Here is a 68,196-nt window from a genome sequence, read left to right on the forward strand (position 1 = left end):
ACCTTGGTTTCCTAATCGAACTCAACAGTAAAATATTGTGACCAATCCCGCCATTTTAAGTGATTTATTAACTTTTATTATCCTGATTGTGACTGAACTACTTGAACTAATGGGCTTTTCATTTTTATTATAAGACTCCATTAATTAATTTATTAAAATTAAGAAATATAACAAATTTAATTAATACTAATATTTTTTTTCTTAAATTGAGGTATTTTTCCAAATTATTTAATATTAACGAGACATTTTTATTTTATTTTTTAATCTCTTATCGTCAGTTAAGGTAAGATTCCCAAAGTTAGTACTAAAGAGTTCAAGACAAGAGAAGTTAATAGTAATGTTATAAAGACGGTTGGCAATGAAAAGAATAGTCCAGATCATTGCTTAGCTGTGCAAGCTCTCGAGATTTATTCATCCCAAACATAAATAGTAATATCATGTGTATGTTAGTGTTTGTGTATTGCAACCAGTCCTGAAATGTGTGATTTGTGAAGCAAGATAGAAAAATGTTGCCATATATATTTGTCTCATTCTATATAGAGAGAGTGAACTAGGTATTAGCCCCATTACTGTAACGTATAGAAGAAAAGAAACAAATAATTAAGAAATGTCATACTTTACTTAACTCCAACATAGTGTACGTATAGCTCCTTGGTCCACCACAACACTGTTTACTATTTAGTCATCATGGAATCACAAGACAAATATTATTTTTTTTTTCTTCTTCTGTGAATCATTATGCTTGCAGGAAGACATGGGCGCACTCGGCAGATAGCAAGCCACATATTAGTTACTCTTATCCAGTTATCCCACTTCCATTTCCACTTCTAATTTATTGTCGATTAATTCTGGATCTGATTCATATTGTTCCATCTTCCTGCTTCTTATCTTTTCTTCTATTTAATCAGCATTGATCCTTCCGAGATGAATGTTTCACCGTCTTAAATTATTATGCATGTTATCTTGGACATCTTTATCTTGCCTTTTTGCTGGCACCTCTTTTATTCACGTTGGAGTATAAGTGTGAGTATATAGATTCATTGGCTAAATTTTCCTGCTATTTATTTTCTTGGTTTCACAATAATTAGTATTAGAGTCGATGATTCAACATGAAAATTAGCTCAAATGAGTATAATGGAGTTAGCCATGAATCCATGGATATAGGAATTTTTTGTATTGAAAGTGTTCTTAATGAGTGAATCCATTGATGGAATTAAGCCAAGTGACCGGTTCACGGTTAAACATTAAGGATCATCAAAGTAGGTGAAGTTTGACATTGATTGAAAATGAGAAAGTTGAACACATAGGTGAATGAAACATTCATAAACTTGAGTCTTTAAGATTTTTGATTATGGTGTTAAATCTCTTCATATCTAGCCCCTTATATGCAGATCATACGCTTATGGCTAATTAATACAAGTCATTTTTACAATGAGAATACTTATCATTTAAAAACCGATAGCTCATTTTTGTAACGGATGTTACTTATTTAAAATCACAGAATCAATTTTGTTTTGCGAAATATTTGAGCTGAATTGTATTTCACTCCGGTGCCTATTAATTCGTATGGAGATTAGTTTCCCACTTACTTTAAGAACAAGTTCCGCACTTGTGAGAAAAATCTGTAACAAAAGTAGCTCTCAGTCTCTCAATTCATAGGCTTGAGGCAGCCAATGAAGGTGGCACCCAGACCCCACTTCTTCATGCAGCTAGACTCGGGTTAGCACCATTCTTGGTTGCTTTACACTACCAAATTAAATCCCTTTGAATCTTCAAAACCTAGCTATGCAGTATTTTATTTTCTTCTATTTAACCACTGATAGTATGGTGATAAAAACTAATTTTTTTATTTCTTCTATAAGTCATTTTTATTTCTTTTTTTATTTGTTATGATATCAATTAGGAAGTTAAAAATAAAAATTGTGAAAAAAACAATGTTAATTTATTTTGCTATAATTTTATTTTAATATTAATGAAACATAGTTTTGTTTTTTAAAATATTTTTATTATTTTAATTTAACTTTTTAATCTCTTATGATTAATTAAAGAGTTTAAGACAACCGAAGTTAATAGTAGAGTATTATACACTGTGATTTGTTGCTTTAATCGGAAAATGGATGAATTTTCCTGATATTTATAGTTTTGGTACCAGAAATAAGCCAAAGTTTTCCAATTAGAAGATGGTGTAAATCTTTTTATAGTATAATTATTTTTCTCATATCTAAAAATTACCTAATCTTCTAAAAAAAATCTAATGAAATCAGAGTGACCAAATAAATGAATAATCGTAATAGAACTTGTATTAGAAGAACAACAGTACAATTTAAGTATGAGAGGAGTCTTTTGACGACAACACAACAACAGGTAACTACTTAAAGAGAAAGACAAATTACAAATGCTCGAGCAATACACAAGATTCTACTATATGGTTTTATTGACTTTTTGGTGAAGCAGTTTATTGGCAATAATAACGCATTCCATTGATTTCAGACAAACGCATTCAAATAGTTGTCGACAGTAGTGTATTTCACCTCAGAATAAAGTTTAGAAGCTTCCACACCGAAAGAAGGGTCAATCTCATAGTTACAATCTCCCTTTACCAGAAATGAGTGGCGTAATGCTAACATGAAATTGTCAGGGAAAGGAGACTCTGCACAGATAAAAAAAATTACTACAACGGAGACCAAAGACTCTTATAAGTTGCATTTGTGACCGCAAAAAAGTCATAAATGAGAGTATACAAAGTACACACTAACCCTGGATGCTCTTAAGAAGTTGATCATCGGGAATGTAGATTTTGTCAAGGGTGCTGTTAATCTTGTACTCCCACAAGGACACGAGCTCGTTGAAGGTCAAAATATTGGCAGGGGGTCTCACGTACACAGTTTTGTTCAAGGTTCTTGGGTCTTCCACTGCTTTTATGGTATAAGTGGCAACATCTTCCTCGATAACATAAACTCCTGAAACAAGAATTTCAATTGAACTGCATGTCTATTATCTTTTACTTGTTGGAAAAAGCGGTAATATATTTTTTTAAAAAAATGTAAATTATATTAAACCCAAAATGATAAAACAATAAACGCATTTAGAGAAAATCAAAAGCCTCCCTGATACAAGAAGGTCTATATCAAGATGCTAAAACAAATGTAACATGTACGCTTATCTATACATGAGAAACTTAATCTTACTAATAACCTCTATTAAAGAAAATTGATAATCTTCAAAAAACGGTAATATATTAATTTGATGTATTGTATGTTACCTTTGACGTTTCCATCTCCTAGAATGACAACCTTATCCCGGGGAGGAGTTGTGACATTTTGTTGTAGCAGGTTGGGTAAGAAGTGTCCAGCAAATAAATTTGAAGTGATGTAAGTGTATGGAATTCTTTCAGCTTCAATAGCCCTCCGGATTTTCACTTTTTTCTCGAAAAAGCTACTTACTGGTTCAACTGCATTGTGATGGTCCACGTCAAGCCCAAATTCAGACGGGAGGAACCTCTGATCATCAAAGAAATTAATTTCAAAATCATATTTGGAGGTTTAAATTAAAAAACTACCTTAAAAGTCATATACATAAAAACTAATCTCTTTTAAATAATATAAATGAACAATATACAAAATGATTTTTGTTGTGAAAACATGCAATTAGCAAATTCCAGTATCGGATCTTACGAATAAGGATAAATTGATTTGATCTAATAGAGAGAAAAAAAAATATGCAAAAAATAAGTAACTAAAAAATGATTAAATATGAAAAAAAAAACCCAGAGTTTTTATGTGCTTGTTGTCGCTGAAACACCGTTCCATTGCAGTTGTTTACTGACTTACTGCTATTTGCAACCATGCTGAGATTTCTGTCTATATCGGTATCATTTTCTTGCCGATGATGATGATGGTGTTTAGGAGCAATTTTTAATACCTTGTGCACTAATATCTGATATGGAAACGTTTTACAAAATGAAGCAGGGATTAAGTTAATAGTACTTTTGTAAAAGAAGGGTTATGCATGTACGTACGTACCTTGATGTTTCCAGCTTCTTTTATTGCTGCTATGATCTTCACTTGATCATCTATCTGTTGTCCACCTAATGCGGAGATTACAACATCAACTTGCTTGATTGCCTTAACAAGGCTGTCATGATCAGTAAGATCACCCTACAAAATCACAGAGAGATGTAAAAAAAGTTGGATTGAAATTTGAAATAGTACTGTATGTATTTTTCTTTTCTTTTGTGAAAAGAAAAAATAAATTGTAAATGAAAGGCACATACATAAAGCAGAGTAACTCCAAAGCTCTTGAAGCTCTCAACAAGTTTAGACTTTTCAGGATGAGAAAGGGTGTTGTCTCTAACCAAGACAAATGTGGGGTGTCCTGTTTCTGCGCTTGCCTTAACTATGAATTTTCCAATGTATCCTGTTCCTCCAATGACTAGGATTTTGCTCTTTGCTGCCATTGCACAAAATAACAAAACTTTAAAGTTCAAATTAAAATAAGTCAGAGTTTGTGGCCTTGATGAGAAAAGGGACGAACTTCCCTGGTATTTATAGGAAAGTTTTGGTCCAGCGATAAGTCTAGGCTTGCCATTCAAACTCAATATTACTATTGCCTTGATTGGGGAATTTTTTTAGTTTCACCATTTTCTCTAAAAAAATTTAATTCATAATTGTCATAATCATAAGGTGTATTTTTGGAAAAAAGTTTGAGTAATGGTAATTCTATCCTTTTTTAAAAAAGAAAACAAAATCACAACCAAATAATAATATTTGTTTCTTACGAATGAAATATCAAATATTGAAACTTAAAAAGTTATTGAAAATGAAAGTTTGCAGACTACTTACCCGAATCTCTACGGTCTACCTAATAACTCTAACTATTGAAGCCAAAATTTGAGATACTGACATCATCATCCAAAATTCATCCTTATTTAACTAGTGAAATAATATGGTAAGATTACTAAACATATATAATGTGTTGTACCTTGACACGGTAATGAGAAATATGTATAGAGGTCATCCTTTAAAATTTCTTGATGTTATTATTATTATTATTATTATTATTATTATTATATATATATATATATATATATATATATATATATATATATATATATATATATATATAAAAGCCAATTTTTGCCCTTTGTCCTTTAAAATTTACAATTTTTTATAATATTCATTTTTTTCTTTTGTCCAAAGTTTTAACACGGGTTAAAAAAAATGAATAATCGAAGTTTGTTGTCTTTTTTAATGACTTTAAAAATTCAAATTTTTATGTGGTTCAATTCAATTTTGAATTGTAAAAATAAATTAAATCAAATTACACAACTCTTTTACTATATTAACTATACAATTTGGTTCCACACACACATGATTATCTTTGATCAAGAATACCTATAATTTAGAGGGAAAAAAAATAAAGCACCTCTTTTTATACTTTGCATAACATGATTTGTGTGAGTTTTTTTTTTTTTTTTTTTTTGTATAGTCATTGTACCCATAATTTACATTTACAATATTAAATGTGGGTTTCTAAGTTGGGGGTTGTGACTCCTTTTGTTAAAAAAAAAAAGGGCAACGCATCTATTGTTATCATTCGTGAATGCGCATGATTCAATAACATTGGTACGTAAAACCAAGGTAATTTAGTTGATGTTATACTATTATATGTTAATTAATTTTTTGCCTTTAAGAATTTGTATTTATTTATTATTGTAACAAAGGATATCTCAATTTTATAACTTAGTCAACATCACTTGTACCTAAGTGACATCAACGATTACAAAATATATCTCAACTTAACAACTTAAGTTAACATTACTTGTGATTGAACCACTAACTTAGGAACAATTGTTATAGAAAATATTTTAACTTTGTAACTTAAATCGGTATCACATGTACCCAAGTAACACTGATTTAGGGACAATTAATATAGAGAATATCTCAAATTCATAACTTAAGTCAACAACATTTATACTTAAACGACACTGATCTAAGGACAACTGTTATGATATACGTCTACATTATGACGGGTCCGTTACAAGAAATGCCAAAAAAACAGCTCCATAGAGAAGAATATGCATAAGGTAAGGTACAAAAGACCTAATCCAAGGGAGAAGAAATTATAAAAGAACCATTCTCTCATGAATCAATTAGTTTTTACTCTCACACACTTCAAAAATAACAAACTCACATTCAAAGATTATTCTAGCGGGAATTCACTCCCCACTTTCTCATCGCACCACGTCACTAATATCTTACCATGGCACCGGAGCTTGGATTTCAATTGCTCTTGAGTTCATATCAGATCAATTATAAATTTCTTTTTTCTTTTGTCCAAAGTAATTTAACATGTGCATGTTATCTCTTAAAAAAAACAACATAAAAACCAGATAAATGGATTTTGTTTTGTCTAACATTTGATTCAAATTCAACCGTAAACAACTTGATAAGGACCTTACAAATATCACATTCACACCACAAACAAATAGTAATAGAACTGTAACATTAAAAGAACTTTCAAGCAGCACCCAGCTAAGCGAAGTAGCGAACGACAATACAAAGACAAAGTACAAATTCTTGAGCAATAAACAAGATGCTCTGATTTTATTGATCAACTTGGGTGGAGCAGTTTATTGACAATAACACGTTCCCTGGATTTCAGACAAACGCATTCAAATAGTTGTCGACTGTAGTGTATTTCACCTCAGGATAAAGGTTAGAAGCTTCCACCCCGAGAGAAGGATCAATCTCATAGTTTGTACAATCACCCTTTACATGCATTGAGTGGGCTAATGCTAACATCAAATTGGCAGGGAAAGGAGACTCTGCATTGATAAATAAAAAATATAAAAATCAAAGTAAATATGAGGTACAGTTTAATTAAATATAAAAAATATTTAGTTGCCTTCACTTAACAAATTAAATACGTACTCTATATCACTATATGGTCTATATTTGATTCTTATTGCCTTTTTATATAAAATAAAAGTTGAATTCCAATATGAAGTAAAGATAAGCGTGCATTTTACACTTTTGTTGGCTTTAATAAACTCAAGACAAATAAGATCAACCCTCTATAAACTAGTGGCATTTATATGTAAACAGAAACCAAAAGTTCTTATAAGTTGTATTTGTGATGGTAGAAAAGTCATAAATGAGCATTCACACTGACCCTGGATGTACTTAAGAAGTTGATCTTCTGGAATGTAAACTTTCTCAAGGGTATTCTTAATCTTGTTCTCCCACAAGGACACGAGTTCGTTGAAGGTCAAAATATTTGCAGGGGGTCTCACGTACAGAATTTTGTTCAAGGTTCTTGGGTCATCCACTGCTTTGATGGTATAAGTCCCAATGTCTTCCTCCTTCACATAAATAGCTGAAACAAACATTTCAAACGCACAATTGAGACAATTAAACTGCATGGCTAATTGGCTATTATCTTTTACTTGTAGAAAAAAAATTATGAAAGATTAATTTGAACCATTGCAATTTTACCTTTGACGTTTCCATCTCCTAGAATGACAACCTTATCCCGAGGAGGAGCAGTGACATTTTGTTGTCCCAGTGTAGGTAAGAAGTAACCGGCAAAGGCATTTGAACAGATGTAAGTATATGGGATTCCTTCAGCTTCAATTGCCCTTCTGATTTTCACTTTTTTCTCAAGAAAGCTAGTCACTGGCTCAACTGCATTGTGACGCTCCACATCAAGCCCAAATTCAGACGGGAGGAACCTCTGATGATCAAAGAAACACAACTTTATATCTCTGATTCAAGTGTTCATCCATTTTAACTCGGTAGAAAAGAAATTTGATTTTCGTCGGCTATGTCACGTGAGAAATAAATATGAAAAAATCGAGAGTAAGATAAAAATCCTTAAATAAAACTGAAGATTTTGTCAAATTATTCTCCAAGTCACACCTAGAGTTATACTTAATATTTATATTTACCTACTAATACTATACACCAATATATGCGTACATTTGACAAATGAAGTACCGTGCATAGTGATTAAGTTAATTATTTTGTTATAGAAGACTAGTGCATGTATGTACCTTGATGTTTCCAGCTTCTTTTATTGCTGCTATGAGCTTCACTTGATCATCTATTTGTTGTCCACCTAGTGTGGATATTACAACATCAACTTGCTTGATTGCCTTAACAAGGCTTTCATGATCACTTAGATCACCCTACAACATTATACAGAGAGGTGTCAGAAAAGTTGGATTATTGAACATTTAAATAGTACAAAAGTTTTATTTTATTTTGAAAAAAAAAAAAAAGAAGTGTGCTTCAAATGCACATAGCCACATACATAAAGAATAGTAACTCCGGAGCTCTTGAAGCTCTCAATAAGCTTAGACTTTTCAGGGTGAGAAACGGTGCTTTCTCTGACCAAGGCAAAAGTGGGGTTCCCTGCTTCTGCGCTTGCCTTAACTATGAATTTTCCAATGTATCCTGTTCCTCCAAGGACTAGGATTTTGCTCTTCGCTGCCATTCCACAAAATAACAAAACTACAAAGTTCAAATCAAAACAAGCAGCGAGTTTGAGGCTGTGATGAGTAAAGGGCTGAATTCCCTTGGTATTTGTAGGACAGTTTATGTCCAAATATAAGCCTAGGTTTCTCAATCCAAGTCAATAGTCAGCAATAGAAAAAACCTACGAATCTCATCACTTGAAGGGATTTTGTTGACTTCTATTATCGTGATTGTGACGTGGACTCCTTAAGTTAGTTGGCGTTTGATAAAATAAATTACAATAAGAAAATATTTGATCAACACTCAATATATTATCTAACAAGTGAAAATAAAAATGGAAACTAATATAGATATTTATCATCTGATAGAAAACAATAAAAAAAAATTAATAGATCTTAATATGATATTTAAAATTGTGGGTGATTCATTCTTGTATCACTACTCATTAAAATATTAATATGTTTTGGTTAAAATATATTTGTCATTCATATAAAATTAATAAAGTTCGGATTTAATATTTGTAAAATTTTTAGTTTATTTTGTGTTTTTATAAAATTATAATGGGTTATTTTTTAATTTTAAAAAAAAAGAATTTGATGACTTCAAATCTATCCACACGTACCTGTCATTTTTTATTTTAAAATATAATTTTTAACCGTTAAAAATTGTAAAAAAAAAAATTAAAAAAATACATCCACACTGAAATCCTTCAACTCATCATCGTCAGCCGCAAGGCGCAAGGGCTTACTCGCCGGTTTCAGAGGCTCGTAGATGAACTCCACCTCGACCTTCCCCTCCTCTGAAACGGTGGCGTACATGACGGAGATGGTGCAAGTGTTCAGATCTGGGTTTTCTCAAAAAGGTTTTGATTTGTGATTTTGGGTTGTGGTTTAATGGGGTTCAATTGTTCGAAGCAATCAATTAACGGAACCTGCACCACTAAAATCTTCGTCGTAATCTTGTCGATTGGTCCGTTGAAAGTTACGTTACGAAGAAGGTCAGTGAAGGAGGTTAAAAAATTTGTGACAGTTTTTTACGATACGAATAACGTCATTTATTTCCCTTCACAAAAATTATATCACTACATCATAATTAAATTACAATAGCAAGTAAAGGTTCTTTCCTAAAGAAAATAGAATTATTTTAAAAATATGACGCCAAAATTTATTTGACAAAAAAGAGAGGTTAAAACTGAAACTACAATACTTTTAAAGTGTAAACATGAATTATGAATTTTGAAGAGCTAAATTTGAATTTCGTGATACCTCTTGTTTCATTCTCTCTTTTTCTTTCTTTCCTACCCTTCCTCTTGTAAGGTTATTATGAGTCTTCTCTTAGACTAAAGGGAAACAAAAAGAGAGGCTATTAACATTCTAAAAAATAAAAACATTTCAGTATCAATATTTAATTTAATTATATTTATTTTTAAAATCAACGTAAACTCATATTCAACTGATTTTTTTTAGAACTTAACATCAGCCATTTTTTTAATAACGGCGACAATAAAATCTAAACCAAGACTTTCTTAAACTAATACCCCAACGCCTCACTATTAGCCCGTTCCTAATATGTTCAATTGAGTTATCTCGTGTGATGGTTATTTGTTGTAAGAAGCATAACCTAAAATTCTGCACAAGAAAGTCAAGTTTATAAAGCGATGTCCATTGAAATTCGGATAGTAGTATTATTAAATTTATGTATGTTTAATTTGGACACAACTTTTCTTCTTAAAGCATCCACTCTTCATACATCAAAACAAGGTGGTTGCCCATTTGGAAAAATAAGAAAGAAAAGCAGCACAATTTCTTAAAAAAATTAGTGGTATATCCAGAATATTCCTCAATCCAACCTACCAAAGCTCCCTGAAATGAAATGAATACAAAACCATACGCTGTTGCTGACTAAGAGAGCTTGCCTTAGAAGAGAGGTATTGCAACCAGTGCATGGAATAACGAAAGATGTTTTGTTTACCTTCAACGCAAAATCTTGTTTGTAAAATAAATTAGGTTTGTATTGTATGTGGTTATACGTATTTAATTCGAGTTTGAGCTAGCTAGACTGTAGTAGTAATAAGGGTCATATAACTCTTTCTATTGAGTCTAAAATTATCCTGTTCAACTTATTTTTGAAAAATAATTGTTGCCTTTTCTCAATTTCCTGAGAGTTTTTGAAAAAAAAAAGATTATTTTTTAAGAATTTTTTTTTCTCAAACATGGGCTCAAGGGTGCTTTTATATTATGTTCATATTTTTTATTATAATAAATAAAATATTATTTTATTTTATATAATTTTAAAAAAATAAAATAGTATTGTCATGCTTTAAAATTATTATAAAAAATTAATTAAAAATTAAGTAAAAAAACTATGCTCATTGAAAGATTATATTAATATGAGAAATACTAACAGAAAATTATTTAAAACATTCTTTACTATCGAATAAAATATATGTAGAAATCATTCGATATAATGTGAGATTTACGTTTTTCAAAAGAAATTAATTATTAACAAGATTGCATAAAAGTGCGTTGTTATTATTTTTCATATTAATAAAATATGAATAAAAAATATTAATATCAACAAACGATCTTGTTTTCTAGTTTATAACTTGCTGATACCGTTACCTAAATCTAGGTAATATCGTCATTGCGTATTTGTAAATTGTAAATATTAATTGGTGCAAAGCGCAAAGAATAAACCCATAAAGAAGATGCTGGATCGGCCCAGCAGTATTTGCCACACAGTCACTGCTATTTGTCAACTCTTAGTAGTTAGTAACCAGGAAACGCGCGCCTATAAAAATAGTAAGGTACCAAATCTTAAATATCAAGGTAAATACTGAATACTGGAATTTCCCTTTAGCTTTGCCAATATAACACTTTATCTCATCTCTTTCAAACATTACACTCCCTACCTTACTATTTGGACGATCACAAGTCACAACTAATGCAAAGTATTAATGGTGCAGCAAGTAGAAGATTTATCTCGATATTGATCAAATGAGAAGTTAGAATTTATTTGAAAATGATACAAACAAAATCTACAAGTAATGGCATACCTTTGGGGGTTTTCATGCGATAGTAAAGATAAGTAAGGCCAAGGACAAAAAGAGCAATTATGCCACCTAGCAGTTCAGACTTCAGGTTCTCAGCGAAAGGTTTAAACTTCAAATCTAATTTGGGGAAGTAAGGTGTCATTTTGAATGGTAGTTCCATTCTGGGGAGGTGAAGTAGTACTCCTATCATTTTGAATGGCAGTCCCATCATGTTGCCTAAAAACTGATAATTCCACATGGAAAGAGGCACACACACACAATGTGTATATATATATATATATATATATATATATATATATATATATATATATATATATATATATATATATATATATATATATATATATATATATATGCGTGGGTGTGTTATTTTTTTTAACTGTTTAATTCTTTTCTTCTTTTCATTATTCTCTTGATATGAAGCAAAGAATAATCCCAAACGTCCCAAGCCTTAGACAGAATTCTATACATTTTTTATATAATGGAATAAAATTAGGTAGAAGATATCTTCACATTCATTTAGGATGTTTAAATCACTTCAGATAAAAAAGAAATAGAACAAAAGCAAATATCTCACTAAGTAAGATTGATTACTTGAATCATACGATGTTACATATTTTTGAGTTTACATGCTTGGTTATTTCTTACTAAGTGTCTTTCATGCCGATCCAATAAATGGATTCACCTCTTAGTTCTTTCTCATCGCATCTAAAATTATGTCAAACGGTAATCAATCATTTTAACATAGATTAAATAGTGAGAAAGACATCAAAAGGAGATTTTAAACGAGCATAAACTTAAGTAATTAATTCAAATAATAGTCAAGGACTAAGTCTCATTCTTAGAAAAGAAAGGTTATACGCACATATAGTCATGATAAAAACAAATATTAGTATTAGTGATCAGGGATAGAAAATCTTTATGTTGAATTTTTAAGTGTTAAGATATAATAGAATTTGAACATGAACATATGCATTTATATATCACTATTTACTTTTATTTCACTTTTTTTTTAAAAAAAATTTTTTAGACTTGTTTACCGAACCCAAAACAATTATACTTGTGAATAAACTCATTTGGGTTGGGTTTGAAAAAATTATACAAACTCAATTTAACTTGTAAAGTTTTGATTCATCATAAATTTAATCAAACTTTGTCCTTCAACCCTCGACGCTCTTGGAAGAATACATGTAAATTGAGAATGTGAATTGTGACTTTCTTCATTCCTTTTTAATTGTCAGAATTTGAAGAAAAAAACACTTTTTTTTATCAATTATATTCTCATTTTGTCTCTTAATTTTTAATTAATTTATACATGCATTTATTGTAGAATGAAAAAAAAAGAATATAATAGAAAATCACACAACTATTTTAAATGAATAAAAAAAATTATTGTATTTATTAATTTTTACAAAACAACCTTAAACACAAATAAAAAGAAACAAAATAGTAAAAAAAAAAAAGAAAAGGTGAGGACTTGAAATGAATTATGATGTTAATGTTATTGCTAACCAATAAATCAGATTGGCGAAGAAAACAAAGGGTTGGCAGTGGATCCGATTATCTGAATTGTGAATGTTAGTCTTGCATTTGCATCATCAGTATCAGTATCAGTATCTATGATGGAAGCCCAACTGAAAGTGTTGTCGTTAAGCCCCTCTACTTTGGGTCGCCACTTTCTCTGCAAAACTACCTCACACCCTTCCCTTCCCTTCCCACGCGCCACCCTCACGCGCCCTCCCATTCCTTCGAATTGGAATCCCCGCAGGTTCCTCTTCTCCTCTCTCACTTCTTCCCCATCCCTCAACCCCTTTCTCTCTCACTCCCAAACTGCTGGTGGCGCCTTCCCTTGGAACCCGGCTTCCGAAACCCGAAACGCCGCGTTTTGCGGAGGCAAAGACCGCGTGGCCACGGTGGTGCTGTTGGGGTGGCTGGGAGCGAGAACCAAGCACCTCAAGAGGTACGTCGAGTGGTACAATTCGCGTGGCATTAACGCACTTACCTTCGTCGTCGACGTCAAGGAGCTTCTTCGATTCGACCTCGGCCACGTGCTCGAGACCCGAATCTCTCTCCTCGCCGACCACCTCGTTTCTTGGGTGTCTCGCGAGGAACACGATGGGAGGGAACGCTGTCTGGTTTTTCACACTTTCAGCAACACGGGTTGGTTTGTGTATGTGGACTCGTTAATATGATTCTTCTCTTTCGTAAAGCTTCCTCATTTTTTTTATTGAAATTTACTATTTCATGTTTGATTTTTTTTTATTTTTTTATTTTTGTAGTTATGGTTACATTCTTGCCCGAATGCTGGGTAGTGAGGAACTCATGGAGAAGATTAAGGGATGCATTGTTGATTCGGGAGGAGGAGAACCTTTCAATCCTAAGGTATTGAATTACTAATATTCTGATTTAATAATATTGTTTACTTGGAGTATCCATTGCTTAATCCTTGCAATATGAAATGTTTGTTTAAGAACGTGGCATTTTATAAACTCAGCTGTTGCTGCAGTTTTTTGGTTGGAGTATATAATATATTTGTGAATGTGTTTTGCGTTGCTTTGTTTAATCTTGAATTTGTTAGACATTGTCATTGGTTTAGGTCATGCACCTTTCTTACTCTGCGGTCTCCCCTGCACCAAGGAGAATTGTGTTGCTGTGTGTGTATAAAATAATGTGGGGGTCAGCACTCACCCCCTCTTTCAATTACATGTTAGAATCTCTTATTCAAGGCTTACATTTCTTAGGTTATGCTGCCTTGGAGTGATAGAATAGTAAGAGGAGTGGATTGAAATCAAATGATACTAGGATAGTAACTTTTATTACTATTTGAATTGTTAAAACAGGATGGAATGAAAATGGAATATGATGGAATGCATTCATTCCATTCCATTCTATCCAATACCCCTCTTTTTCTTCCCCTTTAATTTGAGAGATGGAATCATTCTTTTTCCCCAATCTGTCACAAATATAATGGTCATTTTGTTTTATTCCAGTTGACTCCATTCTATCCTCTTCCACTCTATATATCCAAACTATCTTGATTTGTTGTTATCTTCATGGCTGCTAATTCCTTGGATTATGAATTATCAAATTGTTCTCTCACTCATATTTATACATTTATATTGTAGGTATGGGCTGCTGGTTTTTCTGCAGCTATATTAAAGAAGCGCAACTCTTTAGGACCCGTAGTTGAGGTAGAAGGCAAGCTTAAATCAGAGACTGAAGTTAGCTTGTCAAAGGTTCAACAAAACGAACCTTCCACAATCGAAACAGTGGTCTTGTCACTATTAGAGAAGTTCTTCTCATTTGTTTTGCAGTTGCCAGATGTGAATCAGTAAGTTTCTCCCCTGCAATCTTACATTACTTCATAATTATTGTGGAATGGATCGCAGCCTCATCCAAGTTTGTTAATAGGCCCTCTTATGTATAATATACTTAAAAATGTTAGGTGGTAACTGTTAAGAGCATTTTTTCGTGTCTTGAATGCAGGAGGTTAACAAGGATTGTCAATGTGCTCATGAAACACCAGCCTTGCCCTCAGCTTTACCTGTATAGTACTGCTGACAAAGTAGTTCCATGTCAATCCATAGAAACGTTAATTGAGGAGCAGAGGAAGATGGGAAAGAGGGTAAGGTCCTTTAACTTCGGCTTATCTCCCCACGTGGATCATTATAGGACATTTCCCGACCTATACTTATCACAGCTTTCTGAATTTTTGAACGAATGTTTTGCCACGAGCAAACAGAGAACTCACAAGTGTTAAGTTGCCCATTAAAGTCTAAAGTTTTTTGCATAGCATCAAATCCCTAATGGGAATGCTTCGTTTAGTTTTCCAAACGGATGAGCGATTCATTATCACAAGGACAAGGAGAGAAATGAACAGTGGCAACACATTACATAATACATACAAGCCATTGGCATAATACATTGACTTGCCAACAGTGTCAGCCAATTACACATTGTAATGATTCTTTTGACGATTATTACAGAGATCGAGTGACTAACGGAAATTGAACATAGCCAACTGATGAGACCATAGGTAATCTTGTTAAGATTGATCAAGCAGTGTACTTGAACTTGGTTTTTTTGCAGGTGATCCATTTCCATAAAATGATTATATCCACTAATCCACCTAGAGTTAAAACGATTTCTTTTTTCTTTGTACATGGTTTTTGAATTTTTTGGGTTCTCAGGGAGTCTTTTCAATTCTGGATTCCTAAGCTTATGACTTTTAAGCTTTTGAAATAGGTAATAAAATTTTTTTTGGTCAAAATAGACATAAATATACGCTGCAGGTGATGCAGTTCGGTTTCTAACCGCACGTTTAGTATAAATAAACATAAAAATGCCGAAAGTTAAATAAAAAATATTTAATCTTTATTCATAAAAATTCTAAATTGAAGAGAAAAAAATGTGTTTTTTTTCCAAAAAGAAATGTTTTCTAAATGTTACTTATACTAAAAAATATATTAAAAATGAAAGTTTATTTAATTAAATTTTAATATATTTTGGTTTTATTAAAAAATAAACACTTCACAAAAAAACAAAACAAAAAAAAATTCCACAGCATTCCTTGCTTTCCGAAGGTAATAGGTTGCAGGGTATGTTTGTTTATGTTTTTTTCAACAAAATATTTTTTATGTGGTTGTTTAAATTGTTTTTTTTTTTTAAATTAACTTTCTACTTTTTTAAAAAAGCAACTCTTAACTGTTTCTTTTTTTCTTTTTATAAGAAAATCACTTTTTTAAGTTCAAGCAAATCGACTCAATAACTTGAGAAGGATTCATCAATATTATTAAATCTCATTTCTGTATATTTCTGTATAATAATAGGAATTCATTTATATTGTTACATTTCCTTTCCTAAAGATATTTATAAATGAAAAAAATTATTATCCTAATTTTTAAGATGATAAATAGTTTAAAATAAATTAAAATATGAAAGTTTTTAATTATTTAAAAAATATAATTATTAGTTCAAGTTCTGGTCAAATAGTTAATTATGTCATTTTCTATCTTTTGACATTTTCAACTAGTTAAATAGCTACTTTTACCAAACATTTTCATTTTTCAACACTAGTTTATTATCTTTTAACTTTAAGCTTTCTACTTTTAGCAATTTTTTCAACTTTAATTACTTTATCATTAATTTCGCTAAGTACATCCTAAATCGTACAGTCAAAGAAATATAAAATTAAAATTAAAGTATGTTTTATAATATAATATATATTAAGTTAAGAAGTTTTCTTATTAATATATAATTGTTAAAAATATAAATTAATAAAATACATAAATCATTTGACATTAAATTAATTTAAAATAACAAAGCTAATTTCAAATCAAGTCGATTTAGGTTTTTAAAATAATTTCTTTGATAAACACTTATAAAAGAAGAAAATATAATGATAAAAATAATTGAAATTTCCTCATAAATTAAAATCAAATTATGCAATTAAATTTTATCAGAACTCTTATTTAACTTCTTCAAAAGTTTATATATATATATATATATATATATATATATATATATATATATATATATATATATATAAATTAACTTTAATTTATAAAAAAAATGTTCAATTCATTTTTTTCCTTATATAACCTTACTATGACGAGATGGGTCTATATTTGTGAGAGTGAGAGTTTCACGAAATTGCTTTTGTTTTTGGTTGTTTTACTCGTGTCCCATTTTTGTCATTCCTTTTCTAGGTTAATAAATTATAAAAGTTCATATTTTCAATGTAATGTACCTGGACTAATCTGCGGCTGCATTTGAAAGACAAAACAACATTTTCATATTTTTGGTGAAGCGATTGGATCCATGTTTGGTAGAAGGAAGTATAAAAATAAAGCAACTTGTACATGGATCTGGACATCTATTTGTCTTCATACGTTATTTCTTTTCGTACATTAATTAAGAAAATGAAAAATTGTTAAAAATATTAATTATACTAAACTATAAAATTTAATTTTATAAACAAAAATTAATGTGACAGTGACACTGACTAATGTTATTCTTTAATTTTAGATGATTTAAGCATCTTGGTATACATTTTGTTTGTGATATTAGAGTGATTTTTTATTATTAAGTTTTGACATTATAAATATTACTAATTACTTTAATGGTTATTTTTTAAGTTTTTTTTTTCTGATTGGGCAGAACAAAACGCCCCAGACCCAAAAAAATTAACTATTACTTATATGTAAATCAATTACAGTAGCACCCTCCACGAAAGAGTGAGATGCAAAGTCAGGAATAGAGTAAAAATTGCAACTGTCCCTATTTTTTTAAAAAAAGTTATTTAATTCCTAACATTATGAAAAACCATTTATTTTAATCTTTAATGTATTTATGTAAATGATAAAATAAAAGAAATTAAAATAAATTATTCTATTAAAAATTAAAAATTAAATAAAAAAGTTAAAACATAAAAATTTTAATAAAAATAATTAGTGAGTAATATATCAAAGACTAGCATAAAAATTTCCTAGATAATGTTTTGGTAGATAGATGGGTTCGATTTGATGCCCATTATTTTTGTGGAGAGCATAGTGACTCAATATTCAGATTGGAGTCAGAAATGTTAGGTGTGTTTTAATGTAAATCTAACGAATAAGAATAAAAATAAAATTTTATTAATTCTTTAATAAAATTATTTTTGTCTAAATTTTTTTGTTGTGCGTGTCCCCACGGCACACTGGAGTAAACGGTTAAGCACCACTAACGAACCATTGGTTCAATATATATAACAACGAATCCGATCCTCTTTTCATCTCACACCTACTGCCACCAGTGAAAGTCATTCCTGCACATCGAATGGCGGTTCACGGTGACGATGACACCATGGTGATGGTGGTTCCCAAACTCTCTCCGCCCAACACCTACGAAGCCGTCGTCAATGGTGGCACCTTCGACCGATTGCACGACGGCCACCGCCTCTTCCTCACCGTCTCTCTCTCTCTCTCTCTCTCTCTCTCTCTCCTCCTTTCTATTCTTTCAATTTTTTTTTCATTTTCTTTTATTTAGATAATGCCAAAGCTTGAAACTTGTGTGCAGGCTTCAGCGGAGTTGGCAAGGCGCCGGATTGTAATTGGAGTTTGCGATGGACCTATGCTGGCAAAAAAACAGGTTACCTTTTTCCATTTTCCACATTTAATTGTTATTTTTGGTTGTTATGAAATGCATATACATAATTCCCTTCGTATATTAACTGCTAATTACTATTAGACACAACACAAGTACACAACCTATATGGATTTGACTCTTCTTTTTAATATATTTTTATGTACGCACCTACCATAATTATTGTACTCCCGCTACAGTTTTAGGTTTTCAGCTGAAAAGCCTAAACTGCTGAATGTAATTTGTATTACAGTTCAACCAATTTGTTATTTGGCTGCTTTGATAACATTCCACTTTTGTGAATTAGTGGAGTTGTTGATTTTTCGAGCCTTTTCTTGGAAAGGAAAACAATTGCATACAACTATTCAGTGCATCCAACCACAAGTTATCATGTATGATAAGTTTGTTGATTTTTATAATAACTATCTTAAAAAAATCATACTTTGGATGATTAAATTATGATTTTTTTTACTGTGTGAAAGTGCATGAAAATTAAACTCTATTGGAAAAGTCAACTTTTAGATATTAATTTTCTCTGTTCCATCCTGTTGTGAATGCTTTGGTCAAGTAAGTTTCTGTCATGTGGATTGTTATAACTGAAGAATCTGGCACTCCAAGGCATGGTCATTAAGTTTGTTGAGAGTTAAAAGAAAAAAAAGAATAATGAAATAGATGGAGTCTGAACTTTGCTTTTATCTCCAAGAGTTATATTCTCTTGAGGATCTCTGAGTCAACTTCAATTTATTCAATGTAAATTAATTTCATTTTTGATTGCTCGTAGATGAAATAGACAAAGGACCTCAAATTATTTATTAGTATTTTAAAGTCAAAACTAAGGATGATATTCTGCAGTCAGTTTGTAAAATTTCAAACAGGTAAACTGAATTTACCATTAAACCGAGAAAACTATTTAGTGCTACAGATTAAATGCTTGAAATGTTCCGCTCTTAAAATTTAGTGATAAAATTTTCTTTATCAAAATTATCTTCAGTAAATAATACAAGCTACTTAAATTTAAAGCCTCGTGTTATGCTATTTGATCTTGTTTATTAAAAAATTTAGTCACACAGTGAAGATCACCTTATTTCTGTATGACAATCCTGTTGCTTTTGGATTTTTATCCTTGTGCTTTCATGTTCTACTTTTGCAGTTTGCTGAACTGATACAGCCCATTGAGGAAAGGATAAATAATGTCAAAACTTTCATAAAGGTATGAATCCAAGCAATGACAGTTTCCTTTATAATTCATGAAAAGAATTTCCTGTGTTTTGTGCTTTTTTAAAAATAAAAAAAACAAAGTTGACATGTACAAATGTTGGTCAGAATACTTTTATTCATTTTGTTTGTTAATGTAGAACATGAGGGACGGATTGTAGACAACTTATACATCTGTTTAACAGCAACATGTCTTTTTTCAAGTAGCATAGGAGAGGCTGCATGGTTTGTGTTGTTGGTTTTATGTGTTGGAGATATAATGTAAAACCTTGTCCTAGTTCATGACATTGTCTGCAAATATGAGAAAATAAAATGATAAACAATAGTGTTCCATCAAATGCGTATAGTATTTCTTCTAGCCGGGTTTATATGAAAAATCCATTTTTTTCTTATTTAAATTTTGATTAATATTTGTTTGAACTAACATGCAGTCTATCAAGCCGGAGTTGGAAGTGCAAGCTGTGCCAATCACAGATCCATTTGGCCCTTCCATTACAGATGAGAACTTGGAGGCTGTGATTGTAAGGTTAGTAACTTGGTATTAAGATTTAAGACTGGCTTGTGTGTGTTCCATCTTAATTTTTGGTAATGGCGGTGAGCAATCCAATTATATATTCATAGACAGCTTATAAAAAGTAACTTCTGAGTTCTGATCAAGTATTTCATTCCCATTGGCTGGTTTCTAATCTCAATGTTCGTGATAATTAAAGTTTTGGTATCAAACTTAGCTGGTTATCCTCTTTTATTCCTTGGTCCATTGTTGTCATGATTTCTTGTCTATTCTTTTGCAGTACAAACAATTGAACACAAACTTGATATATGTTCACTTTTAAAAGTGTTATGGGTTATTTGATTACTAACTGGATTTGGTTATTTTACAGCAAAGAGACATTACCGGGAGGATTGGCTATAAACAGAAGAAGAGCTGAAAGAGATCTTTCACAGTTGAAGGTCTCAATTTATTGTTTGTGTAGTTTGGTTATAATTTCTGACATAAAAGTTAAGAAAATATTATCAAAATATTTTGTCAGATATTAGAAATTATTTTCTTGGATCTTATGCAGATTGAAGTTGTAGATTTGGTCTCTGGAGAATCAGGTGAAATTAAGCTGAGTTCATCAATGCTACGGAAGATTGAGGCTGAAAGGGCTAAACAACAAAACACGATACCGCAGACTTAGTTACAGACAATTTGTTTAACTTTTTTCTTTCAAAATATTTCTTCAAAGATGAGTTTAAGGTGTCCATTAAAGCAACTGACATGTGAGTGCATGTTACCATGTTATGACATTGTTTAAGTTTAAAAGGTGGAAGTCACATTCTTTAGGAAAAATATTGTAAAGATGTATCGTTTTTTTTTCAACGCACCAAACAAAAAACATTATTAGTTTGTTTAGAGGAATGTGTTGTATTTATATTTATATTTTCTCTAATAGAAATAAGTATTTTATTCTAAACAGTGTCATTCAAATGATACGTTCACATAAAAATATAAATATTTATATAATAAATTTAAATAAAAATAGATACTATCAAACCAAATTCATAGAACACTGGAAGTTTAGAAAGAAGATAGCCAGTCACTCCCATGTCCCATTAATTGACATCTTAAGTTTTACATTAAAATAGTTAATATGTTTGCAAAATAAAATATGTAGCAAATATATGTGGTAAAGTTGAAATAAAATTGCAACAAAGTATAAAATAGCATTGTATTTTTATCAAATATTAAGAAGTCAACATAACTTATCTTTTAAATAAGGATTTGTTGCTTTAACAAAATTAAACACACACACGCAGAGACATTGATTGTGTAAAAATATTTACTGACAGAACATACTAGACTCTAATTCTATTAACATTATTTCTTTCAAAATTAATTATATTTAAATATAAAACAAGTGTAGTTTAAGATATAGAAATAATGAAGTCTTTATTTTGATTGGAAAACAATACAGAAAGGTATATACATAATTGGGACCAGAAAAGAGAGAATGATCAAGTAAATGTTTTTTGTAATGCATTATGGATTCCAAGTAAGTTTTCTAAACTTTTATAAAAATTACAGAACATGATAAGTGTAAGAAATATGTCATCTCTGATCTCTAAGGTCGTTCCTTGTATGTTAAATCATAGGGAATTACATATGAGGGTATGTTTAATCTATTCTCTCATTTTATTTTAACCATACTTATATTCAACATACAATATTGTTTTGACTAAAATGATGGTTTTCTTTAACTAATTAATTTGAACTTCTCTGATTTGCAAAAGTAGAAAAGTTCAAACATGATAAATTGAACCAAAACATTTTTTTTTATGAATTTGATTTATTGAGTTTGATATATATATATATATATATATATATATATATATATATATATATATATATATATATATATATATATATATATATATATATATATACCAAGTTAACCATTTTAATTGTTTTAGATTTTTTTTCCTCTCAAAGAAATTGTATTACTTAGATTTGACAAGCTTCCATACTCGATACTGAAATCTGGTAAGAACAGAAACGAAACTAACTCATGAAAATTCCTAGTCGTGCTTTGCCTTTAGTCAACTTGAATGAAATTTCTATCACTATTTTTTAGAACATTGTTCCTAAGATTTTTTTTTCCATCTTTTGTTCTTCGTTCGTGTTTCAACTTTCTACTTAAATATCTCACAAAAAAGAAATCTACTCAAATATTGATAGTTTAATAAGTTAATCACATGGACGAGGTCCGTTGATTGATGCTCATCCAAGATCATTTAATTGATAATTCAAGAGGAAAAAATAATACTACTAACTAATGATAATACGTGAAAATAATTAAATATTTTTAACTAAAAAAGTAATTTAATGCAATTAAAATTTAAAAAATAATGTTACTTTCCTTTCACTTGTATTCCTAAAACCTCTTTTTATTTTTCATGTCTTTCTTAAATATTCTAGTAATAGTATAAAATTCGTGTTGCTAGAAGATATCTCATATCCAACGGATATTTTTTCGAACACAAAAATTTCAAATTCTTGTTACGAGAAGATATGTTAAATAAACCGACTCAAAATCTCCCATTATCATCATCTTCTCACTAATTTGATTGACGAGGAATCATTAGCACTCAAGAAAAAAAAGGTAACCACATTAGTTTCTTCAAGGTTCAATCACACTCTTCTCTTCAATCTTCGCCCGTTCATGTTTCTTATTCTTCCATAGTTTTTTTCTCTGAAACTGCATGGGTAGTTTTTCCTTCTCTGAAACTGCATGGGTAGTTTTTCTGATTTTACTTTTCTTTTTTGAGTAATGCAAAAGCCTCTCTCCAACCACGTTTCTCTACGTGTTGCACAATAAAGAATCAATTTTTAATGTTCCACTCTTTCCTTTTTTGCTTTCCTTTTCTTTTATGCTTTGGTTCTCTTCTCTCGCCTCCCTTGTTATTTCGCCGTCGCTGACTGTTTGTTTTCTTTCATCAGATCATTTGGACATTTTTTCATGACAAAAACTTGCGTCCATTGAGAAATTGACTCATTTCTTGAATTTGTCCAAAAGGGTATGCTTCATTTCTATCTTGAAAAATCCACAAGCGTTCCGTTTTCTTAATCCTTACTTTGTATCTTGTTTTGTTGGTATTTTTGCAGTTGGGAATTTCCAAAATTTTGCAAAGATGAATGATTTGATGACAAAGTCGTTCCTAAGTTATGTGGAACTAAAGAAACAGGCTCGCAAGGACCTTGAAGACGACGATCTTGACCTTGAAGCAGGGAAACTCAACCCCACGGAAGACCGCAACCTCTCTCAGTTCTTCCAAGAAGTTGAAGCAATCAAGGTTGAAATGGAAGAGATCTCCAATCTCTTATTTGATCTTCAGCAACTAAATGAAGAGGCAAAGTGCACCCACGGTGCCAAAGTTCTCCGTGGCCTAAGGGACCGGATGGAGTCCGACATGGTTGCCGTGCTTCGCAAGGCACGGACCATCAAGGCAATGCTTGAGGTTCTTGACCAATCCAACATAGCCAATCGTAGTTTGTCAGAATCCTACAAAGAGGGGAGCCCCATTGACAGGACCAGAATGTCTGTCACAAATGGTTTGAGGGTCAAGCTTAGGGACATGATGAATGACTTTCTGTCCTTGAGGGACAAGATTCTATCTGATCACAAGGAAGATTTGAAGAGAAGGTACTATACCGCGACTGGTGAGGTTCCTACTGAGGAGGTCATGGAGAAGATGGTTTCTGGGAGTCTCAAAGTTGAGTTTCTGGCTGGGAAAACGGATGCTGATTTGGGCACTCAGGTTAGGCATGAGGCAGTGATGGATATCCAGAGGAGTTTGAATAAGCTTCACCAAGTTTTTCTTGATATGGCTATTCTGGTTGAGACACAAGGAGAAAAGTTGGATAACATTGAGGATAATGTGGTTAATGCTGGTAACTTTATCCATGGTGGGACTAATAGTCTTTACTATGCCGACCAGATGAAGAAGAAGAACAGAAAATGGTTGTGTTGGGTTTTTGCTGTGGGGCTGATTATACTACTCGTATGCATCATTGCAATGTTGTCTTCTTGACTTGAGCAATTTGGAAAGGGTGGTTTAGAGTTACGAGACTGTAAAGCTACTTTCATTTCCTCTTTAACAGTTTCAATTGTTCTTGTATTGTTGGGAGCAGTTCTGTTAATTGATTCAAATTTGTTCATGAGAACTAAAATTTGCTGAATAGAATTGATTTTGTTGATTCGTTTACTGAATACAATTGATTGGTAACATTCGAGTATTTTTTTTCTTTAGTCTGCTGAGTTAGTTTGTTTCATCTGTGCTTCCAGTGAGTTCTTACTGCGGCGCCTTGTATTTACTTTTTTCATTTTGTAACTTTAAAAATCTGTCTCGTAATAATTGGTCAATACTGAAATGGCACCAAAACATGGAAACAGCCAAAGGAAGTCCATTCTATTTTCTATATAAAACAGGATATTCTATTCACTCTACAACTAATCTTATCCAAACTAGTGTGAACAAACTAAAGCCACTAATTTTGAGCAACGTCTTCTACTCTTTTCTCCAAATTATTTCAACTTCTCTTTTGAGGATAGTTCGATCTCTTTGCACTCTAACGATGGCTGTGCTGCTCCTTCCGCCAAACACGGAGCAGACCCAGGCCTTACTGGAGAGATGTTCAAATATGAAAGAACTGATGCAGATTCATGGCCAATTGTTGAAAAAAGGCACCATCAGGAACCAATTAACAGTAAGCACGCTCTTGGTTTCATACGCCAGAATAGAGTTGGTTAACTTAGCCTATACTCGTGTGGTTTTTGACAGCATAAGCTCACCTAATACTGTCATATGGAACACCATGCTCAGAGCATACTCAAATAGTAATGACCCAGAAGCAGCGCTTCTTTTGTACCATCAAATGCTTCACAACTCAGTACCTCACAATTCTTACACTTTCCCTTTCCTTCTCAAAGCATGTTCTGCTCTCTCAGCCTTTGAAGAAACCCAGCAAATCCACGCTCACATTATCAAAAGGGGTTTTGGTTTGGAGGTTTATGCCACAAACTCTCTTCTTCGTGTTTATGCAATTTCAGGCAACATCCAATCTGCACATGTCCTATTCAATCAGCTTCCCACGCGAGATATTGTTTCTTGGAACATAATGATTGATGGGTACATAAAATTTGGAAATCTAGACATGGCCTACAAGATTTTTCAAGCAATGCCGGAGAAGAATGTCATCTCTTGGACAACCATGATTGTTGGGTTTGTTAGGATAGGCATGCACAAAGAAGCCTTGTCTCTTCTACAGCAAATGCTAGTTGCAGGCATCAAACCTGATAGTATAACCTTGAGTTGCTCTCTTTCAGCATGTGCAGGCCTTGGTGCATTGGAGCAAGGCAAGTGGATTCACACCTATATTGAAAAAAACGAAATAAAAATAGATCCAGTTTTGGGTTGTGTTCTTACAGACATGTATGTTAAATGTGGTGAAATGGAGAAAGCCCTACTAGTGTTCAGTAAGTTGGAGAAGAAATGTGTCTGTGCTTGGACGGCAATAATCGGTGGCTTAGCAATCCATGGAAAGGGTAGAGAAGCTCTAGATTGGTTTACCCAAATGCAGAAAGCAGGAATTAACCCAAACTCGATCACTTTTACAGCAATTCTGACTGCATGTAGTCATGCCGGACTAACTGAAGAAGGAAAGTCCCTGTTTGAGAGCATGAGTTCTGTTTATAATATTAAACCTTCTATGGAGCATTATGGATGCATGGTGGATCTTATGGGTCGTGCAGGGTTGTTGAAAGAAGCAAGGGAGTTCATAGAGTCCATGCCCGTCAAGCCAAATGCAGCAATATGGGGAGCACTGCTCAATGCTTGTCAACTGCACAAACATTTTGAGCTTGGTAAAGAGATTGGAAAAATTTTGATAGAATTAGACCCTGATCATAGTGGCCGGTATATTCATTTGGCAAGCATTTATGCTGCTGCTGGAGAATGGAACCAAGTGGTCAGAGTGAGAAGCCAGATCAAACATAGGGGACTGCTAAATCATCCAGGATGCAGTAGCATCACCCTGAATGGGGTTGTCCACGAGTTCTTTGCTGGGGATGGATCCCACCCACATATCCAAGAGATATATGGCATGCCTAATCTTCTTGCAAATTGATGATATGTTTAAGGAGAAAATTGAGAGGAGAATGAAAACGAATCCACTGAAAGTGGGAAGATGGAATAATGGTTTTTCACTGCCTGTTGGGAGAAACCAAACTGAGAAAAATGTTGTCTTTTAGCATTGAGAATATAAAAGAAAATTATTATTCCTTATTGTTGTTACGATAATGTTACGAATGTAATGAGGTTTAACTCTTGTACACTATCCTTCCCTCGACAGTAGTGGCATAGAAAATTATTAATACAGAAGATACATATTTGTTGGGGTATCAAATATGACAAAAATAATTGCTGATGTAGAAACACATTTACAGTTCAAGCTATGCTAAGGTGCTGCACAGCTGTCCAAGTTTGTTCTGGCTCTAGCTGGACACTTCCAATCTGAAAATTTAGAAGAATCAATAGAGAAGGCTTTAAAATTATTTCAGCAATGAAAATTATTTCTAGCTGGACACTTCCACTCATGTTTACTTAAATTCAATAGCCTCCATGCTAATATTGTAGTCACGAAAAATGCACAGCCAAGCAGAGTATATCTTTGATCACTTTCTAGAATGTTTTGTAAAGTCATTACCTTAGCATTTTCAACGCAAACAAAATCTTTGTAACATGCTTCCATTTGAAGGTAAGGATTCCACAACACAGCATCTGACCAACTACATAGGTAAGAGGCAAAAGAAGAAGTATAAGCAAGTGACTTGGGCAAACCAAATAATTAATAAAAGTTTAAAATTACTTACTTTGTGTTCTTGATAGATATTAGATCACCCAAACCATTGTCAAGTTGCAACTCACTGGAAGCATCAAGATAAACACAATCTACAAATCCAGGGAAAGTGACAACATCCCTGCATTATGAAGGTTACTGTACATTAAGCTAAATTAAGAAACTCAATGTCAGGATATGACTCTACATTATTCAATGAAATTTTGATTTTACATGAATTAGATTGAGGCGAAATATACTTGTGCATTAGATAAAGATGAATAATGAGGAAGAAATGAAAACCGAAAGAAATGGGAACATATATTGGCCACTAAATGAATGTAATATTTCAGAATTCTTGTTAAAATTCAGGCAAAATGAATAAAGATGGATTTTAAGTAATAGTTGACATATATAAAGAACAACGGGTATGCACAAGAAAATGCATGTCAACATATGTCTGGCAAGGTAGAGATCATTTGAAATACTCAATAGTTAGCTTGTTATCCAACCCCTGGATTAAGGGAAAGCAAAGTTCAGTATTACCATTTTCTTTTACCAGTAGTTATTGTTTTATTTCCAATTAAGAGTCCCCAGACAAAAAGTATCATACATACCTTTCTTCCTTACCCTCCACTGGATTTTTAGGATCTGGATCTTTGTTCAGAGTTTTGCAACCTTTCAACCCCTTTACCGATGCGTTACTTGCAGAAGCCTGCAAGACAACCCTAAAATGATTACTTCTACAAGTTTAAGTAGCAAGTGTATGCAATGCATTGAGTTAAAAAACTGTGCATTAGAATAATTCTAAATTAATTCAAATAATTATTGAAAGATAAATAAATGTTTTGTTAAAGGATTGGATGCTTAGTTTCAGTTCAGATCTCCAGTAAACCCAATACAAAATGTTAAAACATTATTTTGGTTATGGCATGATGATCATTCAAAATAATGACCCCTATCACTTACTCGAAAATAAGTGTGCAAGGCAGTACTAAATGAGAATGCTTTATTGTCTGTATTTTTAACTGTTAGCTCAGTCGCAAGACTTTTAGCATTTAGTGTGACCTGCAAAAAAGGAAGCGTGCAATTGCATGATCATTAGGTTGTAGAACACAACAAGCATGAGTACAAGTAGTATTGTAGATTTGGCTCTTTTATAGTTAAAATAAAGTGCAATTGTAGTCATTGATTCAAAAACAAACAGTTGAGATTGTAATAAAATACACATATATGGATACCAAACTATGAAATTACAATCTCAACCGTTGATTTTCCAATTAATGCTTATAATTACACTCTTATCCTGTAAAGTGCATCACCTCATTTTGGAGAAAGTTAAATTTTTGGAGAAAGTTAAATTTGTACTATTGCAAAGATGAATTGTGGTTGAAGAAAAGAAGCCCTTGACCTTGAATAAAGCATGGAAGCTGAAATCCCACATAGCACGACTATAAGGAGCATCCTTCAGCTCCAGAGTTACAACAGGATTTCCTTCTGTGTTTTCAGAATCGACAACAGTCCAATCCATATTCCGTGCAAACCCGTGCTGTTGAATACGCAACCAAGCAAGTGTTTTAAAAACGAAAGCATTAGCATACAATGGAAAAGAAGGTCAGCATAATGAAGTAATCACACCACTGATGATTTCACTGAAGAGAAGCAAGTTTTTTATTAACTAAAAATCAGAATAGCATAGCTGGCACAGGCCGCACAGCATTGCCTATTACCCAAGACCAAGTGAAAGAAGATCACTAGTACTGCCCTCAGATTTTTGTATTTTAATTCCGCAGATATAACATAAAAAGGTAAAATATGTGTAGAAAAAAAGAACAAGATGAAGTGCAGAAAATAGAGTTGACTAAAGGAGCACGCACGCATACCTGCTGAATTGGACCAGGACCAAACTGTGGAAAACAATGCGGAACACCTCCACTGCCCAATAATATAAAATTAATTAGTGTCTGGGGGATCCAAAAATAGTATAAAAAAAAAATGAAACTATATGCTTTGCATAGACCATAGTTGATGGAAAAAGAATACCTGGAGAGACTTAAAAGAGTAATTAAAGAGAAGAAGCTAACCTTATGGGTTTGTTCCCATTGAAAACAGCGTCAGGGCGAACAAAGAGGAGGTCCTTACCACTGGGAACTTTCCAAGAAGTAATGCAACCTCCAAACAGGTATATCTCAGCCTCACTGCACACCCACAGATTCAACCAACGTACACACATGGTAGTGTTGTGAAGGGAAGGGAAAATAGTTTTATAGAGAATTACGCACCTACCGGCCGGGGAAGTGAGAACAAGCTTCGGCAAATTCCCCTCTCCCTCTGTAACTCGCACTCCCAAAGATGTAGTACTTGCTTTGTTGCTCAAACTTGCATATGCCACTCCACGACACCTTCAACCACATGCAAAATTTATATTGATAATCTGTTTAAGGAGAAATTTATATTTTGAGTGATTAACCTCAACCTGTTTAGATTCGGAAAAGTCGCAGTGCTGACACCGAATGCCATGGAAACCATCGCCATCTGCTATTCTACTCTGCCACCACCAATATTATTATCAGCTTACTTCACTACCTCTTATTTATACTCCTAGCTTTGCCACGCGGAAATTCGGATATTCCTTGCGCTCAACTGGATCAAAATTGGTTCGGCCCAAAACCCATCAGGCCCGAACATATAGAGCCCACCATAGGAAGGAATTGACAAATCCAGTAGGAATCTCTCACGGTCACGGACAAGCGAAGAGTAAAGAAAGAAGAAATGTTGGTGAGGAAGCTGAAACTGAAAGCGGTTAGTGGGGTCCACTTGAGATGGATGAGCACCGTGATGTGTTTCGGAGATGGCAGCCAGGGTGCCGTTGGATCCCCAGTAGGTGTGGGACTAGACGCATACGAACCCACACCTGTTACCGCTCTTCCTTCCGACATCGTTAGCGTCCACGCCGGACACTACCATTCCCTCGCCCTCACTTCCCACGGCCACCTCTGGGCCTGGGGCAGAAACAACGAGGCCCAACTTGGCCGCGGCCCATCCTCTAGGTAACTAACTCATCCCCCTTCACTCACTTGTTTTTTTTTTTTAAAAAAATAAAGAAGCGCTTTTCATGCTTTTTTATTTGAGCAGAGAATCATGGCATGAGCCAGAAAGAGTGAAGGGATTGTTAGAGAATGTGAACGTGTGTGGTGCTTTTGCGTCGGGCGTTGTTTCCGCTGCCCTTGGGGATGATGGTTCCGTGTGGGTCTGGGGGAAGTCCAAACGCGGTCAACTTGGTCTTGGTCAACATATCACCGAGGCTGTTGTGCCTACTAAACTTGAAGCACTTTCTCGGGAAAACGTAGCCAAGGTGGTACTTGATAAATTCCCCTTGTTATATCATACTCAGATTTGGTAACTAACTTAACTTGTTTGTTTAGGTCGCGTTTGGATGGGGGCATGCTCTAGCTCGTACTTCGGATGGCAAGTTGTTTGGATGGGGCTATTCAGCGGACGGTAGAATAGGGAAAATGGGGAATAATCACTTCCAGACATCTCCGTTGGAATCTGAGTCTCCAAATAACTCACAACTCTCGACTTCAGACCTGGAAGCTGCTGAAAAGAGAGTCTTGCAAGGAATTGAACAGGAGAATAACATGCCGATAGTATGGGAACCCCGCTTGGTCGAAGAGTTACGCGGTGTTCATGTTTTAGACATTGCATGTGGCCTTGATCATTCTCTGGTTCTTTGCCGTGAGTAACACAACACTCAATAATAGCAAGTTATAAGATGTATGCATTATTTTTCAACTTAAGTGTTTTACTGTATCAGGTGATGGTGTGCTCTTGAGCTGTGGGAGCAACGTGTATGGTCAGTTGGGGCGAGCTAAAATAGATTTGGGAGTTTTCCCCGTTGAAATGAGCTTCAGTCCCGTTTTTATAGCAGCAGGGCTTGGGCATTCATTGGCAATATGCCAGTTCGGTGAATCAGATGTTAGTGTGGGGACTACAAACATTGCTTCATGGGGATGGAACCTGAGTTCTCAGCTTGGGAGGCCCGGGGATGGAAAACTACCCTCTTTGATTGATGCATTGGATGGGGAAAACCCTGTCTCGGTTTCGGCAGGGCGTGCACATTCCCTTGCTCTCACGTCCAAAGGGGAATTGTGGGTCTGGGGCTCTGGTAAAAGTGGAAGACTTGGGTTAGGAAGTTCTGTTAACCAAGTGGAGCCATCTTGCATTGATTCCTTGGAGGCTTTTCAAATTTTACAGGCCGTGTCTGGGTTTGATCATAATCTGGTTCTGGTTGCGGGCTGATTTCGCTTCAACAAATACCTTGCTTTGGGGGGGAAAGGAAAGGAAAAACAGAAAAGAGTCTCTTAAGTTTGAACTTCAAGTTGGACTGCTGGAGTGAAGTCTATCTCTGACTATAAATAAATCTAAGCACTCTCTTGTTCCAAATGTTATGCCTTTTTTTCTCTTTCTTGGAGGTTTTGTATGTATTCTAAGCTTAAACTTCATCGTGGAGTTTCATCCAAACACTTGAAACTCGCATAGTTTTCTTGATAAGTAGTTTGGTCTATATTATGAAGTGCTTTAAATAATGTATAAAGGGGAGGGAAGTAAGATCGTTACGAGATTAACAGGGTTCTTTGTTTTTTAGTTGTCTAGACCGTGATGTGTTTTTCAGGCATTCAGTGCAAATTGCTGAAGGGGATTTTTTAAGAGATACATGAGAAATGAAAAATCTATGCCCACGGAAGTAACAAAATAGAACGAAGCAATTATTCTTATTTTCGAAATTTAAATACAAGAATTCCTGAATGAAATCACTCTTTAGTTTACTATTGTTTCTGCACATTTGTTAACACAACTAAAAACCTTCTGCAACTTTTACAGGAAGGTTGAGCAATTAGCAGAAAGACAGTAAAAACATTGAAAGGTGTTTAAATCAAATTCTCTTAGACCATATTTTCGTGGATGGCTAGCAAGTTGGAAGGTCCTTTGGTGGAGGCAGAACAGATTGATCTTGTCCAGGTCCATTTTCCACAACAAAAGCCGTTTTCAACCCCCAACCAGTATGCACCTCCAAATGACAATGCATAAACCAAACACCTACAATAACAACATGACATTATAGCATACATAATATACCTGTTAAATGTCAGAAAAAAATTGGGCAATGCTTAGATCATCTTAGAGTTAAACATTATTGAAATTTAGGACAACTTTCACGAGACATACCTGGGTTATCTGCCCGAAAACGAATTGCTGTCCAACCACCGGTAGGAACCCCAACCGTGTTCCTCTCAATAGGATCTACCAAGTTGTACTTAGCAGGGTCTTTAGCAGGATCAAAGTTACCAACCCCGGTTCCAACAACGAAAAAGTTATAGCCATGAAGATGGAATGGATGTGACTCTACACTGAGCAGATTGGTGTCCTGCAAAACTAGCTCCACTGTGGAATTGAAAGCAATCTTGCTAACTCTCGTGCCAGTTGAAGTGGCAAGATTGGCGGTTAGCGGTGCACCAGTAAAGTTGAAAGGGGTTGGAGGGCGGTCAGGAAAATCAGTCCTGAAAACCCCCTTGATATTGAAGTAGTGAGCTTGGAGAAGCGCAGTTTGGGGCATCACAAAAGATACATTGTTTAATGAAGCAACGAGCTGGGTTCCATTGAGGCATGTGGGGCAAGAATTCTGGCCTAAACCAATAGTGTAGAAGAGGTTTCTATCTACTTTGAGAGGAACATTAGCAGGGTACTGAGCAGAGTTTAGGCTCCTTAATTTCTTGTTGTAACTCAAAGCAAAACGTGTGTCATTGCTAGCCGGCAACTGTGGAAGAACAGGGAGGACAGTGTTTGGGATGCCTTTGTATTGGAGTATAGCTGTGGCAGTTTTGTTGTCAACTGGGATTGGAGCATCCATAAAAGCCTTGGTGGCCATGAAGTATCTACCAGCAACTTGGTTGGCTTGGACAAGAACGTTTGTGGTTTGACCAGGTGCAATTAGTATAGCCGGAGTGGTGAATGGTTTTGTATAAACAGCATCAACCTCCACTACTGTCAAACTATGACCGGCAATGGCAAAGAAAAGCTCGTCATTCAGGGCAGCATTGATGATTCTCAAGAGGTAAGTCTTCCCTTGTTCTACCTCCATTGCAAATGTGTCTAAAAATTGAAACAAAGTTGCAGTTAATACAAAGATTTCACTCTTTCCAAGCCACAACCAAATAGCCCAAACTTGTGCTAAATATTTCCTTACGTTTCTCAGAACATGGAAATAGTGGTCCTGGCTTCCCATTGATCGAATGTGCATCTGACATATTTGGTGGCAACCCCATTTTGTTCCCTTGATTTTCAATCTCTTCCACGTCATTGTTCCACCATTCACCTATTGCATGCACAAAAAATTAGCTGTAGCAAATTTCTTACCCTTTTATCCTTCCAATATTAAGAATATGTCATATATACTTGACATTCAAACTGACCTAGGAGAATTTCAAATTCTCTGGCTGGCTGTGGGAAAGGAAATGGTGTTCCAGGTTTAGGCATAATTACTATTGCACCATATACAGTGGCCCTCAGCCATAGAATGTGTGCATGCCACCATAGTGTTCCTCTCTGCCCAGTAACATTGAAATCATAAGTATAGCTGCTTCCCGTCTGTATTGGACACTGTGTGATATAAGCTGGTCCATCCACCCAACCATTACGAAATTGTTTAAGGCCATGCCTATAAGAAGCAACATGGTTGTGAGAGAAATTAACGTATACATATACATGTTAGTATCAAAAGCTTCATTCACCTATGTTTCTGATATTGCAAAATTGACCTACCAATGAATTGACATGTTGTATAGTACATGATTGGTGACATTGATCAGCACTCTATCTCCTTCCCTAACATATATAGTTGGCCCCGGGAACCTCCCATTCACTGTTACAATAGGCTTTGCATGGCATAGTCTACTCACATTCGTCACTTGAATCTGTAGAAAACACAAAATGCTATCAAGGGAACTTTGCATGAGCATGTTGATTATGATATCAAAATAAGTCTAACTTACATCAAACTGGTATTTCTTTATGGCAGCTTCAGATGAAGAAGACATTAAGCCAACAAAGACAAAGAGAAACGTTGAGACAAACATGGAACCCCCCAAGCTTGCCATTTTGTCTTTGATGTCGAAGTTCTATTTGATATCTTGCCTTGTATGGATGCAGGTAGTGGTGCATATGTTCGAGAATTTATATGAATGGGGAGAAGGTAAGATGGGCTATCAGTTTGTTGCATGAAGAATTGAAAACACCATAGGCTGATTAGGTAGTACTTTTCAGTTTTAATGAGCTGTGCATAAAAGCTTGTAAGTGAAATGTGACAAAAATTCTAAAGGCCTTGGGCTGGGTTTGTAGGGAGTGAACAATATTTAGAGATTTTATAAATTTTTTATACTACACGTTTTCAAAATTGGAACTGAAAATGATAAGTACATGAAATCTAACCTGTTAATATACCTTAATATACTCTGGCTACAGGCTTTATCGTTAAGGAGAAGTAATAGCAAGGCCTAAGGGTGAATGCCAATGCCAGGAATTAAATCCTTGTGCCACCCAAATGGAAAGTTCCTTCGCCACTTATTTTATTGCTGTGATGCCATTATGGTAAAATCTCACTATTGAGGGTTGCCCACTACAATTTCGGTAAATGTTTTCCCAAATTTTTTTTTAAAGAGAAGAATGTTATGTAATCTCAATTTAAAAAGTTTCATTTTGTTTGGTTAAGGCCCTTTTTTATATTTTTGGGGTAAAAAAATTAAACAATTTTAAGATGTAGCAACTTTTAAGAAAAGAAATGCGTCCATCCTAAAAAACAAAAAAATGTAACGTCCGTGGACTGTATCAGTGTATCTTCTGCTACATTAATAATTAACTCGAATTCTTGAACACATGACAAGCTTTTTTTTGTTCCTGCAGGTGCATTGTGAACCTTGTTAAGAATATTGAACCCGCGAAGCTGTTTGAGAAGCTTTGAAAAGCAGTGGATGAGTTTTGAAGGTCACGATATACTACCACTACGTTTTGAATAATTAAAGTAGTTGATTTGATTTGAACTAATTTAGAAATAAAACTCAGATAATTCGCGCAGTAAAAGAAAATTCCAACCAATTCATATTTGAACTTCTCAAAAAATTTAAATTATGAAATTTGCAACTACATATTGCAGAGGAAAGTGGCATACCAAATAAATCAAGATTTTGACCATGGGAGTAGCAACCCAAGATTTTTTATATTAGATCAATTTGCTTTATCGAAAAATATAACTAATCATTTTTAATAGAATCTCTTCTTTTAATTATTAAGTATTTTTCATTTATAAGATTTAAATCTAAGATTCTACTTAGGGATCAAGATCAAAATTACTTAAACAAGAACTTGTTGGTTCTTAGACTTTTATTTATATCTTTTTCTTTCTTTATCTTTTCCGTTAATCATCTCATCCATTTTATTGGTTACTTCTTTTTTTTCTTCTTTCTGGCTTTATCTCTTTCTTTCTGAAATATATCCATTTAAGGTAGTATGAGAAAAAATCTTTTAAGATTGAACTTAGGACTATTTGGACCAACGATTTATTTATTCTTAGACCTTTATTTATATGTTTTTCTTTCTTTCTCTTTTCTATTAATCATCCGTTTTATTCGTCACTTATATATTTTCTTTTTTCTCGTCTTATCTCTTTCTTTCTGACGTATATACATATCAGGAAGGACGAGAAAAAATCTTTTGGGGGGCAAGCAATATGTGGCTTTATGCTTCAGCTACCGAACCTCAAAACAATTAATTTGTTTTAAGCGAAACTTCATATAGTAGGATTATAAGGAGAGAAACTATTATGTGATACCGATTCAAGATTCATTATATATGATAATCTAGAACATATAATAATTTCTCTTATAAGAGAGAAAGAGAGAGGGAATATTAAAAGGAGAAAAAAAGAAAATCAGCAAAATCCATTGTACGTAGAAGATTATATACATGCATTTAATTAATCACAATTTATAGTAGTATTATGTATCTTAACTATAGAATTCACAATTTTTTCCGACCACTCTTAATAGTCTAATGCATACTTATTTATGTATTATAAATTAATATCACGATTTTATGTGGCTCAAGACTGAGAGTGAACAACTGCTTACAACATTAAAGTGAATTAATTTTTGCACACTTGTTTAATGTTATATAATTAACCTGTATTATTAAACTTCTGAAGCTAGTATGATCATATATGGTTTACATAAGAGGCTATCAACCTACAGCTTGTTTAATTTTGTTTGGTTAATGTATGGAAAAAGTCGTTGAACGGTCGACGGTGCTCCGCCAACGTAGTTCGTTCGCTAGCTGTTTATGTTTTCCACCAACTTATTCTTTTGATTGATAACTTTTTTTAAAAAAAAAACAATCTTGTATAATTTGTAGTTAACAAGTGCATGGAGTTTAAGCGTTCTATGCACTAAAGCTTTCCCTAGCACATGCATCCCTTGTTTTCTCATCGAATTCACTGAGTCGAAGAAAAAGTTGAATAATTTCCAAGTTACAAAAGGGTCTTAATTAGGAACCGTTAAAAAAAACGTTTGCATTGATTAAAAAAAAAACGGAGCAATATTATATATTTTGGTTTTAATCCTCCTGTTGAACAAAAAATCTTAACTAGAATTCGACCGGAAAGAAATAAAATATAATTATTTCCATTAAAAATAAAATTCAAATACTACCTAAATAATTATATATATATATATATATATATATATATATATATATATATATATATATATATATATATATACACACACACACTAGAACTATATTTTTGCTATACTATATTAAAATGACTAGTAAAAACATGTCTAGACTTTTTTACTACAAGTAAATCAGGGGTAATGTAGAAAATGTTATAAGAGCATCCAAGAAATCTAAGGCCTGATTTTCTCTTGTTGGCTATATTACAAATACAATAGTCCAAACTCCAACGAGATCAGGAATATGACAGGAAGCCTTTGCTAAGAAACGAATATTACGAAAGCTAGAAAATGACAACCAAAAAAAAGATGACGTAAAATTATATAGGAATCGAAAAACTATTTTGGTGAAGATGGTTAATGTCATCCTCTTAGAAGTATAATTATAAGAGCATCACATCAGCCATGATATGACTAAACTTTACTTGGTGCATGTGGCAGCTGCGAAGTCTCTCAAATATTTGTGAACAACTGAATATTTGACTATGCATGCACGAATTTACCTATAGAATCATGGGAGAGTTTAAACTTTGAACTGTAACTGTCCAGCTAGATTTTTTATCTTCATTTTCGATCTAGAGCATTTTATATATTTATCTGTATTTAAGATTTTAATTTTAAAGTCTGAAGCTTCAATTAAACTTCATGAACAATTAATGAACATGGATGGTTGAGTTTCAAAGAAACTAGCTAACAAACCAATATTTATCTTGCTTTCGAAGTTCTACTAATTGAAGGCATCAGTTCCGTCCTTTGGTAAAAGAAATGACAATTATATAAGCTGCACCAACTTTAACAAATTCTTGGTAAAAAAGAATACTAGTAGAGGGTATACTGTATGATCAATGAAAGTTTTGTGTATCAGGTCAATAAATTTTGTACATGGTCCAAACTTTGCTTACATTTGTTAACTCTTAATTGAAACTCTCTGCATCTTTAGCAGGAAGTATTAACAGACAATAAATGTTGAATAAAACACCGTTAATTCCATATAACACAATCCAAGGTTGTTAACAAATTCATTCATGTCTAGCATGCTGGAAGGTCCTTCGGTGGAGGCACAACAGATTGATCTTGTCCTGGACCATCTTCCACAAGAAACGCCGTTTTCAATCCCCAACCTGTGTGTAGCTCCAAATGACAATGCATGAACCAAACACCTACACAACCATAAGTACGAAAACAACATATGTCATCACATCATATCATAACAGTGTTTAAGATTATTTTCTCAATTTTTAAGGTAGCACATGCACTTAATGAAAAGAAATTATTAGACAGTGTCAGAAAGTCACGTCTATGATTTTGACTAATCTCTATGTAGCATTGACACATAATCAAGATTTTTTAATTTATCCAAAAAAATGAATAACACACTATATGTCATATGGAGATTAGTTGGGATCATAATATATAATCTGGAATCACGTAATAATTTCTTCCTGAAGAATCATATACATACCTGGATTATCAGCCCTGAAACGAATGGCGGTCCAACCACCGGTGGGAACCCCAACAGTGTTCCTCTCAATAGGATCTACCAAGTTGTACTTAGCAGGGTCTTTTGCAGGATCAAAATTACCAATTCCAGTTCCAACAACAAAGAAGTTATAGCCATGAAGATGGAAAGGATGCGACTCAACAGTGAGGAGGTTGGTGTCTTGCAAAACTAGCTCCACTGTAGAATTAAAGGGAACCTTGCTAATTCTTGTGCCAACTGAAGTACCAAGATTAGCCGTTAATGGTGCACCTGTATAGTTAAAAGCAGTTAGAGGCTTATCAGGAAAATCAGTTCTGTAAACCCCCTTGATATTGAAGTAGTGAGCTTGGAGAAGCGCGGTTTGAGGCATCACAAAAGAGACATTGTTTAAGGAAGCAAGTAGCCGAGTTCCATTGACGCATGTGGGGCAAGAATTCTTGGCCAAACCGATGGTGTAAAAGAGGTTTCGATCAACTTTGAGTGGAACATTAGCAGGGTACTGAGGAGTGTTTAGGCTTCTTAATTTCTTGTTGTAACTCAAAGCAAAACGTGTGTCATTGGCAGCAGGAAGAGAAGGAAGAGAAGGAAGGACAGTGTTTGGAATGCCTTTGTATTGGAATATAGCTGTTGCGGCTTTGCTATCAACTGGTATTGGTGCATCCATAAAGGTCCTTGTAGCCATGAAGTATCTTCCTGCTACTTGGTTGGCCTTGACTAGAACATTTGTGGTTTGACCAGGTGCAATTAGAATGGTTTGAGTGGTGAATGGTTTTGTGTAAACTGCATCAACCTCCACTACTGTCAAGTTGTGACCACCAATGGCAAAGAAAAGCTCGTCATCGAGGGCAGCATTGATGATTCTAAGTAGGTAAGTCTTCCCTTGTTCAACCTCCATTGCAAATGTATCTGGAAAACAAATGAACATTTTGTATTTGAGAGATTGGGAATGAAATGTTTTTTAAGCGTAGTTCTCTTTAGAGCAAAGATACTTTCTAGCCATATTTAGCCAAACCATAGACTTTTACTTTACATAATCCCAAAGTTGGCCAAATTTTGCTTACGTTTCTCTGAGCAAGGAAAGAGTGGTCCTGGCTTCCCATTGATTGTATGTGCATCTGACATATTTGGTGGCAACCCCATTTGATTCCCTTGCGTTTCAATCTCTTCCACGTCTTTGTGCCACCATTCTCCTGTTATAAAATTTTTAATTTGTTGTATTAATTTATCACAAGTAAACGTGAAGGTTGCTCCCTAGCGAGAAATTATTAGATAATCTTCAACTATCACATGTTTATAGTTCTGGTCAATTTTAATGTGACACATAATCAAGTTTTTATGAAAAAATTAGTAACAATAGACATGAAGATTAGTTGGAACTATGGTTTGAGACCATATAATAATTTCTCCACTTAGTCTTTTGCACGTTATATAATGAATTATGTATTTCAGAAGCTGAACTAACCTAGCAGAATTTCAAATTCTCTGGCTGGCTGTGGGAACGGAAATGGGGTCCCAGGTTTAGGCATGATAACAATTGCACCATACACAGTTGCTCTCAACCAAAAAATATGAGCATGCCACCACAAAGTTCCTCTTTGCCCTGTGACGTTGAAGTCATAAGTGTAGCTATTACCAGTCTGGATTGGACATTGTGTAATGTAAGCTGGTCCATCTGCCCAACCATTGCGATATTGTTTAATTCCATGCCTATAATATAACCAATATAATCCATATGCTTGTAAGAATCCCATTTGCATGTATTAACACATATAATAATGTCATGTTAAATACAAATTGGCGTACGGTACCAGTGAATTGTCATGTTATATTTTGCATGGTTGGTTACGTTGACTAGTACTCTGTCTCCTTCTCTAACATAAATTGTTGGCCCTGGAAACCTCCCATTTACTGTTACAATGGGTTTTGCATGACATAATCTACTCACATTCTTTACTTGAATCTGTAGGTACAGTATAATGAATGTCATCAAAATTCAAAAATTAATTCAAATGGATAGTTAAGAATGCTAGTTTTGACCGTAAATGCATATAATATATAACTCACATCAAATTGGTATTTTTTTGTGGCTGCTTCAACTGTAAAGGAGAACAATCCAAGAAAACCGAAAAGAATTGTTAACAAAGATTTGTGACTGCGGAAGCCCATGCCAGCAGCCATTGTTCTTCTCTTCTTAGACAACTTCGTTCAGTTTAGTATATGTGTATGATTCTATGTTGATGAGGTAGTTATGGCAAAAAAGGTGGTGTGATAATATTTATACAAATTGCTGCAAAGGTAGGTTGGACTAAGTAGTTTGTTAAACTGAGGATAGGAAACTTGATTAGGTAACGAAATTGTTTTGCATCAAGACTTGCAAGCGATATGTTGACAAGGACTTCAAGTTCTTTGGAATGCCTTAGAGGCTGAGATTCCTAGGCCAATTCAAAATATTCACACGCACGATTCATTTTTTTTCTCTTTAGTTTTTAATGTGGACTGAAAGTGAGGGACACGGGGGACCGAACAAATCTTATATTATACATTGAACTAATCTTTTTCGTTAAAGGGAAGTAATGTGTTAAATGGTAAAACGTAACTGTAGGGAGAGATTGAGCAGAGATACTCTGTGTGCTGCCAAGTGGAAAATTTATCAAATGCTATCTCTTAATTGATAATTACTAGTATTTAGCATGTGAGTGGGTAAACAATCTAACTCATTCCAGGTTTTAGTTAAAAGCATTATACTTCTTAATAATAATTCACTTAGCTATTAGGATATTCACCTAACAGAAATATTTGCTTGCTTCAGGGCTTGTATCCATTCTGTGAATCCTTCGTTTGTGGACTTTCTATTGCTTGGAACCAGACTAGATTGCCGTTGCAAATAAATAGCAGAAGTTTTAAGATACTGCTACGTCAAACTAAAGTTAAGAAATGTGAGCCTTGTGTTGCTGTGTGTCTAGCCAGTAGTCATTAGTGATGATTGTTACATAAGAGCACTAGTAAACGGAAAATGGTTGTGTACACTTAAATCTCAAAACTAGAAGAGAAAGAAGTGATAAATATAATAAATCATATGATATAACAAGAATATTTAATTTAGATTGAGATAAATTAAGAGTGTCAAATATGTGTTTATAATGTTAAATTATTCATATGCCCGTGTTCCTAATAAACATCCACTACAAAATAAGTTAGAACGGAATGGATAGAGAAGAGAGACCGGGAGATTAGAGATAATTAAAAGTACTATAAGTATGTAATAAAACAAAGAAGAGATATGAAGAAAATGAAGAGAAAAATAGGGAAAGTGGGTAGATGTGTATACTTCATAGTTATATTACTTTTTATATAATTAATATTTTTTTTATAAATGTTGTTCTAACTTATTAATCTCAAGTTTGATTCATAAGTATTAAGCTCAAACATAATTATCTCTCATAAAAAATACATGTGATATTTACCAAAAATAATATACAAATATCCCATAGAAACTTATCATTGTAGTTAACTAAAAAAAATTATGTTTCTTTAACTAAAATTTGACTTTGGTGTTAAGGAAGACTTTTATTTTATTTTATATGCTGAATCACATTGGAAAACTTTTATTAAATGAGTTACTAAGATTAAACTTTAATTTTAATTGAAATAAATACAAAAAACGTAGTTCATTTAAGTTTTATTATCCATAAAACATTTTTATCTAAAGAGTCAATAATATTTTTGTACATATTTAATTAACCCTTTGTTTTGTCTTTATTGTCAAGTATTGAGTTTATTAATGACAAGCTTGTGTTAACAAAAAGAAAAAACTTGTGAAGTAAAAATTATTTGAATTGGGTAGGAAACCTTGTGAAGTAAAAACAAAAAGAAAAAACTATAGAGTTTCTGTTGAAATGACATGCAAACAAACAATAATTTAAAAGCTAAAACCAAATAAAAATGTTTTCAAATGAATGAGCCAATAAGATATGCCCTGTAGAAAGCTCCAACACTTCCAAATGAATAGCATTAGAAATGTCACTCGGCGGGAAAAGAAATTGCGTCATAATCTCTGCTTCTATGTTTAATGCCTATTGCCCAATTTAATTATGCCACCCATAATAGACTTTGAGATGATGATCTTCCAAATTATTTTGAAACAGGACAGTTTACAAATACTTCTTGCTTTGAAAATCAAAATTATAAAAATTCATTTTTCTCATGTACTAGGTTAGGGTGCAACGAATTGTCTGCAGTTACTGTTGCAACTCCATGACATGCAGTCCCTAAATTTATTTTACAATATTTTTTAAAAAAGAATAAAGAATTTAATGGTGATAATCTTCTCAGTTATAAAAAAAAAAAAGGACCTTAACCAATTGCATGATAACGCTAAGTCAACAATACAGCCAAAAAAATTAAAATATATTTTGAAACTTTTAATTAACACCCTATCCCTATGAATTCAAAAACTTTTACTTAGATGCCTAGATGCAACTTATTAAGTATAAGATAATGATGCTCCAGTGGTAAACTAGATATACGGATTCAAATAAATAAATAAAAAATAAAACTCAGTTATTAAATTTTTAAATTTTTGTAAAACATAAAAATACTTACAGAATAATTTAAACATTAGTTATATTGTTGTTGTGGAGAGATAAAGAGGTAAGAAAGTGGTGGGTTACTGGGACACTAGATGGGTTGGGCACAGTTCTGAACAAAGATTACAAATTACATGTTTTGTAGCCCAACCCACAAACTGGGGGGTCCAACACCATGTGAACTGTGCCTCACGGCGTGCCACTTTTCACTTGTTCAGTACGACAGAAACAAAAGAAGCCCACCAATCTAATTCGTTCGCCCAATCCAAAACATCAAAATAAATACTCTAGAAAAATAAAATTATATTCATTCCTCTAAACTTTTATCCATTAATAATGAATAATATTTTATTTTCCGTGAAGTCATTGACCAAAGAAAGAATAATAACCTAATTAAAATTGAGCTTTGGAACCTATTTCTTTTTCTCTCTCTTTCGGTCTTTCCTTATTTGTCTGCTCTTCAATTTTATTTTAATTTTTAAAAATAACTTAAATACATTTTTATCTCTGAAAAATACTTAAATTTTATGATTGTTTCCGGAAAAAATTCACCGTTATGATCACTCCCTACAGTTTTAAAAAATTATCTTTATTTTTAATCATCGAATTCCTTCAAATGATAATTGGCATGTCCATTAAAAGAATACATCAAATCTTCACATCTAAAAAAAAAACAATTTTTTCTACTTTTTGAACTAACTATAACTAACGTAGAAAACGTTATTATTTCGACGGAAGAAATTTTTATGAGTTATATTATAAATGATGTAAAATAATAACATTTTCTACTGTATTTATAACTATAACATATTTAAAAAGTTGAGACACCTTAGCAATCATCCGACAGAACATAATGGTAAGGTACGTAAGGAATAGAAACAGAAATTTAAATTGCAAGGAACAACCAAAAAGAATTTATTTTTCAATGAGTAATCACAAAAATTGAGTATTCTTCAGAGAGAGAAAAAAAACATATTTAAATCTTAAAAAAAATCAAAATATATCTGTCTCTCCTCTGATCTTATTTAAACTCCTCCTAGAAAACCTTCACGGTTCATTCATGTAACCAAATCTATAGAGGTTACTGAAGTGGCGTGCCAGAGTGTCAGTGTTTGACAGTAGGGTACCAAAATCGTGGAAAAGTAATGCAATGGACACTACCTGAGTTGCTTCTTACAGGTTACATCACCTGGCTCATTGATTCATTGAAGAATCTAGAGAGAAAAAAACAAGTACATGATCTCATCTCAGTACAAGGTCAAGGAGGGGGTGAAAATCTCAACGGTTACTACTTAGTACTTACTTGGCTTGGTGAATCTGTGAGGATCCTCGCTATGGATGAAAATTTCCTCATCTGAGCCACGTTTTGATGTCATGAGTCATAACTAGTGAGTGGTGATGATCTCTTTTTTATCATTTAGTATTTTCCAACACAAAAATTGTTTATAAATGATTAAGACCACTGTAGTTATTTTTATAATTACTTTTATAATTGTTACACTTGGTTTGGTTTAAGACTGATAGGTAATTGTAAATGTATATAGAAAATCTATTCCACATTATAAGGGAAGATAAAAACACATGTCTTGTAAACTAATTGAGAAATGATAATGCTAGACGTTAAGCTGATACCCCATCCAGAATTTTTATTTTTTTTTGTTTAACCATATAATTGATCGAAGAGTTCATTAGTATAATTATTATAATTAAATTAAGAATTAACTAAACTAGTTTAGCTTGTAATATAATTAATAATAAAAAATCTAATTAAGTTGAATCCAATTTTTCAGAATAAATTATAACTATACTATATCGTATATATATAATATTGATCCATTAGTACTTCTAGGTTTATGAATAGATTGTACCTCTCTTAAAAAAAATCATAAATTGAGTGTCTCCATATAACTATTATACAGGACAATGTACAGACATTTTGGCACCAAAACAAAAGCATGGAAAACAAGTTAATTAAGAATCAGATATTACCATTACAAAATCTCGACACGTGATATGATAGATAATTTTTTTATAACAAAATGGATGAAACTAGTACGTAAAAAAGATAGCTAAGATGCAGGTATTAAAATAATAGAAAGAAATGAATATCATATTCTTTCTTGAAGAGCCAAAATATTATTTTATTGATGTAAAATAAATATCATATTTTTTTAGTTTTATTGAAATATTTGTTGGTATTGGGTTGGTAAAATATTAATAATAAAGGTTTTATTTTTCATGAAACGCCAAAAATATTTTTCACTGGATAGTAAAAAGTTAATCTCTCCACTACATAAAAATGATCAAACTAATTAAATCGCTTCAATTATAAGGGTTTAAATCAATTTTCATTCTGTACTAGCAATCATTTCTTAATAGACATGTAAGGGATTTACGAAACAGGATTATTAGAGTGGAAATTTGCCTTAAAACATAAAGACAAGTATTATCATTGTAGGTATTAATTTCCGGACATATTAGCAACAACACATTGCCGAAAGTGGATGAAATGAAAGTTAAAACGCAATATAAAATTGCAACTGAAGAAGAATAAATATTATCCACTCACTCTCTTTTTTTTTTTCTTTTTTTTTTAAGAAAAAGGAAAGAGTACAGTGGAGAGAAAAGAAAAAGATCATGCCAGCTACTCCTTTCAAACATGAGTACTGAATTTGAACTAGCCCCACCACTAGGAGGAAGCTTCTATCTTGAACACCATAATGTTCAAGTGATAATTCATGAACATGTAAAAAAATAAATTGCAAAAAAAGCCATTATGTTTAAAAATTTATAAAATATTAACACACGACATAAAAAATAAAGAAGCTCTAAAAAAAACTTATGAGTAATATCCAAAGAGACACAAAGTGAGAAATGAGACCATGCTTCTTTGAGTAATAGATAGAAGATAAATGTCCAAGATAGGACAGTGGAGACGCAGCACGTGCAAGTGGGAAGTGTGTTCTTCTGCTCTGTTCTGCTTCCTCCAACGTCCAACCAACAACCCCACGCTCCTCCTCTTCTTGTTCACTACTCCTTGAACCAATTCACGTCATATCATATCACTGGCTTTTTTTTTTAATGGATAAGAAATCAATTAATAAATGATATTTTATTAAAATTATGATACGAGCTTATTAATAATGCTAAAATTTATATTTTTTTTATATCACCTATTAAATACATCAAATAATAAGAAATTGTTCTTAACCCACAAAGAATCATCTAGTTAATAAAAAATGAAGTCATATTTAAAAGACGTATGTTCAATACCCGCTGTTAATATAAGAATCTTATAATAATAAATAATATGTAAGTACTCATGTAAATATTATTTCAACTTTAAGACTTATTTTGATTTTGGTGAACTTCTAAAAACATAAATGACCTAAACTTTTATATATAAAAACATAATACTTGTTCTCACCTTATTAGCGATTTTAAATTTGAAGTTTCAGCATGTAGCATTAAATGTTTAAAGGAGAATTGTAATCTCTATCAAATGAATTTTATATTATATTAATTCTTATTTTTACTTTGTTATCTATTACAAGGATAAAAGTTAGTATTTTGATCGATGCTATATATCTTGCATTATCCCATGAAATTCAACTAAAACTAAAAACAAATAAGTAGTGATGTACCAATGTAGTTCATATTAGTAAAACCTAAAATGAACATTCATTCTTTCAACATCGTATTTAATACTCCCCCTCCCCGCTCCTTTCTTTGTCCCATACTTCTTCCGTTTTATCATTAATTTAGATTATAGGTCGTTTTGTCTTTTTCAAGTTAATTAAGTTTTTTATTTATAAATTTGAATAAATGTGAATTTTGATTATTTTTCTCTAAAATTATTAATTTTAATTTAAATATTTCTTTATAAATTTATGATATAAAATAAGTTTAAAATTGACAAGTAAAATATTTAGTGAAAATTTAATAAAATTGAATTTATACATTAAGCAAAATTTGAAGTTTTGATATATATATTTTTTAGTAAAATAAAGTTTGAAAATACATCAATTCAATTTGTGTAAAATTTGAGAATTTGAGCGTCATAGAAGAAATTTGATAAAGGAATCTAATTTGTTTAATTTTAAAAAATAGAAGAACTTGGTCAACTAAAAAAAACTAAAAGACCAAAGTTTCACATAATTTAAACTAAAAAGACCAATACAATCAAGCCTTTTAAGGATTTAAAATTCCAATTTATTTCATCATTAATCGTGTTTAACGTTGGTCCCCTTTCTAGTGGTTTTCTATATACGCACGTCTATGTTTATTATCATTCGATTGTTGAGTCACCCCACTCACCAGTCACCACCAATACTATATATGGCTTGACTCTTTCATTTTTTTTAGTTTCTTAATTTTTTTATGGCGAGAGAAACCAGCATTAAAGCTTACTTTGCATATTCTTATTTGTGAATGCAAGCCACTAATATCCAGCTGTGCGTGCTTTACACAGTTAACAAATTTACATTACTAAGACTAGGGTTCTAGCTGAAAATTCTCTTGTTCTTCTTGTTTATTCTCTCGTATCTAATTGGTACAATTACAAGGTATGATCATTTAGCTGCTAACGGAGGTAAAAAGTAAGTGATTAAAAAACACTGGGATAAACCAATGAGTTATACGAAAATTTTAATACTTCGACTCCTCTATTTGATAATTTTTGTTTTTTTTAATTTTTTAAGGATTTTAAATGAAAAAATAACATTAGGATTAAATTTATTTAATTTTGAACCATTTGAAAAAATTATAATGACAAGAGATATATATATCTCTAGAAAGAAAATTACTTTTTGAGATAGTATTAAAATTACTTTTTTTATCATAAACAATCGTACATTTGTTTATCATTAACCATCATTATTAAAAAAGTTTCTTCACGTTAAAATAGATTTCTAATAGCACATTTTATTTCTCCTAGACAGGGAATTATAAATTTTAAAATGATAAAATGAAACTACAAGTGTAATTTATCGTAACTTATAAATACAAGCAACATAAGGAATCTAGTTTGAATATTAAGATTTGAAAGCTAATTTCGTATCTGTTTATCTCAAAAGGAGATAGAATTTTGCTTTTATGAATAATAATGAAACCCCGATACTTTAAAATGACTATTTTAATCGATATTTATTTGATATTTGATACGAACATTATTGGATACATCTCAAATATTTCAAGATATGTTTTAATTAATAATTTTAAAATTTCTATATAATAGTGATACATTTATAATGAATAGGAGAATGATAATGTTTTATTGAGCCGATAACCATCAAAGCTTATTTACGGAATACTAGCGCTTTTATTCCGTTAGATCAATTAAAGCACTTAGTTAAATTCTAGTTAAAAAAACAAATAATGTTTAACAAAATATCATCTAAAACCTAAAACTTTCGTTTTTTGTTAATAAATATAATATAGTTATTTATTCTCATCAAGTGTGTTGTGATGGCATTTGTTATGTTATGACTTGCGCACAAAATTAGCGTAAAGTAAAAGTTTGGTGAGTGGATATGATTTATTTCCAACGAGATAACACAGCAACGTTGATAGGGTAACCCGAATTAAAGTCTTGGATCAACGATTTCGTTATAACTAAGATCACAAGAAAGACGAGTGCCACGTGTCCAGATATAAGAAATAGGGAGCAGTGTGGGTGGAGGCACTGGATTCGCTCCAATAAATGACGCTTCGCTTTCTGCAGCAAGCAATAGCAACGTTACTAAAATAAGATTTAACATAAAAAGGTTGGATCCGATTCGTGTCACACCATTCCGGTCCCGGAGATAGCTTTTTCGCGGCGGTGCGGGTGGCGGAGACTCCGCTCCGGAATATACCTTCCCACGCCTCCTCCATCTCCCTCACCTTCTTCTTCGTCGTAGCGTTCAAAACGACGTGATCTCTCTCTCGCTTTCTCTGATTCGGTTCTTCTCGTCGTTTTATGGATCCGGCTTCTAGAACTTTCCTTTCTCATTGTTTCTCTTCTCTCTCGTCGAAGCCAGAAATTTCTTAGATGATTTGGTGCGATTCGTCTTTTCCTTGTTCGCTTCAATTTTTCAGGTCTTGGTTCTTTCTTTCTCTTTTCTTTTTTTACCCCTTAGAAAAATAAATTTATGCTTCGGCATTCTGCGTTCCGGTTTATTCTGAGAATTTATAGATCGCTGAGGACACAGTGTCTGCAATAGAGTCTTCGCTTTGTTTTTTAATTTTAAAAAATTTAATATTTTTGGGGAGGGAGAGGAAAAATCAGGCTTTTCCTTAGTTCTATTACTTTTTTATATTAACCTTATGAGAAATTAGGGCAAGCCTTGTAATTAATGGGCTATGATTTATGAATGTGTTTTGAGCTGGAATTAGTTTAGTTATGGTTTGAATGCATTATGCTGTGTTAAGAGCAATTGTTGGTGTCTGAAAAATTGAAAAGGTGACATTGTGATACATAGGCTTATTTTGTTATCCTTCTGAGTGGAGAGTTATTTGGATTTTGTTTAGGTGATTGCAGTTTTGTGGTGTAAGGAAGATTGATATGCTGTGGGAAAATGTCGTTGAAAAGCATAGTAAGGGAACTAAAGGAGATGAGGGATGGGATTGGTAGCATGTCAAGGCGAGGTGTCGAGAGCAGGCGTTGGAACGGTCGGACAAAGTCACATGTTGCTCCTGATGTCATTCTAACTTCACTTGAACCTATTCAGCAAGGGCAGTGGGCAAATTTACCGCCTGAATTGCTTCTGGACATAATAAGGAGGGTGGAAGATAGTGAGACTACTTGGCCTGCACGTGCTGTTGTTGTTTACTGTGGTTCGGTTTGTAAATCATGGAGGGCTGTTACGAAAGAGATTGTTAAGACTCCTGAACAATGTGGAAGGCTCACATTTCCTATTTCGTTGAAGCAGGTGATACATTCTTCACCCCTTGTGTTGCCCAATTTCGAATATGGAATTCAAAGGTGTCAAATAGGAAATGATACTTTGAATCATCGAACTATAATGAAATATACGATCAACCAACATTTATCCACTTTGAAAAACAATTAGAAGAAATGGTTCGATCCTCTTATTTTTATTTCTTGAATGGAGAGATCCATGAATCGGGATCCTAATGCATATAGATACAAATGGTCCAATGGGAGCAAGAATTCCCAGCTTTTTTCTTGTTTCCCTATGGGGATTTCTGTTTCTTATGTTATGTTTCTCTTGTGTATGAATAGCCTGGTCCTCGTGATTCTCCAATACAGTGCTTTATCAGGAGGAACAGAGAAACTTCAACATATCTATTGTACATTGGCCTGGTACCATGTAAGTTTGTTATGCTGTTTCATTGCAGATGCATGCCATTTCTTTTCAAGTGGAAAAAGGGCCCTCATATTTCTCATTTTTAAATTACTCCAAAAATTGGAATGAACAATTGAACTGCAAGCTTCTTGCTCTAAATATGTTAGATTCTTTATGTATTATTAAACTCATTTATACACAATGGTCATCATCATCATCATCATTATCTTTGGAACTCTTTGCTCAAATGGATTACTTGGTATTCACACACCCACATACATATTGGGAAGCAGAATATATAAAAGCTATTTGAATAAGGGGAAATTTGGATAATTTGGATTTACCAAAAGTGAACCTTTTGTTTTTGTAATGATATTTGAGAAATTGTATTGTTTTGATGTTAATTATGCAGCGGAGAATGAGACTGATAAGTTGTTATTAGCTGCCAAAAAGGTAAGAAGGGCAACAGGCACAGACTTCGTCATATCTTTGGTTGCAGATGATTTTTTTCGCTCCAGCAACACATATGTTGGAAAACTCAGGCAAGTTTTAGTTTGATTGAAACTTGCCTTCTTTTTTATTTTTCATCTTGCTCCTTACCATATCTGCAACTTTATGACAAACTTTGACAGGTCTAATTTTTTGGGTACCAAGTTCACTATTTATGACAGCCAACCCCCACAAGGAGCTGCAATTCAACCAGATAATAGATCTAGTAGGAGATTTCATTCTAAGCAGGTATCTCCTAGAGTTCCAGCATGTAACTATGTTGTAAGCACCATTGCCTATGAGTTGAATGTTCTCCGTGCAAGAGGGCCAAGGAGAATGCACTGCACCATGAACTCCATATCTGTCTCAGCTGTTCAGGAAGGGGGCAATGCTCCAACTCCTACATCTTTTCCTCAAATCATTGACGAGCCTTTTTCTCCCTCACCAGCACTGAAAGGAAAAGGTCCAATTAGAGATCTAGACAATGCAAGCCTCCCAGAGCTACTACCAGTACAGAGCCAAGACTCAGCTGAGCCTCTTGTACTTAAAAATAAGGCTCCTAGATGGCATGAGCAACTGCAATGCTGGTGCCTAAACTTCAACGGTCGTGTTACAGTGGCTTCTGTTAAAAACTTTCAACTTGTGGCTGCTGTTGATCCATCTCATAATGTTTCTGCTGCAGAACAAGAAAAGGTAATCTTGCAGTTTGGAAAGATTGGAAAAGACATATTTACAATGGATTACCGTTATCCACTCTCTGCCTTCCAAGCCTTTGCCATATGCTTGAGCAGCTTTGATACCAAACCAGCCTGTGAATGAGACCGATGGCACTGGATCATCTGCTGGAGCAGCATTGATACCAAACCAGCCTGTGAATGAGACCAATGACACTGGATCGTCTGCTGGTTTGTATCATATATATATAATTTGCTAGGCACATCAGGCCTGGTGGGCATGCAACTGAGATCTTAGCTACGCAGTCTTTAGTATTTTCCCATTGTGTTGTTAGTTATTGATTATGGAATTTAACTTTATGCTGTTTCATAGCCCTGTAACTAAAAGTAAGTTTAGTGAATCTTCAGTTTTATAATATAAAGTCGCATGGTATTTCTCACCGATAATTTTTTTTTTCAATAGTGAATTTTCAGTTGTATGTATTATTTTTATTGTCTTTTTCCTTAGATGATCATTTGGTTGTCATCCAACTATGCAGGTGACTCTATATACACGCGTTCGGCCAGAGCTAAATATCATTTTTATTACTTCTTCAACCGGTATTTCCTTGGTAGTTATAGCTAATCAATCGAATCCCTGGTTGGGTTTTGGTTGGTCTATGTATTGTGTTTCTAGTTTATTACAAATAAATCTTAGGATGCCATCTTGATGGGTTTAAACAACACTCAATTACTAACCAAGACTACCCCCTCCCCTCCCGCTCCCAAGCCCACCCCCCACCAGAAGCTTCAACAGTAGCTTTCTGGAAGGATTTTTTTATTTATTTTAAAGTTTAGAGCAAGTTTTATAAATCTAGTTGAAGGTATTAGGGTTGTTTATGGGTTGGAGTGGTTTGGGTTTAGGATAAAATTAAATCTTAACTAATTATATTTTATTAGATTACTTTAGTTTGATTTTTGAATTTCTTTTGCGAATTCGAACTGAATCAAATTAATTAAAATTGGGTTAATTTGAATTGGATCATTAGATTTTAATAAAATCAAATAATTTTTTTCCACTTATTGCCTGTTTATAAAATATTTAATTTTATATTTAAAATTTATTTTATAGAGTAAATATATAATAAATTTTATCTTTGATGTAAATTTTTTTATATAAATTAGAATTTTATAAAATGACAGTATTTTATTATCTTTTTAAATATTTATATGTGATTTAATGAGAATTTTTTTTACTTATATTAAGATATTTTATTATTTATTATAATAATAATTTTTATTTATATTTAATTTTATTTAATAAGGTATGCAATTTTTTTAAAAAAATTAAATTATATAGTAAAGATACGTAATTAAATAAAATGTTAGTATTTTTTATTTTTAAAAATATTTATGTGTGTGATTTATTGATATTATTTTTAATCTATATCACAATAAATAACATGAATATCTTAATATAGATAAAAAAAAAATAGTGTCACTAAATCATAAGTATTATTTTAAAAAATAAATATAATATATAAAATAAAAATAAAACTTATATAAATATACATATTCTAATTTATATGAAAATAAAATTTAATCTAATATATTATATTTTAAAAGATAATATATAATATTATAAAAATATAATAAATTAAAAAAAAAAGTTTGAATTTTTAACTATTTTCACATAAAACTTATATTAATGTCATATTTTGTATTAAATATTTAAATGAACACTTAAGTGTAGCCGTAAAAATATGTTTTTTTTATTTCAAGAATCACGATTTTAATCTTTCCTCTAACATTTTTTTAAGAAAATATTAGAGTTTTACTTTTGGTGACAACATGCTAGTGGTCCCAATTTTTTAAAAAAACGACAGTCAATTGATTTAATTAATAATAGTCAATTTTAAAAAAATGATAGTCAATTGATTTAATTTAAATTGTCAGGTTTATTGGATAATCCGATTTGATAACTGGAAGATATTTTCATAACTGAGGCTGCTGATGGATCACAGCCAACCATAACTCTTGTACAATCTGCTTGGCTGTTTGCATTGATGGTAAGCCATTTTAGTTTTTAAAATTATATGGGTTGATTATTTGAGCAACAACATCTTAAACTGAAAAGGGGGGGGTGAAGTCGACAGATTCAGCAAAACACACCCATGGTTTCAAGTTTCAACAACTACCAGGATCAAATGAAGATAAGTAAAAATAATATTGGCAAACACCTTTATTACACCAATATCTATTTTACAGTAATAGCCAAATACTGTGAAGTGTTAAATATATACACAATGAGAATAAACAAGAAATGTGTAATTGGTCTACCTAGTATGAAGGAAAAGAGAAATCACAAAAACTGTCTACTTCCTTAACAATTAACAAGCCCTAAATCGGAATGTCAAAACTCATAAAGCACAACTATACATCCTCATACTACCTGTTGTTATACTGCAAAATTAAGTAGCAGATGATTTGCAAATGAATCTTCAAAGCTAAAAATGCCGCAAATAAGTGCTAGAAAAGGCAAAACCTATAATAAGATCGCAAGGTTGTTACTGTGGGTTGAAATGCAGAGGAATTCATTGTCATCTTTTGGATTTTGTTGCATGAGAACTGGACTTTGAGAACTGTGATAGTTTCTTCAGAAACGTGGATCTTTTTAATGGCTTTTTTTCTTCACGGTCGTGACTGTTAGAATCTCGACAAGAGTTGTTGATATTTGGCTCAGGACAATTTTTATTCACAGCAATGTCAACATCTTTCAAAAGATAGAACAATTCCAACGCACTTTCCTTTCCTTTGTCATTTCCATTCTGTGAGATATAGAAAAGAGAGCCCATGATTTCCTCATGCTCACGCATTATCAACTTACAATAATCCACATGTTGAGAACATAGAGAAACTAGAACAGCCAACGCATGTTCTTGTTCCTCGTTATTGCCTGTCTCAAGTATTTCAGCAACAGAAGATATGCATCCCTTTGTTTCAGAAACAGATTTCCTACCCTCTTCCGTGTCACAGAGATTTTTCAATATATATATACAGTATCTCAAAAGGGTTCTGTCTTTAAAAAATGGCAGCAATTTTGGGATGCACCTGAGAGATAGCATGCGGTGACAAACTTCACCACTGAAGGACAAGTTGTACATTATTCTAATAGCTTGCTGTTGGAAACCTTTGTTTTCGGAATCAAGCATGTTTAGAATAGAACTGAGAGCACTAGATGCTGCAATTTTAGTTTTACCAAACCCATATCCTGACAGTTCTTCCATTATGGCAAGAGTTTCTCCTATCACTTCTGAATCGAGAAAACTTGCCAACATAATGAAAGTATCTTCACTCAAATTAGTCTTACCATTTCTGCAAGAAAATCACAAAAGAAGAGTCATTCTAATATCAAAAGCAGGGGCACGGATAAAGCGACAACACAATTAATTTTAAGACAGGAAAAAAAATGAAATATGTTTGAACAATCTCCAAATATTTAAATGGGAAGAACTGAAACAATGAGTCAGACAACCAAAACGAGTTTTGAACATTAGAAAGACCACATTTGCAAGTGAATATTAGTTTAAAGGATAGATGTCAATTAATTTAGACAAAACATAACTGTGAAATGAAAATAGAAAAATGTAAGCAAGTAAGCAATATGCAAAGAACAAAATTGGGAAAGGGGAAAAGAAATCATGCCTGCAGTTGTTCACAAACTCCAACAGAAGCTGACTTCCGGCTCTCAGCACTTGAACATCACGCAGATCATATGCATTGCTCAGAAACCTCACGAGTGGTTCTATGAAATTCTCTGCTGATACAGAAACAAAAGCTTGGCTATTGCTTTTCAAATGATCTTTCAGATCTTGAATGACCTTGCATTGAGAATCCCATTGAAGATCAGAGAGTTGAGGCAAGAGCATCAAATCAGTATCATGTATCTCTGTATGAGCCTGATGTTTGTGAGAATTGTCACGGCTCTTGGTCTGCATCAAATTTGAGCCACTTGTGGTCTTACAATGTGAGGCATCTGAACTAAAACTAGTATCCAATGACCCAATTGACATGTTACTAAGATCCACCGGTGCGGTGAAATCATTGAAATAGCTTGCTAAACTGTTAATGGAAGTGTTTGAAGTTTCCCATGTGCGAATATCTTCTGCATGCCTACTAGGGTCTGGAATGGAGACTCCATTATTTTTGCACCACTCTGATATCAAGTCTTTCATGGCCATGTTTGGAGTTAATCCCATATTGACTAGTTTCTTTCTTGTTTTGGGGCATATGTCATTACCCTCATCAAACCACTTTTTTATCCAGATCCTTTCATATGTTACTCCTGACTCAATGATAACAGGATCATACATCAACCTTGAGGATATTGGGCACTTATAATACTCCTCAAGGGGTGCAACTCCACTTAACTCATTGGTGTGAGTTTTATACTGACCATAGTTCATGCTTGAGTCTGATTCAACATGGTTGCTTCGTAGAGAACCGTGACTCGAGTTCTCAGTTGCAGCTTGTTCCTCAGAACGAGAATAGAGCTTCTCCACATGTTCTCCCACCATGAGCTTTCCATGCCTTTTCAGTAGATGCAGAAGATATCTCAGTATATTCTTCTTTTTGAGGTCATTTGGTCCAAGTTTTTCTAGCAACTTCCTAATAGATCGTTGTTCTATTATGATGGCTTTTGGGGATGTTATATTCAATCGAGATGCTGCAAACTGGAGAGCTTTAACTTCAGAATCATCAACTGAATCTGAGGTTAAAGTAAGCAACTCTCTCACAAACCTCCCAGCCTCTTCTTCATTAGGGTCCAGAACAAATCTCGTACACTCAAGATCATGAATTATTCTAGAAACCTGCGAGCCATATTTCAGTGTCAACAAACAAATCACCATTTAATCTGATAGCTTGATGCGGTTAAAAGAATCGTAATAATTCAATAGCATCAGGAAGGAAAATGAAAATACAGAATATAACTTAGCTAACCTCTACAGCCAACATAACAGGAACCATATCCTGAATTTGGATTAAGCTCTTCTCTAATGATCTTGTTGCCTTTAGGCATCTTGAGAGTACTGTATCCCCTGTCACAGCCTGAAAGAAATATTAAAACCAACGAAACTATCATCAGTATCATGCAACCTGTAAGTATAATCCACTGATAAGGGATTAGATCATACATATTTTTAGTTGCTTATTGTCATAGACTCGTAGCTTATAAGCTTGGGAGAAACAGTAGCAACACACTTTTTATTCTTAGTTAAATTAATTAGAAGTTGTAAAGTCGTGTATGAGACTCGTTAGATAAGAGGTAAGAATAGCAGAATTTTGTGATTTTTAATAATTTTAACCAATAATAATAAAGAATATGTTTAAAAAAATATGTTAGAGAATGTTTTATTAGCATTTCTCTACCTTAGCTAGTTTTAGATATTTCTGTCTCGAATATAGGCAATAAAAATTTCTTATTTTTTATTTTAAATATAAATAAATCTTGATTACTTATATTATATTTAATGAGATTCTCCCTAAAATATTCTTCATTTAATAAGGTAAAAAAAAAATATGTTTGATATCAGATTCTAATAAAGAATAATTTAAGAAAGTTATTTATTTTTTAATTAAAAATAACATAATTTAATAAAAATAATTAATTTTTTTAATAAGTGTGAAGTATAATTTTCTTCTTATAATTAAGATAGGAAATAGTATAATTTATTTATTTTTTTAATAAAATGGAGTACACACCAGGTAGAGTTTGCTACATTCAGAGCAATGTAGCAGAAGTAGTTTAGCTTTATCAATTGCATTGTTCAGCAAACACAGAGACTCTATTCCTGATGAGAATCCTGGCCTTGCCGCCTCTATGTCTGGAACTATTCTTGAGATTCTATCCACTAATTTTGCGAGTTCTGTGCAGATTTTACTATGCACCTGTTAACATGAATTCCGATTAGTAGATTGGTTAGTTCTAATATATATCCAAGTTTAGTTTTTAAGAAAATAATAATAATTGGTATTGAAAGTATAAAATTTCGAAAACATCGCCAGTAAACATAATAGTGAAATTCAATTATATTTATGTACCTTAAAGGAGCGGGGATTTTGTAACTCTTCCCCTTCACCAATATCAGTTATCATTAGGAGTGTCCCAGAGCTACACATTAGAGCCGGAAAAGAAAAAAAAAAAGAAAATTAAGCTAGTCAATACAAAATTATCCATACTAATTAAAAGAATAAATACTAGTGTGAAATATTAAACAACTATCCATGTATTGAAAAAATATAAAAACAACTGGCCAAACTGCTGACTTCAAAGATGATACCCAACATTATAAGGTACAGCAACAAATAAAAATATTCATCTCAAAACTCAAAAATATGAAAGTAATGATGGATTTATGTGGGACTTATGTGATTTTAATTTATTTTTTATGATTTTAATCTTCATAAATGCCACTACTTATTAATTACATGACATATATTGTTTTGTATAATTATTACGTATTGGGATTTGAGACTTCTAGTTGGTACCCAACTAATTGTACATGTGTGATGGATTTTTTTCGATACATAGGAAAAGTAACAGACAAGAGAAGAAAGCTGAGCCTCGAGGCCAACACATACTCAAAGCATCTGCTAAACAAATAGATCTAAGAGACGAAGGACAAAAATTCCAGAACTGGATATTGTCTGACGAAGATGATCCAGTCTTGGCACACTAATTGCCTTCCCTATAGATGTGCATGAACTCACGAATGCCATTTATAAGAGACTGATCAGGATGAAAATAAATGTCTCCATCCTTGATCAGCTGGAGAGCCAAAAATATTCAGCAGCTAATTTGTGAATCTGATTCACAAGCTGCTGAATATTTCTGTTTTTTACAATCTTTAAATGCAAGTTGTTGTCGTTTTTTAAGTGGTGAAAAATCTTTTTATTTTAAATTTTAATATCTAGAAATGAATTTAGTAAAAAAATTTAAGAACTAAAAATAAATAGATTATATTTATAAGAATAAAAAGCCATTTAAATGTAAAGTAAAATTGCACCAATGTTCATCACTTAAGAATTCATTTTTCTTAAAGTTGAGTAGATTTGATTTTTATAAATTTATTTTTAAATGATTGAAAGTAGTTGAGATGTTTGACTAAATCAATTTCACTCATAATGTCGAAAATAAATATGTCCTAAATCTAAATTGAAATGTCGGAAGCAGTGGACTTTCAATCTTCAAATAACATTGAATAAGAAGCATGCAACATATCTTACTATATTTGCTCAATATACACAAGAGAAACAAATATTATATTCCGGATTGAAATCTTCCTTTTTGACCCATTATTTCTTCCTATTGTTTGGATCAACTTGTCGTTAAGCAACGTGAATTCTTAATTTTTCTTATGCAATTTGAATTCAAAATGTTCCGAAAAAAAACGAGAAAGGTACAATGAAATTAAAATGGAAAAAGAGCTTTAAATGAACGCAAAAATGATATTTGATTCTCATTTATCAGTACATATCAAAACACTAATGAACTTTTGATAGATATGGAGTCTGACATGGAATTGCTATTCTCGTATTGACTTTTGATATGAATATTTTGTCTTTATGTTTTCTTATAGACACTAAATGAGCCATGTCTCAAAATCTATAAAAATAAAATTATCCAGAACAAGATATGAGTTTCAAGATAATTGTTTTTAAGGATACTGGATTAAGACCAATTTAACTAAAAAGAGTTAGAATCCTAAAACACAGTTTATAATTTTAATGTGAAAAATTAACCATAGATGATGGTTCCATTCACCTATTAGACAATAAATTATTAAATATTCTAAGATTATCATGTGATTGTGGTCTTGATCAATCTTCATTAAACTGAAATTTTAAATTTTTAAGTTTTTTTATTAAAACTTGATTATATATGTCCCATGAAATTTAACCGATGGAGACCATACTAATTAATCCTCCGGATCATCATCTTATAATTTCTCTTGTGCGATACCCATGCGCGCGGTTATATGATACGGAACATGCAGATCGAGTTTTTAAAGTTTAAACCTAAGAATGAAATACTAAAGAAGGTTTAAACTAAAGTAACGCCATAGAATAGAAAAGGATACATAGGATAATTAAGAGGCAAACTTACAGAGAAAGAATTCTGCAGAAGCGCAAGTCCTTTTCTTTTCCCTTGAACCGATCAGATACAGAATGCTAGCTAGCCAATGGTTTCCGAGTTCTTAAAGCAGCAAAATCACCACGAATTTAACATTAAGCAGCTCTACCATAGATAAAGCAATCTCTTTGGAGGGGAAAAAGTAGCATGCGTTCAATCTCTCTTTTCAGCACGGTCGACCCTCGATCTCTACCACATAAATAATATGTGTTCCATACCCACAGAAATTAGCACGAAGTAGAGAGAGAGAGAGAGAGAGAGAGCAAACAAAAAAATCTAAGACTTGACGAGAAAGATTAATTAAAAATAAGAAAAGAGGAACCAATAGGAAGGGGAGGGTGATAATCAGTGAAAGCAAAGAAAGCGTGGCTGTGAAAAGGATAATCAATAATGAAAACAAGAAATAAAAAGTCTTAGCATCTATTTGAGTTAGGAGGAAGGAGAGAGACCCGCCAACGTGATTTTTGTTTCCGCGGATACTTGTTATTAGTAGCTTCTATTTGAGTTTTTGAGTCTTGGATTTTCCTTTTCTTTTCCATGACCAAGTCGACCAAATGGGAAACCAAATCTTACCATATCTGTGTCTTTTGTATCTGCATAAATGTTAATTGGGCTTCATAAATGTGTCCCCCGTTAATTTTATTTTATATTTTCACATTAATAAATTCATATATTGTTAATTGAAAAAACTTCAACATTAATCAAATAAGTTAATTTGAAATATGAAAATTTTATTTAATTGAATAAATAAGGAAAAACTGATTTAAACTAAAAACTTATTCCAAATAGGTGAATGTTATTACTTCAAATGTTCTTTTAACATTTGAATATATTTTTATCAATTAGTGTTTGAATATGATTTTTTAATTTAATATTTTCTTTTTCATAATTTTTAATTAGATGATTTCAAACATGATATAGCTTAATACATACTATCTAAAAAAGATATATTATTAACTAAAAAATACTAAAAAGAAATGAAATAAATTGATTGATATTTTTATAGTATATTATTAAGTAATGTTAGAATTATTGTTAAAAATTCTAAAAGAGGATGGAAATAATCAATTAAGAATAAAAATATGTTATTAAGAATGAAAGTTCTAAAAATATAATTTGTCTGTATTTAATAAAATAATAATTAAATATGACTCTAATAGAATCAATAACAAAATATAATCTATTTACATGATAGAATAATATTAATTTAAATTAATAATTAAATTAAATAATACCATTTAATATTTTTTGATGAAATAAATATGAAACTATCATGTCACATCACCCTATAAAATCATATCTTTTTTATATAAATATATAGTAGATTAAATTATGTCAACCAATAAGAAATATGATAAAAATTAATTTTAAAATAATTATTATAAAATTTAATAAATTTGTCTTACATAACCATTCACACTAGAATGACAATATACAAAGTCTTTATACAATTAGTGTAATATTATTTACTCAAAATAAACTATAAAAATTATTAAATAAATAATATTTTAATAAGTAATAAATAATTTTGTACACTATCAACTATCATAATTCACAATAAAATATAATTTTTAAAATATTTAGACTTAAACATATTTTTAATTCTTATAATATTAGCGGGTTTTAATTTTGGTTCTATAATTTTTTCTTTTTTGTAAAATATGATGTTTTTGATCTTTATAAAATGAGTGAATTATTAAACCTAGATATTTATTATAAAAAAAATAAATATAATTATAACTAAATAATAATAATAATAATACTTTACAAACTGGTTGACTATTTGCTTTGATGTAATAAATGTAAGACTGCATACATGTACCTGTTGAATAGTAGTAGTACTTACATCTTCTATATTCCATTCCTCCATAGAGCAGTACCCAAATCTGGGGCAAAGTGATGAGTGATGACAAGTTGCAAGTGTCATCATTGTTATTGAGTGACATGACTGTGAGGACCCTCATTTTTCTTGGCCATCTATCATAGGTTGGTCCCAGTTCTTGACGTAGCAGCAATTAAGGTTGGGTCTCTCCTTACCTGACGTTTCAACACGCAGACTTCTTTGAATTCAATAATGTAATGCAACATTACATTGCATATCACTCAGTAAAATTATTTCAAGTCAAAAGGCAAATTCTGTCCTGTAGAAAAATAAAATTAGTGGTAATAGCAAGTTGGTTGTAAATAATTTTCACGCTTTTTCTTTTCAGCCTTTCACTTAGACCCATTCATTCATTTGTTTGATGAAAATATATCTCTATTCATCTTTTAAAAATCTGAATATATTTATTTTAAAAACGTTCATTGAATATGGAAGAGGTCAAATATGACCTATAAAAAGATAAGGGTAAACAATTCTCTCACCATGGAATTCAAATTATTCCAAATATTTTCGCAGCCTCCACATATTTTTAGACTTTTCAGCTCCAACCATCGTTCATCTCCACAAATTTTATATTTATATATATTGACAAATATCTTATCCTTTACATTTGTATTTTAGACAAGTATTTTAATTTGTGTAATGTACAGAATAAATATTTTTATATAACTAATAAATAAATACTTTTGACTATATAAATTGATATTTCCACCTTAATTATCATCAGCCACCATGTTGATACTTTATATTAGATTACTTATATATTAATTTGGGTGAAGTGCTGATTAGGTGTGGTTTGGAGAAGTGAGAAACAAGCGTTCTCTTTCAATATTTGCACGAAAATTATGCCAATTCTATCGACGTGATAAATTAACAATTCAATCAGCCATTAAAGGCATGATCATACATGGATCCATGCCAAGTTATTAAAAGTTTTTTTTTTGGTGAATTTGAATAATTATTCAAGTTTTTGTCATTGGGATATTAATTTACTGTCTACCATTCTGTTCTTTGTTATATCGAGGTGATAGAAATAAATTAAAAATATAGGATTACAGTCTTATAAAAAAATTACTACGTACTATAATCTATCTCCCGATATTTTTAATTAACACATGAGAAATGCATTACTAATAGCTGTCAATGGCTTTAATTTGCCTACATCTATTCATCTTTACTATCAAACGAGTCAATGTAATGTCAGGTCAAGGCCGGAAACATAATAATATTCGTGTCAGTGCAAAAATTATAGCTGTAGTGCCTAGTCACTTGAAAAATAATTTAATGTGCTAATCTATATATTTTTTCATGTCTTTTGCATAAAATGATTTTAATTTTTTATTGATTAATTTTCTTACAAAATTTATTCTAATGTTCGAAGTGGTTGAAAAGTAAACATATATCATAGGTCTAAATAAATTAGCTGCGACTTTAGCAATTTTGTGGAGAACTATTTATGGTTAATCATTGTGAATGATTAGTTGAAAACTTCTTTTAACTATTTAGAACACAAAACATCAAAGAAAAATTTAAGCTTCATGCAAAAGACATTGAAATATTTACACAGAAAATTGATAAAAATAAGCGTTTAAGGTTTTTCAAACATATTGAACCAAACTTGATAGCATAAAAGCATTTGATATTTTTCATTATTTAATTAAGCTGATTTACCAAGAGGGCTTAAACTTTTTTTTATAATAAGCAAAAAAGGTAAAGGGAAATATCCAGTTCGAGCTAACATTGTTTTGTTTTGTTTGGTGTGTTTCACATGTGAGCCCACTTGTTATTAATAATTGCGTCGATTTCTTTGTATTTGTTGAAGCTGCCCTCTTTTGTTGTTATTGTTCACTCTCCGTTTGTTTGTTGGCTGATGACACCATTGAAAAATAATAGTATTTTGAAGTGACTCGTGAGGCACACCTAGCTCTCACGTTATTTAAGCAAGTGCCAATTCTAATTTTTTAGTAAATGTTTTAATAAGTCATGATCTTTTATTTGTCACTACTGAGTTCTATTTGTTATGTGAAAATTTTGATTTAAAAAATGATGAAAAATCATTGATAGAAAGAAATGTCGTCTATTATGTTATTCAACTATTTGCCTTTTAGAAACATCACATCATCTAATTCGTATTATTTTTTTTAATAGCGGGATGTCTAATTTTTGTGTGTATGACAAAATTATTAATAAATGTTATTTTAAAGACAAAATTATTTATAAATGTTAAGAATTTTTTTTTGGATACACGCCATCTATTGTGTCATTTAATCATTAAAATAGTATATATTTTATAATAACTATAGGCTGATTTAATTTAAGGTATAACGCAAAATTAAGTTGGAAAGTTAAAAATCAAATAAAATAGAAATGAAAAATATTTTTTTTATTAACTTTTAATTTTGAAAATCAGGATAAAATCACTATCAACAACAAAGTTTTTCATATTCAATGAACGCAGCTACATAATTTGGTGACAAATAAGCATGCACAAAATGTGTGACAAAAATCATTTTTAAGTATTTATAAATAATTAACAAAATATTTTAAAAAATTCTGTCGAAAATTGAGTTTTGGATAAAAATAACTAATTTCATCATTTATAATGCATTTGGAATTTTTCCAACTTAACTATAATTTCTAGTTAATAGGGGTTTAATTTCTAAGAGTGTATCTGAATTTTTTTTATTAAAATAAATTAAAGGAGGGTTAGTAGCATATTATTTAATGTACTTCTTTAAATACATACCTTTTATTGGTTAAATAGGATGTATTATCCATAAAATTTTATAATTTTTAATAAATATTAACTAATAAGATGAAAAGTGTTTAAAAGAATGTGTCAGACAATATATTTCTATCAATTATAATAGGGATTTAATTTCTAAGTGTGTCTGAAAAAATATTTTATTAAAATAAATTAGAAAAATGATAGTAATATATTCTTTAACTCACTTCTTTAAACAAACTTTTTTATTAGTTAAATAGTGTGTTTACAAATTTTTATAATTTCTAATAAATTTTAACTAATAGAATAAAATATGTTAGTGGGATAAAAGATGTGTTCTTAACATTTTTAAAGAAATTATACTTACTTCAATCACCTATCTTTCTCAAAAAGAAATTTATAGTTAATTATTAGTTGGGAGATATTTTTTTGTGTAAAAAAAGTATAATCAACTTTATTTTTTCTATCAATTTAATAACCTTTGGCATGATAAAAAAAATCCTAAAAAAATCATTTAAAAAATACACTAAGGATATCTTCAAACTTATAGTGGAAGATTAATTCTTTTGAGGTATAGAAATTACTAGAATGAATATTGTCTCTTCTAATAAAATTTTATCTATATATCATTAAAAATCAAACTCCAAAAATATGTTCAAAAACAACCTAACTATCTATTTTACAGGCATCCCACCGAACACTTTAGGTGCTCCCTATATGCAGATAGCAACAAAAATAATTCCTTACAATTTAATATTGAAAAATCCCTCATAAAGCCAAACATGAGTAATAAAAAAATATTCCCAACAGCACAGATGTTCGATCAACTGCCATATATCCTCTGCTCACTCAGACACAGTAAGGGATTTGTAATCCAGTCATAGAAATATATAGATGTTGCTGGTTTTCAACCATGCAATCACCCATGACCATGACCCTGTGAATGATCAAAGCTAGGACTGTCTCTGTTGCTGCTATGTATTCAAAAGTTAATTAATTATTGAAAAGTTAATTTTTAACTAAAAATTACTAAACTGATTGAATTAGTTGTTTGGTAAACATATAATTATACCTAAACTTAGTTAATTCTTAAGTGAAATCAATTATTGAATTAATTGGTAAATATTCAAAAATATATAAAAAAATGTGCTTATATGATTTTTTTACATAAAACATATTTTTATTTTGTATTTAATTTTTTTTACATAAATATATTAATTTTTTTTATTTAACTTTGAACTCTTATCAATTGATGAGTTTTTCTATTTTAAAAGGGTGAAGAGTTTTTACATTTATAGTAGTCTATCCGATTTAAAAGTAATTTTTTATGTTAATTCTTTTTAAAAAAATCGACAAAGATAATGCATATATATATATATATATATATATATATATATATATGCCTAGTTGTGCTGCCAAGTGCCAACGAAACAGCACAAAATACATAAAAAAGATTATCTACTTTTTCCATTCATTTTTTTTTTCTGGATGGGTTGTGCTTTCACGAGCTCTTTTTCCTATCTTAGAAGGAAAAAAAATTATTATGTGTAAAAAATAGAGTGTTCTTAAAAGCCAAGTACTCTACCATTGGTAGAGTTAGCAACCTCAATACAATTTAAAAAATAATATGGATGTATATATCTAATCACAATAAAATTAAAAGATTGAATTGTCTAATAAAATATCACACATTAAACAAAATGAAAAAAAATAGAAAAACTTAAAATGTTGAAGGTGAATTAATTCTCAACATACAAATGAATAGATAAAACAAAAAAAAAAGCTAAAAAAAATTAAAAATGGTATAAGGTAACAGGGTTAAGGGATATTTATATCTCACATCAGTATAAATACTAGCTATACCCCGACAGATACATCCACCCCCTGATCAAATTTATGGTATTGCACCAAAACAATATATATTTCTTTTTTTTTTAGAAGATTCAATGGTCTGATGTTTATTCAAAATAGACAAAATCACAGTACATCATACTCAATCAGAGAAGAAATTTGGTGGAGAACTCTTCCTCCATCCAACATCTCTCTTTATAAGAAAAAGCTAAATGTGCAAGTTTATCAGCTACTTCATTGAAAAATACGTGGAGTGTGAACCAAAGAATAAATAAAATCTGAGACCACTTGCAGGAGTCCTACAATATCTTCAAATTGTACATGAGAGAAATTAAAAGTGTCTGTCGAGCTGTTTTGACATCCGGTTGAACGCATTCAGCAATGAAATTTGTTGCAGTTGCTAGAACTTCTCCCTTCCAATCGCAGAAAATAATTCCAAAACCAGTGCATATATATTTCTTACACAGTGAGCTTTTTCAGTTTTTCCTATTTATCTAAAACTGGCCATGTAGTGTTAATTTTATTATTTTATGGAGCAAAATACAAGTATACAACTCGGCAAAACAACTCGTCACCAAAAAACAAAAACTCCACAAAACCACTATTCCCACCCACGTCTACTCTTTAGCACGTTGCTCGAATTGACCCCTAAAATTATACATTTAAAATTATTAGTTATTTTAATTTTTCAATTGTGAAAAATAAATTTCAATATTTATTTTTGAAAATATTTTTTATGTTTATAAATTAATTAAAAATGACATTAGGTAAATGGAGCCGTTTGTGAACGTTGTTTTGTCATGTATGTCCACTGTAGCTGCAACATCATCATGTTGCGATTAAACACCATTCTATTGCGTTCATGTTCTATGTTTTTCATTAACATCGAATCGTTGTTGCTGTTGCAGCTACATCACTGATATCAGTCATCCATTATCATAAATTTTAACCTTGGATGCTGCTGAATTTATTTTATTATCGATCCCATATTTGAATTAGCTAGTTAGTTTAATTCGTGGACATAAAAAATACATGTAGTCTTATCCAACGTAATCCATTTTCATGCACTTAGTCGGGAGTTGATTTCCCTACAACCCGACCCTACATGACCCACAAGCAACCTAGCAGTGAAGGTAGAGGAATTTGGAAGCATTACTTTGATGAAAGTGGACATAAACATAGAGTGATAAGAGTTATTCCATGTTTGGACATTATTATACAAGAACAAAGACCACTAAATGCAGATTCCCCACACCACATATTTTGCGAGTTGCTCTCACCTATGACATCTCCACCGCCCCATCAACCTCATTACTTGACCTGACCAGAGAATACCCGCACGCTAAAACTCCACTCGCAAAACCAAGTTACATCACTCCAAATGCTTTCCCGGTATATATCTACCATCATAATATCCTTAAACTTCTTCATTCCAATGACTAATTATTTCTTACAAGAAATTCACCCCCTATTATTGTCTCTGCTTCTTCCTTTTTTTTAAAAAGTAGCTAGTGGAAGAATCAAAAGCATCCTGATGAAAAGAAACCACAAGATTAATCTATAGGTGCCACGATCCCACAAGATTACAGGCAGGGAAAAACATGACAAAAGGATGGTTCACCTAGCATCTTAAGTAATCAACATACTTATATATTGGTGACATACCCATTCATTACAGCTTTTCGTTGAAATCATTCCCTATGGAGGCCATAAGTATAGCCGAAATAGCATTTTATTAAAAAAAGAGAGAAAAAAAATAATCAAAGATACAGAAATTGAGACGTCATTGCTGATTTGTTGGTATGTTCTGATCCGACAAAAAATGTTAACATTGTTGTGGGGGTGGATTCTTATCCTCAGAGTATAGAAATTATTCAAAAAAATCCATATTCTGTAATTGAGTTGCCACTGTCAGAGTGATATTCCAGGAGACTGGCATCATCAATTTTATAATTCAATCGCTTATTTTATTCCACAAATCCCAGGGATCAATTACGCATGGTTTTTATTTTCAGTTGGCA

General features: G+C 32.1%; 12 protein-coding genes and 1 long non-coding RNA gene across 18 annotated transcripts; 7 read left to right on the forward strand and 6 right to left on the reverse strand.

The window, feature by feature from the left end:
* Positions 1-2,274: 2,274 nt before the first annotated feature.
* LOC100795239 (eugenol synthase 1) lies at positions 2,275-4,512 on the reverse strand. Its single transcript, XM_003517172.5, has 5 exons — positions 4,274-4,512; positions 4,023-4,157; positions 3,263-3,500; positions 2,757-2,960; positions 2,275-2,650 (listed from the first exon to the last, which is right to left on the reverse strand). The coding sequence occupies exons 1-5, from the start codon at positions 4,454-4,456 to the stop codon at positions 2,487-2,489; spliced, it is 924 nt and encodes a 307-aa protein (XP_003517220.1). The 5' UTR covers positions 4,457-4,512; the 3' UTR covers positions 2,275-2,486.
* A 1,824-nt stretch (positions 4,513-6,336) lies between these two features.
* LOC100796299 (isoflavone reductase-like protein) lies at positions 6,337-11,773 on the reverse strand. 2 transcript variants are annotated; one of them, XM_041016240.1, is made up of 6 exons: positions 11,533-11,773; positions 8,314-8,513; positions 8,054-8,188; positions 7,497-7,734; positions 7,174-7,377; positions 6,337-6,826 (listed from the first exon to the last, which is right to left on the reverse strand). In XM_041016240.1, the coding sequence occupies exons 1-6, from the start codon at positions 11,765-11,767 to the stop codon at positions 6,660-6,662; spliced, it is 1,179 nt and encodes a 392-aa protein (XP_040872174.1). In that variant the 5' UTR covers positions 11,768-11,773; the 3' UTR covers positions 6,337-6,659. The 2 variants fall into 2 exon arrangements, with proteins under 2 accessions (XP_040872174.1, XP_003517222.3); XM_003517174.5 differs by having other exon boundaries at positions 6,339-6,826; positions 8,314-8,489.
* A 1,287-nt stretch (positions 11,774-13,060) lies between these two features.
* On the forward strand, positions 13,061-15,655 carry LOC100796831 (uncharacterized). Its single transcript, NM_001370600.1, has 4 exons — positions 13,061-13,699; positions 13,809-13,911; positions 14,655-14,860; positions 15,016-15,655. The coding sequence occupies exons 1-4, from the start codon at positions 13,149-13,151 to the stop codon at positions 15,287-15,289; spliced, it is 1,134 nt and encodes a 377-aa protein (NP_001357529.1). The 5' UTR covers positions 13,061-13,148; the 3' UTR covers positions 15,290-15,655.
* A 2,627-nt stretch (positions 15,656-18,282) lies between these two features.
* LOC100797359 (phosphopantetheine adenylyltransferase) lies at positions 18,283-21,323 on the forward strand. The gene is made up of 6 exons (NM_001370599.1): positions 18,283-18,477; positions 18,586-18,657; positions 19,802-19,861; positions 20,298-20,392; positions 20,748-20,817; positions 20,931-21,323. The coding sequence occupies exons 1-6, from the start codon at positions 18,346-18,348 to the stop codon at positions 21,045-21,047; spliced, it is 546 nt and encodes a 181-aa protein (NP_001357528.1). The 5' UTR covers positions 18,283-18,345; the 3' UTR covers positions 21,048-21,323.
* Positions 21,324-22,849: 1,526 nt separating this feature from the next.
* Positions 22,850-26,689, forward strand: LOC112997615 (syntaxin-112). Its single transcript, XM_014775883.3, has 2 exons — positions 22,850-23,424; positions 23,513-26,689. The coding sequence occupies exon 2, from the start codon at positions 23,539-23,541 to the stop codon at positions 24,436-24,438; it is 900 nt and encodes a 299-aa protein (XP_014631369.1). The 5' UTR covers positions 22,850-23,424; positions 23,513-23,538; the 3' UTR covers positions 24,439-26,689.
* On the forward strand, positions 24,649-26,689 carry LOC100818848 (pentatricopeptide repeat-containing protein At5g66520). Its single transcript, XM_003516516.5, has one exon. It carries the CDS (start codon positions 24,791-24,793, stop codon positions 26,531-26,533), a length of 1,743 nt encoding a protein of 580 aa, XP_003516564.2. The 5' UTR covers positions 24,649-24,790; the 3' UTR covers positions 26,534-26,689.
* LOC100797902 (putative glucose-6-phosphate 1-epimerase) lies at positions 26,660-29,861 on the reverse strand. Of its 2 annotated transcripts, NM_001354862.1 has the most exons (10): positions 29,721-29,812; positions 29,527-29,646; positions 29,329-29,442; positions 29,128-29,179; positions 28,656-28,793; positions 28,214-28,312; positions 27,862-27,959; positions 27,279-27,386; positions 27,113-27,194; positions 26,660-26,919 (listed from the first exon to the last, which is right to left on the reverse strand). In NM_001354862.1, exons 1-10 carry the CDS (start codon positions 29,777-29,779, stop codon positions 26,854-26,856), a joined length of 936 nt encoding a protein of 311 aa, NP_001341791.1. In that variant the 5' UTR covers positions 29,780-29,812; the 3' UTR covers positions 26,660-26,853. The 2 variants fall into 2 exon arrangements, with proteins under 2 accessions (NP_001341791.1, XP_040873482.1); XM_041017548.1 differs by having other exon boundaries at positions 29,329-29,646; positions 29,721-29,861.
* Positions 29,862-30,016: 155 nt separating this feature from the next.
* Positions 30,017-31,872, forward strand: LOC100819916 (probable E3 ubiquitin-protein ligase HERC3). The gene is made up of 4 exons (XM_006573513.4): positions 30,017-30,294; positions 30,380-30,599; positions 30,670-30,982; positions 31,062-31,872. The coding sequence occupies exons 1-4, from the start codon at positions 30,017-30,019 to the stop codon at positions 31,544-31,546; spliced, it is 1,296 nt and encodes a 431-aa protein (XP_006573576.1). The 3' UTR covers positions 31,547-31,872.
* A 17-nt stretch (positions 31,873-31,889) lies between these two features.
* LOC100798427 (laccase-11) lies at positions 31,890-34,525 on the reverse strand. The gene is made up of 6 exons (XM_014775876.2): positions 34,297-34,525; positions 34,067-34,218; positions 33,718-33,962; positions 33,492-33,620; positions 32,474-33,397; positions 31,890-32,344 (listed from the first exon to the last, which is right to left on the reverse strand). Exons 1-6 carry the CDS (start codon positions 34,399-34,401, stop codon positions 32,214-32,216), a joined length of 1,686 nt encoding a protein of 561 aa, XP_014631362.1. The 5' UTR covers positions 34,402-34,525; the 3' UTR covers positions 31,890-32,213.
* On the forward strand, positions 33,176-34,710 carry LOC106798752 (uncharacterized). The gene is made up of 2 exons (XR_001388507.2): positions 33,176-33,359; positions 34,323-34,710. It is a non-coding gene; the product is annotated as an uncharacterized lncRNA (long non-coding RNA).
* Positions 34,711-37,865: 3,155 nt separating this feature from the next.
* LOC100820452 (laccase-11) lies at positions 37,866-40,769 on the reverse strand. The gene is made up of 6 exons (XM_003516519.5): positions 40,571-40,769; positions 40,315-40,466; positions 39,969-40,213; positions 39,568-39,696; positions 38,489-39,412; positions 37,866-38,186 (listed from the first exon to the last, which is right to left on the reverse strand). The coding sequence occupies exons 1-6, from the start codon at positions 40,682-40,684 to the stop codon at positions 38,056-38,058; spliced, it is 1,695 nt and encodes a 564-aa protein (XP_003516567.1). The 5' UTR covers positions 40,685-40,769; the 3' UTR covers positions 37,866-38,055.
* A 7,907-nt stretch (positions 40,770-48,676) lies between these two features.
* Positions 48,677-51,991, forward strand: LOC100798958 (tubby-like F-box protein 5). 4 transcript variants are annotated; one of them, XM_003517179.3, is made up of 5 exons: positions 48,677-49,170; positions 49,603-50,003; positions 50,318-50,405; positions 50,794-50,923; positions 51,014-51,991. In XM_003517179.3, exons 2-5 carry the CDS (start codon positions 49,650-49,652, stop codon positions 51,687-51,689), a joined length of 1,248 nt encoding a protein of 415 aa, XP_003517227.1. In that variant the 5' UTR covers positions 48,677-49,170; positions 49,603-49,649; the 3' UTR covers positions 51,690-51,991. The 4 variants fall into 4 exon arrangements, with proteins under 4 accessions (XP_003517227.1, XP_006573577.1, XP_014631385.1 ...); XM_006573514.4 differs by having other exon boundaries at positions 48,760-49,170; positions 49,613-50,003; XM_014775899.3 differs by having other exon boundaries at positions 48,760-49,131.
* Positions 51,992-53,724: 1,733 nt separating this feature from the next.
* Positions 53,725-60,250, reverse strand: LOC100775550 (U-box domain-containing protein 5). The gene is made up of 6 exons (XM_003516520.5): positions 59,691-60,250; positions 57,626-57,695; positions 57,287-57,472; positions 56,525-56,632; positions 55,229-56,394; positions 53,725-54,898 (listed from the first exon to the last, which is right to left on the reverse strand). Exons 2-6 carry the CDS (start codon positions 57,677-57,679, stop codon positions 54,124-54,126), a joined length of 2,289 nt encoding a protein of 762 aa, XP_003516568.2. The 5' UTR covers positions 57,680-57,695; positions 59,691-60,250; the 3' UTR covers positions 53,725-54,123.
* Between the last annotated feature and the right edge of the window lie 7,946 nt (positions 60,251-68,196).

Source organism: Glycine max, chromosome 1, assembly GCF_000004515.6.
Source record: "Glycine max cultivar Williams 82 chromosome 1, Glycine_max_v4.0, whole genome shotgun sequence".
Taxonomy (NCBI): Eukaryota; Viridiplantae; Streptophyta; class Magnoliopsida; order Fabales; family Fabaceae; genus Glycine; species Glycine max.

Bases quoted from the DNA above. Each gene is read 5' to 3' on its own strand.
- LOC100795239 (XM_003517172.5), bottom strand. From the start codon at position 4,456: ATGGCAGCAAAGAGCAAAATCCTAGTCATTGGAGGAACAGGATACATT. The intron at 2,961-3,262 runs GTAACATACAAT...TTCTTGTTTCAG, and splicing joins AGGAGATGGAAACGTCAAAG to GAGTTTATGTTATCGAGGAA. The intron at 2,651-2,756 runs GTTAGTGTGTAC...TTATCTGTGCAG, and splicing joins ACTTCTTAAGAGCATCCAGG to AGTCTCCTTTCCCTGACAAT.
- LOC100796299 (XM_041016240.1), bottom strand. From the start codon at position 11,767: ATGTGGAATTATCAGTTTTTAGGCAACATGATGGGACTGCCATTCAAA. The intron at 8,189-8,313 runs GTATGTGGCTAT...ATAATGTTGTAG, and splicing joins CCGGAGTTACTATTCTTTAT to GGTGATCTAAGTGATCATGA. The intron at 7,378-7,496 runs GTAAAATTGCAA...TGTTTGTTTCAG, and splicing joins AGGAGATGGAAACGTCAAAG to CTATTTATGTGAAGGAGGAA.
- LOC100796831 (NM_001370600.1), top strand. From the start codon at position 13,149: ATGATGGAAGCCCAACTGAAAGTGTTGTCGTTAAGCCCCTCTACTTTG. The intron at 13,700-13,808 runs GTATGTGGACTC...TTATTTTTGTAG, and splicing joins AGCAACACGGGTTGGTTTGT to TTATGGTTACATTCTTGCCC. The intron at 13,912-14,654 runs GTATTGAATTAC...TTTATATTGTAG, and splicing joins GAGAACCTTTCAATCCTAAG to GTATGGGCTGCTGGTTTTTC.
- LOC100797359 (NM_001370599.1), top strand. From the start codon at position 18,346: ATGGCGGTTCACGGTGACGATGACACCATGGTGATGGTGGTTCCCAAA. The intron at 18,478-18,585 runs GTCTCTCTCTCT...ACTTGTGTGCAG, and splicing joins GCCACCGCCTCTTCCTCACC to GCTTCAGCGGAGTTGGCAAG. The intron at 18,658-19,801 runs GTTACCTTTTTC...CTACTTTTGCAG, and splicing joins CTATGCTGGCAAAAAAACAG to TTTGCTGAACTGATACAGCC.
- LOC112997615 (XM_014775883.3), top strand. From the start codon at position 23,539: ATGAATGATTTGATGACAAAGTCGTTCCTAAGTTATGTGGAACTAAAG.
- LOC100818848 (XM_003516516.5), top strand. From the start codon at position 24,791: ATGGAAACAGCCAAAGGAAGTCCATTCTATTTTCTATATAAAACAGGA.
- LOC100797902 (XM_041017548.1), bottom strand. From the start codon at position 29,779: ATGGCGATGGTTTCCATGGCATTCGGTGTCAGCACTGCGACTTTTCCG. The intron at 27,387-27,861 runs GTATGTATGATA...TTCATAATGCAG, and splicing joins GTGGAGGGTAAGGAAGAAAG to GGATGTTGTCACTTTCCCTG. The intron at 27,195-27,278 runs GTAAGTAATTTT...TTACCTATGTAG, and splicing joins ATATCTATCAAGAACACAAA to TTGGTCAGATGCTGTGTTGT.
- LOC100819916 (XM_006573513.4), top strand. From the start codon at position 30,017: ATGTTGGTGAGGAAGCTGAAACTGAAAGCGGTTAGTGGGGTCCACTTG. The intron at 30,295-30,379 runs GTAACTAACTCA...TTATTTGAGCAG, and splicing joins GGCCGCGGCCCATCCTCTAG to AGAATCATGGCATGAGCCAG. The intron at 30,983-31,061 runs GTGAGTAACACA...TTACTGTATCAG, and splicing joins TCATTCTCTGGTTCTTTGCC to GTGATGGTGTGCTCTTGAGC.
- LOC100798427 (XM_014775876.2), bottom strand. From the start codon at position 34,401: ATGGCAAGCTTGGGGGGTTCCATGTTTGTCTCAACGTTTCTCTTTGTC. The intron at 33,621-33,717 runs GTCAGTTTGAAT...TGCATGCAATAG, and splicing joins AGAATTTGAAATTCTCCTAG to GTGAATGGTGGAACAATGAC. The intron at 32,345-32,473 runs GTATGTCTCGTG...TTGTTATTGTAG, and splicing joins TTTTCGGGCAGATAACCCAG to GTGTTTGGTTTATGCATTGT.
- LOC100820452 (XM_003516519.5), bottom strand. From the start codon at position 40,684: ATGGCTGCTGGCATGGGCTTCCGCAGTCACAAATCTTTGTTAACAATT. The intron at 40,467-40,570 runs GTGAGTTATATA...CTGTACCTACAG, and splicing joins CAAAAAAATACCAATTTGAT to ATTCAAGTAAAGAATGTGAG. The intron at 38,187-38,488 runs GTATGTATATGA...ATGGTTGTGTAG, and splicing joins TTTCAGGGCTGATAATCCAG to GTGTTTGGTTCATGCATTGT.
- LOC100798958 (XM_003517179.3), top strand. From the start codon at position 49,650: ATGTCGTTGAAAAGCATAGTAAGGGAACTAAAGGAGATGAGGGATGGG. The intron at 50,004-50,317 runs GTGATACATTCT...GTGTATGAATAG, and splicing joins TTCCTATTTCGTTGAAGCAG to CCTGGTCCTCGTGATTCTCC. The intron at 50,924-51,013 runs GCAAGTTTTAGT...AAACTTTGACAG, and splicing joins ACATATGTTGGAAAACTCAG to GTCTAATTTTTTGGGTACCA.
- LOC100775550 (XM_003516520.5), bottom strand. From the start codon at position 57,679: ATGATAACTGATATTGGTGAAGGGGAAGAGTTACAAAATCCCCGCTCC. The intron at 56,633-57,286 runs GTGTGTACTCCA...TATTTCTTTCAG, and splicing joins AATGTAGCAAACTCTACCTG to GCTGTGACAGGGGATACAGT. The intron at 54,899-55,228 runs GCATGATTTCTT...ATTTTCTTGCAG, and splicing joins GAGTTTGTGAACAACTGCAG to AAATGGTAAGACTAATTTGA.